Here is a 72,089-nt window from a genome sequence, read left to right on the forward strand (position 1 = left end):
AAACTGCATCCTTGTTTTTAGAACTACTAGATCCTATAGCCAAGCCAAGCTTAACCTTTTCATGGATAAGCAATGCAACCAGCTCATTGAAATCAGGCATTTTAGCCCGCACAGACACAGAAGTGTCAAAAGACTTATACTCAGGCCCCAAGCCATTCAAAATCACAGCAACCATGTCTTCATCTTCAACCTGTGAACCAACAAATGCCAGTCGATCTGCAATGGTCTTAACCTCCGTGACATAATCCTGTATAGATCTGCTATTTCTCTCCGTGTTGTTGAACTTCTGCTTCAACTGTATCTTCTTGGCACTTGTGGTTGTGCCATAGTACTTGACCAGAATGTCCCATGCATTCTTAGGAGAGCTGCATTTCATTATCTACATTACCATGGCATCTAAGATACATAAAGACAACCAGTGCAAGACCCTACAAGCTCTTTCTGTCCAAGCTTGGTGTAGTCATCTTTGATTACCTATAGGTTGTTCTAGGAGCTCAGGTTCAACTTCTGCTCAAGTCACCAACTCCAAGTAGACTTTCCCTATTAAGCAGTTCTCCATGTAGAACTTCCATATGGCATAATTGTTATTGTTGAGCTTTTCCCCCACTATCTGGGTTATGTTGTCAGTCCTCTTTGCATTAGCCATATTGTACCGAACAATATTTAGTCACTGCCTGACTTCCTGCAAGCCAACAAGTTTGACTGACCAAGTTCAATCCTCAACTGTTTATGATAATTTTTTGCAATTAATTGCAGTAAAAAATAGGGTATTTTAGTCCAACGACAGCTCAAAACAGTCCATAAACATGTGGTCTAACCCGTAGGTATAACAGTCAATACATATGCTATGTAGTTGCTTGAGTTTAAACTCCTGCAACGTCACTGCCAAGGAAAATACATGTAGTCTGAAAACTGTAATTTGTGAGTAACCAACAGTAATTTCAAGGCCAAGAACATTGAGTATGCATGTCAAATTAGCCACCAATGGCCTCTTGGACAATGGCAAGTCTTTTTCCACAATGCATACCTTGTGTTAGAGCAATGGAGGAAAATGACAGTTAGTCCTTTGTTCTCTTCAACTGTGACAGTTCAATCATCAGGTCTTCTTCTTCCCATATGCACTCCATAGAGCCCAGTCATGGGTGCTCTGATACCATGTTAACAATCAGAGACAGAGACAAGAGTGAATAGACAACAGGCAAAGCAGAGTGCTCTCACATTCTTCCATTATCATTCCACACACAACTTAGTGAATGTACAACCTAAGGTCACAAAGGACCATTTACACCAAAGCAGTTAAGTCTTAAGCACCGACTTGTTTAATGTTCGCATAATGTGGTACAGCTAGACAATTGAAGTGTCGGTTATGGTCATACCAAGGATAGTAGATCGAGCTTGAAGTCTTAACAGCCAATCCATCCCAAGTAGGCACTCATAGACTCCTAGGTTCATTATCTCGAACTTAACAAATGTGGGCTTGTTTCCAAGTAGGAATTCCACCTTACTACTTTGTCTAATGCAAGTGACTTCTCTCCCATTCGCTAGTTTGACAAGCAAAGTAGGTGCAGGTATAGTGGCTATTCTTAACCTTCTTGTATAAGCTGGTGAAATGAAAGAATGAGTGCTGCCATAGTCAATCAAGGTTTAGAATTTCTTACATTGGTAATCCGATGGTGTTTGGCAATTCGGGCCCTTTTTACGGAGAGCGGCATGAATGGATGCCCTCTCAATCTCAACTTCCATGGATGGGACTTTTCCTTTGTTGATTCCCTTAGTGGAGATATTAGAATTTTTTGCCCTTCCCATTGTTGCACAACTGTGGCCATGGGTAGCCCTGACTTGGCCACTAAATTTCCCTTGACGACAATCTTCACCAAGTTTGGGACTTTCCCTTTTGGAGTGCCCAGGTTCATTAAAGTGAAAACATTGCAGGTTTTGGTCACTTCTTTGAGTGGGGACAAAGTCACTGATTTCATGTGTCCTCAGCTTCTTCTATTGGCCTTAACTCTATCCTTGCACCCCTTTAAATTGAGCTTTCAACATCCCTAGATTCTGGTCTTTGTGAGACTAGGGTCTATTGGAATTCTTGGGCATTATTATCAATGCATCTTGTAAATCTGAAGGATGTATTGATTCCAATTGAGTGTTCATTGGTGGGTTCAGCCTATCACAGAAATTCAAGACTTGTTGGGGAACACTTATTGTTGGGGCGTATTTTAACAAGGAGACCAATTTCGAGTAGTACACCTCCAGAGACAGGTCCAACTGTTTCAACTTGAAAAACTCATTCATCTTCTGAGTCCTGTATGTACGTGGCATGTACCTTTCTTGCATTGTTTCCTTTAGCTTATCCCAAGTTATTGTGCTTTCTATGTAACTGCTGATCTTTACACCATTGCTTCTAACAGAGCTTAGCTTCGCCGGTAAGCTTGAGCTTGGCAATCATAGCTTGGTTTACATGTGTTGTTCTTACTGCACTGAAATAATCTTCCATGGATTCAATCCATACTTTGGCATCATCTTCAACACTCTTCCCTTTCCCATCAAATTCCAGAGGTTTGATTTGTTTGAGAAGAAACTTATTCTCTTGTGCCTCTGCCGACAGGCTAAGTGCGGGGATGAGATTTTGGTTTTGCGTTGTTGTGTCGCTACGCGCACACCGTGTAAAAAAATCTAGAGTGTGGCTTCCTTTTAGTTTTAGAGAGCCAATGCCACTTTAGGCATTAGTGTTAGTGTCCATGGTTCAAAATATTAGATTTTTTTGGATAAGTTTTTAGTCAATTTTTTATATTCTAGATATTATCTCTTGTAAAAATCCATAAAACTATAGATAACTTCTAGATTAGGATGACATCTAAAAGAAAGCATGTAGCTTTCAGCCAATTTGAGACAATTTTATGTAAAAAGAGAGATTGATGAAATCGTGCGACGCGTGATCACTGTTTTTAGGCAACGAACAACACTTCAAAGTGGGAGATGGAGTGATCCGGCTGAATTTTGGCTAGGTGTCTTGGTATTTAACCCCCCTTTTGGAGCTAATGGAGGCATCAGATTGGCGATCTGAGCAGCATAGAGGAAGGTATTATTTTGTACGTGTTTTTGTCTATGAGAGTTATATTTTCTCATAATGCTAAAAGAAACTAACAGGATTCATTCTCTATTAGTATTCTTCTATATTTTCTAATTCTTTTTGGGATTATTCTTCGACATCTTGAATCTCTTTGAACCCCGTCTCTTTTGTCTACTCCTCTCCCTAAATCTACCTTCACCTTGCTATCTCTTATCTTCAAGAATTTGGCTTGAAACCTTCAACCATTCTCTTATCTCTACCATCTCCGAAGTAAAAGCTCTTGAACCCCCATACATTCTTCTCTTGCCAAAACTCTGTGGTAACCTTCAACCCTACGCGCTGCGATAGCGTTTGGGGTTGTATGTGGTTTTCAATTTAAACTTTCGGGTTAGGATTACATTTACACATGTCTACACAACTTAAATCAATGCACAAATTATTTTTCATCACTACTGTGTGACAAATCAAATAATAAAATTCTTGATTGTCCATAAAGAAGCGTAAGCCTCAAGTACAATTATTTGAGAATAGATAGAGATTGGTTGGGATGGTTTTCTTTTCAAGAGATACATCAACGCTAGGTTAATAATTCCCTATTGGATCTAGCTACGGAGACAGAATACTAATATGGATTGGGGGAATGGAATCTCAAGAAGTGGTAAGTCATGGGAAGTTCAGGAAATCCCCATTTTTGATAGCCATGACGTTCGTTTTGCCCCATTACTTTAATTGTGTCTCCTGTGTAATATTTCCACACAATAAAAGTTAGTTCGTTAGTTCGAAAGTTAGTTAGTCAAATAATAAGTTTGTAAGATTACTAACTAAATACTAACTAAGGTAAAAATTAACTAACATTAATAACTACTAATTTTTATTTAGTTAAAAATATTTTATTTAGAAAAATCAAGAGTCATAAATTCGATATTTCTCTCGGATTGATAAGGACCGTAGCCACCCTTCACGTAAGTTACAATGTGAACGAGACTTATGAGCTATATTAATCACTAATATTAATGTGTATAGTTTGGATGGTCCAAAAATATTAGATTTTGGGCAAAACGAGTATATTTTAGATATTTTAGATATTATCCTTAAAAAAAGATATGGAGATTTCTAGAATTGGATGTCTAGAATAGGATGCTATTTAAAAGAAAAGGCAAGTGATGTTTTAGTTAGTTTTGGAGATTTTATAAAAAGAAAAAAATAAAGAGAGGATTTGCAAAATTGTGCGCACCGCGATCGTAGTTTATAGGCAATAGACGAACAGAGAAAAGAAGGAGTGAACTAAGAGCTTTCTAATCAAGTGTCTTGGGGTTTTACCCCCCTTTCAGAGCCAATGGAACTATTTGATTTATGATCTGAGCATTAGATCACTGATCTTTCCAAGATCCCCTCCACAAAGAACTCCACTTCTTAGCTACAAGCCCTCTTCTCTAATTCATTATAAATATGAGGCATGGGGAGGCATAAGAAAGGATAAGGAGACCCTGAGAGGCTGCGAGAGAGAGGTAGAGAGAAGGATACCCCTCCAAGAGATTGTGAGAGAGAGAGAGAAGAGTTACCCCGAGAGGCTGCACAATTCCGTCTATCTTGATTCTCAATTTAGCCATCTTCTCCTACACTCACCCATCTCGAATCTATTCTGCCTTCTTAATCTTTTGAGTCTACTTGTAGATGATGGCCCCCAAGCGAAGAAGGTCACATGCGGATGGCAATCCTATAACCAACAACAAAGCTTCGGTCAAAGGCATCACTGTTAATCCAACTGTGGTTTCGGTCATAAGTAATGTATTCCAAATTGATAGATGCTTGTTTTGATTCTCGTATGAGATACGTTAGGCCCCATACTATGATTCAGGAGTATAGGTCATCGGAAGGGATAAATTTTATCTCATGTATTCAAAAGATTGAGCTTGCAAAGTGCATGTATTAAGGAAAGCTAATTGCACCTAGTTGCATATGACTTGTTCGTTGATAGAGCAATTACAAGGAGGAATCGGTCAAGGATTATGAATGGCATAATCTTGACATTTAAAATTATGCATAAAAGTGTTAAGTAAATTATACATAGAATCACTCTTTGATCCCAAGGGGAAGAACATATATGTGATGGTAATGTTATCGTGACTATTCTTGCATTGTTTGGCAAGAATACAATTGGTTTTTTTTTATCGATTGATCTAACAACATCCTAAATGCTTTTACATTTGTTAGTTGTTGTTTGGATGATTATTCCAAGTGCTTGTGATTTATGGTAAATGCATGGCAAGGGTCTGTGATGACAAGTCGCCATGGGAATAAAGGAATGTTTTCTTGGAAAATGATATTAGGGCTGAATGCCTTATTTGTGCTTGATTCTTAAAGGATTTAATTAAGGAAGGATATTTTGCACGGGTGGATCACCTCCACGATCACATCCCGGATTAACCCAAAGAGGGCACTGCTCGATTCATGGACCGAAGGTCGAGTGGTGAAAAGGCCAACTACTGGAATGGTGTTTCGCTCCTAGATAGCTTGTGGGTCAGTTGGAGCTCTGGACACCCCTTGCTAGGTCTAGAATGGAGTTGAAGACCTCTGTGGCCCCCAACATCTGGGCATGTTAGGAGATCCTATCCTAGATAAAGGATTGAATTTGTGTTGCCATGAGATTTGGACCAGTTACTTCTACAAGGTAGAAGAGATACTTGTGTTGGACAGAAGGGATACATAATTTCTCTTGTATGGGCAGGAGACAAAGATTAACTTGAAGATAAGTTAAGGAACTTGTTTGAACTTATTTGTCAATAGATTGCTTGCTTTGTTTTTGTGTCTATGCTATAAGTTATGCGAACGAACCTTGTTCCATAAAAGGCTTAATTAATGAAGCTGACTTTAAGTGTCACACATAAATGTGATAGGACCTAATTAGAAAACTAAAGCTATTAAGGGAAGCAGGTGGGCGGAACCCCTGACGGATTTGTCCTACGGCAGGCTGGTCCCAGAAAACTGCGAGGCTTCTCACAAGTTTTTATCGTCATTCAACCTTTAGGTATTGTTAGGTTAGAACCTGATTCATGCCGTTTTAGGGGACCAAAATGGGACTATGCCCTGAGGGCACAGAGATTGAGTGGCGCATCCCTCTCATTTCCCATTCTCTTTGAATCAAGTGCAGCATGGGTCTGCTTTGGCTTGGGTATCTTTGCGTAAAGTAGGATGTCCAGGATCCGACGCTAGAATGTTGTTAGGAGACCTCGGCCACTAGGAGCCCGAATTTCAAGTTGATCCTAGTGGGTTCGGCCATGAACATTCTATTGCGAGGCGGATTCGGGAACCCTAGGCGACAAAACTCATAACATTTTATGGGAATACTGGGCATCGACGCTTAGATTCGTTTCTCGATAGACCACTAAAAGTGTGCCTGGATAGCCGATGGGCAGGGGCACCTCACATCCTGGCAAGACTTTGACCACCTTCTCATAGATTTAGCAATTTTGTTGTACTTGCCAGCATCCGATGTATTGGATCGAGTTCACACATGCTTCAAGGAAGATGAATAACTTGATGATCTTCAAGTCTTCCAACCATTTTAGCATCTTCAAATTGTTTTGTAGATAGAGGAGTTGGTTGGCATCTATGTAGCAGTAACCCACATTCCAAGTCCCACCTTTCCATATACAATGGTGAAGGGTTGTAGAGTCGATCTAGGATCCCCATCATGTCAGATCGTCTGCGATAACTTGAAGAGTTCATAGCCCTCTTGAACATGATATGAAATACGAGGAACCTATTCCATGCCTCATAGGTCTAGAAGTGGAAAAAATCCACAAGTGAGTAAAAGAAAAAATATTCTCTATTCAAATATCACTTCACTCTCTCCTATTTATTCCTACCTTGATTGTGTTATTCGTTGGTTTTCTCTTATACCAACTATAACATGCCCACCTAGTGGTTGCCCAAGCACGTTTTTAGCAATCCATCGAGAGACTAATCTAAGTGACGCCACCCGGCACTCCCATTGAATGTTACAAGGTTTGTCACCTAGGGTTGCTCGAGTCTGTCTCACAATGGAACGTTCACAGCCAACAAACCCACTAGAAACAACCTAAAACTTGGGTCCCTAATGATCAAGGTCTCCTGACAGCATTCTAACGTCGGGTCTTGGACATCCTACTTTACGCAGGGATACCCAAGCCGAAGCTGACCCATGCCACACTTGGTTCAAAGAGAATGGGAAATGAGAGAGATTCACCGCTCAATCTCTCTACCTGTAGGGTATAGTTCCATTCCAGTCTCCTAAAACGACATGATTTGGGCTCTAATATTTCAATATCTACAGGTCGTATGACCGTAGAACCTTGTGAGAAGCCTCCCAATTCTCTGGGACCACCCTTCTGTAGGACAAACCTTATCGTATGACTTGTCCTCACAGATTGCAGAAATGTCATACGACAAGTTTCTTGGGAGCAATTTTTATATTAGCATTTTAACTGAGATACAAGTCTTGTCCAAAAAGGACAATTCCTGCAATCCATGAGGATTGAGAGCTGATTTTGACTTCGTGAAGTGCTTACAAATTGTCGAAAAATCTCAATTTGAAGGAAAAAATAGACTTCGTCGAAGGTGACATAGGCAATCGGGTCGATTTTAAGCAGCAAGTAGGTGACAGGTTCCAAAAGTGTTTTAAAGATCCACCGAGTGACTGTTGGAAAATTTTCATAATTTCTTCGGATGTCAAAATGGACCCTAGAAAGATCCTGGCAGTGTGGGACCTCAAGACGGATGCCTAGAATATTTCAAAAGTTAGTTTGGAGGCCACACGCGGGAGGAGTGCTAGAAAATGTCCAACCACTTGAGAGTTGAAGGGGTGTCACCCTTGGGCACTCCCTAAATTTGATGATTTGGGGGGGGGGGGTGCGGGGCTTTTTTTTTTACCATGATGTGAGAGAAAAAAACGTCTTCTTCTGCATGACGATGAATTTTGATGGAGAGGGGGCCTATAGGCCATCTTCCACCTCTATGCAACCATACTATCTGATCTCATCAGCTTGATGCTTGACTTTTTTGCTCTCCATCGCCATTCTCCACTCCTCCAATGGCTGCCTAGACATGGAGATCGGAAACTAGTCTTTCTCTCTCCTCCCTCTCTCCCCTCTATGGGTTGTTCATGCATACTACCTTGAAGGAAGAATCAGGAAGGAGATTGAAGCAAATGATGATGGAGATTAATGGAGATATTGAAGATTGATATGTAGCATGGAATTGAGAGCGATGGAGGCTCCGTTCGCTAGTCACGCAATCATTCAATGCATCTCAGGTTTCGTAGAAACACGGTATGACTATTTTTTATGAAGAAAATAAAGGTTTTTAGACACTTTATGATGGAAATGATGTTCTTATGCGATGAAATTTTGTTTGAGTGCTAGTTGCATTATTTTTAATTTCTCTCTAACAGAAAATTCTGATTTTGTAATGATTTACATGTGCTATTTAAATCCCACAAAACCCGAATTGCGGTTTTTAAGGGTAAAATGATGGCTTTGTTGCTTCAGGTGGGTGAAATGTGTTCCTATGGGAAAAAATAGAAAAGAAAATTAAATTTGAGTATGCTAAAATGATTTGTATAAGGAAAATAAAAAAATAATAGTGATTATTGTCAAATAAATGCTTAAAAATAAGAAAAAATAGAAATACACTTCATAAAAATAAGAAAAAATATAATGAGTGTTTGTGAATGTATGAAAGTGGCCGAATATGAGGTTTAGCCTCAATTTTCTCTATCTCTTTGTCAAATTTTGTGATTTATCACTTTTTATACATCAAAACATGACAAAATGAACCCCTACACCTATGCAACGGAAGCACTACCTAAAAGTAGGGGGTGGGGTGTTTGAATGATGTGATTTGGGTGTTGTTTATTGCTAATTTTACTTATGCATATCATGATATAGAGATCATTGTATTTTATTTAAGAGGATAGTAGCATGAGCTTTGTCTCGGTTCTATCCTTACATTGCTGCAACGAGTTAGTAAATGGGCATTGGAAATCCTGGTTGTGCATGACACGTTCTAATTGAAACTTATGTTTAAGCACATTAGAATCATCCATTTTTACATGTGCATATAAACCATGGTATCAAAATATGAAGAATTGGATGCATGTGCATTTCAACCACTTTTGCATGTGCATATCAACCACTTTTACCTATGCATATCAACCATGGTATCGGAATATGAAAAACTGGATGTATAGCCCTTGTTTTTCATTATGATGACCTATGCTTGAGTGTGTGAGACAACCTAATATCTAGGCTATTCAATTGTTTTTGGAAATTTTTTGGTAAAGACACATGGTAACTCTTGGAATATGTTCAAAATGAAAGAGTGGAGCTTGTGTCATGTTTACTTATGTTGAAGCGACGCATCTTGAGGCCAATCCCCAAGGTGTAGGAGAGTCGTAGTAGTGGAGCCGTGACAATCAGCCAAGAGGTGCTTCCCTATGTTTGTACTACGAGGTATTATGCCTATATGTTATGGGATCTCCCTCTAAGGAGAAGGGATGGTAAGCGTTGGACTATGATCTATTATAAACACAGAAGGAGCCGTGACAATTAGCCGAGAGGTGCTTCCCTATGTTTGTACTATGAGGTATTATGCCTATATGTTATGGGATCTCCCTCTAAGGAGAAGGGATGGTAAGCGTTGGACTATGATCAATGTTAGCATTTAGTGTAGAGTGAGACTTAGATGCTCTTGGCCGCAAGGCCATGTGGTGGGGTTGTCTATTGTGTGCATGAGGTCTGTTGACTAGTGCCATAGCCAGTGCCGGTGGCCCATTTTAAGTCCCATTGTTGGTGTGTTTTCTGGGAGCTGCCTAGAAGTGGCAGTTTCCAAAGCTTGGTCATATACGGGACCTATTAGCCTTATGCTTTAATTGAGGGTTGCCTTGAAGTAGTGGATGTCAAGTTAGATTGGTTAAAACTTTGGTCATCATTATGACGATTAATCCAAGACATCCCCAAAACCCAAAAGATACTTTGTATATCCTGAATGGTCTAGTGGGATCTTGAATGTGGCATGTGATTGACTATTTTAGCCTTTGCCCCGAAACTGACACCATGCTTGAGTTTGAGTCACTATGGGAAAATATCCATGGAGCTACCTCTAAGATTCATAGCCCATGGGGAGTACAGAAACAAGAAAGTGAAAGTAATGCTAAGATGACACATTCATATATGATCATTCATGATGATAATGTCATAGAAGAAAAGATTGTGACAATGATGATCAATATGCACATAGGAGGACAGACTAACTATGATCTTAAGAAACATCCAATGCTAGTGCTTGGCATAGTTGGGTATCGTAGTGTGGTTGCTAAGATCCATAAAGCATTTGATGATATATATGTGTGTGGAACACCATTTTTAGCACAGAAGACTTTATTAGGATCTATCCTAAGTTCAAGAAAAGTGAGGGCAGATGGGAATAGACTCACTAAAACACCACTAGTTGATGATGGGATAGTGAAGGGCTTATAAGTAGTCTCTTTTTGTTCCAAGATTACGAGTTCAACATTAAAGCTTGCTGGGAAGTCATCTTGGCTTGGTAGGATAGGTGATGTTGGCACTACTGCTGGTTGATCCTTCAACCTCCTGCGTGCTTACTCTACCATCTATTCTCTCTTCCTTTCTAAGTGCAAGTTTCCTTTCTGGTAGAGGTGTCAACTTGATGTTGCTCCTCTGGTAAGGGGGCAGCGGAATGAGTTCTTCCTCTTGAGGTCCCATCTCAAAGCTTGTTCCTGCCACATCCTCTTGTTTGTTCTCCTGTTGTACTTCCTCAGGAAACCCCAAGGCATCCAGTTCTTGTGGGGTCAAGCTTGCCCTTAGTAGATGACTCCTCTGTTCTTTGAGCCTGAGGCTGACACCCACTGGTTGTGTTGGCATATGCAATCCTACTCTCAGAGCCTTAGGAGCAATACTGAGTTTCCTCTTCAATGGTTCAATGGCCTCCCCTTCTTTGGTTTGAGTGATATTCAGGACTATGTTAAGGAAGGCATATTTTTGGGTCTCTAGGCTCACTTGAGCGGCCTCTACCTTGCTCCCTACTAGCACTTTATCTCCTTTTGCATGGGCCAGATGGCATGCCAAGGGCACAAGCCGGTGCACCAAGTCCTTGACTCTTCTTTGATTATGATCAGCCCAATATTTTTCTCTTTTTTTCATTTCTTCAAGATGCTTCCCTTGCCTTTGAGCCATGACCATCAATCTTTGCTCTTGATCTTCAATCTCTCTCACACATCTTCTTTGTTCCTCCTACCCCAAGGCTGCCTCCTTTTTCAAAATTTCTATCTCCTTTTGATATTTGCATGCCCTTTCCTCTCTTGTTTCTTTTAGCATCTGTGTGGCATCTTGGAAATTCTCCATTTCCTCTTATAGCTACAACTCTACCATCTCATCGATATATTGTTGCATCCTCACAAGGTTATGTTTCTCCCCAATGAGCATTGCTTCCCACTTTTCTTCTTCTCCTTCCTTAGCTTCAAGCTTTACCTTCAACTCATGTATTTCTTTTTGGTATATAGCTACTTGGTGGGTCTTCTCTATTGGGAATGCCACCATAGACTCCTTTTGGCTTCCAACTCAGCCACTGCTACCTTCTTATCCTCCTTTGCTTTCTGTAATTGTGAGAGAATCTCTTAGGCATACTCATCATAGTTTGAAGGTGACATCATCTTTGTGGATATAGAGGTAGTGGAGGCCTCCACCCTTTGCCTCTTAGGGTCCTTTCTTGACTCGGCGTCTGTTGCTACCACTCTCTTAGTTCATGTATCGGGAGTTCCTTCCCCTACCCCTTGGGCCATTTCCTTATTCATGAAGAATTACACCTAGGTTAAGACGTTGTTGGCATTGATTTTAGGCATGAAGCCTTGGGTGGTTGTGGTTGTAGGGGTGGTGGTGGGCACTAGGAGAGTAGGGATGGGATCCATTAGGCCCTTGCCCTTGCCTTCTTTTATTGGAGGTGGCGCGATCTCTAGAACTTGGGTACTTGAGCCTAGGCCTTCATCTTGTGGTGGGCTCATGGCACCCAGCTTGCCCTATCTAGACTATTGCTCTATTGACATGCGCATTGCTAGTGCGATGTCCTCTTCTTCCTTGCTTCTCAAGTCTTCCTCTTTTTTGGCTGCTTTGCTTCTTATTTATTCTTTGGCTCTTCTTGACCCTTCTTTCAATGTGTTAGAATCTTCTTTTTCTTTCTTCTTCCTTTCTTTCTCATCTTTCTTAGACTCTTTTTGAGCCTTTTGCAAATGCTCTTTCTCCTTTTTCCTCATTTCTTCTTCTTGCTTCTATTGTGTAGTCTTTTTCTTTGCTTTCTTAGCCCTTCCACAGCGAGATTGTGTTTCCTTTTCCTCCTCTTTGTCACTTATTGTTCTTTTAGTGGACTTCTCTTGTTCATAGTGGGGAGCTAACCTGTTTCGACGTTTCATTGACTCCTTCTCTTTCTTTATTCTGCACCTCTTTCACTGCCTCTTAGATAAGAGTAGTCAGTACACCATCATATCTAGTGAACAAGGATTTTAATGATCGTTTCTTTCTTTTAGCTCATGCCTTTGATGCTAGGGATTCCTTGCCAGCCGATTTTCTCCCTAGGGCTAATGCCTTGGCTGATTGGTCGATCTTCTTCTCACATACCCATTCCAATCAACCACATCCAATGAACGAACTACAAAGCTCTCCAACATGGGCACATCCGTGCATGAGTGAATTATACCTTTGGCTAGAGAAGAGGGAGTGAATGACTTTTTCCTGAAGCCTTACTTCTAGATCCGGGATGTCTTGGATCTTGATGCCATCATTGGTCTCAGAACTAGTCCTTCTTCATGTTCAACATGGCATATACATCCCTTTTGGGCCTCCTTTTCACTTTGTGGTCGAGTCCTAGTGCCTTCTCCACCAAGGCCTTATTGAGTTGGACCTATACTTGCTTGGCTCCTTCTCCCCTTCCAAGTGTCACTGTGCCACATTCTCTATCACGATCGTAGGTTCTCACGAACTCTATGCACTTAGTGTGGTCGGTCTCTCCTACCCAAATTTCTCGACACATTTAGCAAGATTGCATTATTCCATAACTCTTTTGGTAGCCCCCTCCTTGGCCACGACTTCTTCAATGTTTTGGATAGTTCTAAACTTTAGCTAGTTGTAGGCACGGTTATTGAGGGAGATGCGGTACTTTGCCCTTTCTTCTTCTGTGAATGGAAACCGATGGGCCCGATCTTGTTGTGCTGCCATCTTGAGTTCATGCCATGAAACCATAGTTCACCATTAGTATCCTTAAGATAATTACTTGCTGAAAGGTAAGTAGGAATTGATTATGCTTCTATGGAAAGAATAAAATGCTTAAGTATAAAAAGAGAAATTTTCCTTCAAGCAGTCCATTCATTCCAAAAAAATTATGATTTTTTTCATCAATCACGATTTGATTTTCATCCACTCTTTTCCGCTTTTGGACATTGATTCACCTTACATGTTTACATGTTTGATTAACCTTGCCCCCTCCCCTTTGGAATTGAGAAGAATCCTTCCTAGGATTAAGGTTTGAGAGATCAAGGGCATTCAGTGCGTGCTTATGGTATTTTACTTTCACATGAGCCAAGCATAGAAGGTTGGATTGTATTCTAGACTATCATAGTGGTCCATGTCGAAAGGATGGATGCCTACTTGAGTGATGTAGGTGAGAACATCCATGAGGAAGTCATCAAAGTCAATTTGACTGGCAATGTGTAACTCCTCCTTAGTCAAAATGTGATCTAAATATGTGTGGCTCATGACATGATCTCCCAATGATCAATTGCAAGTGATGGCCAATACCCTAAAAGAGGTAGGAGCTACATAAGTAGGATCATACTCGAAGGTCATAATGACGCGTTGTTGCTTAGCATTGGTCATGATTTGGCAACCTTCTTGTTCCCACTAGAATCGGAGAGCATACCACTTGTGCAAGAAGGATGAGTCATTATTGGCTAGCTTGCGGAGTTCGTCCACCTTTTGGCTCGTGGCAATAACTCTACTCTTGCTATAGGAGGTGATCAGTCCGCCGTTGTTTAAGAGCTTGATCTCAAGATATCTCAGCATTGGCAATCAATTCTTTTGCGAGCTTATACAGTCACGAATTTGTATTTTTCCTAGGTGCATGGCATGGAGCAGACATCCGAAGCTAAGGATGGATCAAGTAGACCTAGTTCTAAGTGCTTATAGCTCTTATAGCAAGTAGAGTGAAAGTGGATCTAAGCACTTGATGTAGGTGACAAGGTCATCTCTTCTATTTTTAGCTAGGTGTGGGAGCTTTTACTCAACCGCCAAGACCCTCAGACCGCTTATTGTTTCAAGCGTTCCAAGCCGAGCACTAGTGGCTATCTCTCACATAGCCGATGCGCCATCCATATCTATGGGTGTAGTGAGCTTACCTTCATGCCGATCGAGTTACCTCCTCTCTCGCACACTTTGGTAGCTCCACGATCCAAGTACAAGCTTCAAGCAAGCTCTATCCTCAAGCTCCACACTCTAAGCTCCATTTCCGTGAGCAAGAGAAGAGAAGAGAAGAGAAGAGAAGATGGAGAGCTTCTCCTTCCCAGTCCCTCACCCTCACACACTCACTCCCTCACACTCTCACACTCCCTCTCTCAAGCACAAGCTCAAGCAAGCAAAAACAAGAAGAAGAAGAAGAAGAAGAAGAGGAGAGCCACTTTTGGCCACACACAAGAATGAGCTTCTCATCCACTTTTCAACTTTATATACAAAATCCTAAATCCCTTTTTGGGTGATTATCCCCTTATCCCCTTTTTTACATGGCCGGTTATGGCCTAGGCCCTTTTCTCCATTGTCCTTCTATCTTCCTAGCTTCGTTTCCACTGCCCGTCTACATTTACAAATTGCATGAGTGAGAGCCCGACGCTCCTTGAATTAATCCATGATGCGATTGCGCACTTTTACGAAAGTATTGACTTGCGCTTTTCCTTGCGCGCCTTTCTCCCTTATTTAGGACTTTTCTCCTTGTGCATCTTTCTCTTTCGTTTCACTTTGCCTTGGCCTTTGTCTTCTTCTTTAGCTTTTCCAGATTTTCCACCTTCATTCGTTTGAGGGTTAACATTACCCCCTCCTAGACGAGTGCCAGTCCCATGGCACTCACCGTCATAGGTAGCAGGCTTTAGCATGTAGCACCGAAGATGTGGGTGGCAAGGACGTCTGTGGTTGCTGTGGAGGAGTGTTGGTAGTGGTGGGGAGGAAGGTCCAATAGCTACTATCGGTTTAGTGTGATGAGGACAGTGTACTTTTCATGGCCATTCGTGCAGTGCTTACCACAATTGATTGCAATGGTATTAAGGCAGAGTGCAAGAAGAAATTGTGTGAATGGGTCAGGAATCGTGTGAATGGGTCAGGGTGATAAGCTCCCTAGGTATGTCCTGCCCTTGATGTGCCCTGAACAATTGTGGGTGATGTTAAGGGGCTAGGGGATTAGGGGCAAAGCCAGCCAACCAAGGTCACTGGACGCACCTAATTTGAGGACCCCTAGATATTGTGCTGTGATTGTGGGTGCTTCGTATCTTTTTGTTCTTTTCTTTTCTTTTTTCCTTTTTTGATTTCTCTTTTTTTCTTCTTCTTCTTCTTCTTTTTCTTATGCTTTTTTTTTGCCTGAGTACAACCATTGCAATATGTTGAGGCTATCAGCTTTTTAATGGGTTGGGAAATGTCAAGCTTCGAAGGCTCACGAAATGGATATTACAATGATGATTGTGCCCTAGCCTTGTTGTTAGAGAAGCAGTTGTTGAGATGGGGAGATACACTTGAGATATTGCAAACCTCTTTGCCACAGGCGATATCGGTACAATTGAGGTAACAACTGTCGTGAGCCAACTGTAGAGCTTGACCCAGAAAGAGAGCGTAGCCCGTGACTATGCTTTGGCCATGCGATGTGGACACTCATAAGGGTGATTCTTCACATTCGGCAACGTGGTTTTGTCGTGGTTCTTTGTGAGGTTGGTGGTCTTGCAGTGACTTGGGCATTGAATACGTTCGCATGAAAACTTGTGTCATCATGCATCCACTTGTCACTTCATGAGAGTATATGCAAGTCGCATGTGTCAAGTACAATGAACAAATGTGATGGGACCTAAAATGGGCCGGCATTAGCTATGGCACTAGCCGGACCTTATGCTCATAACAGACAAACACACCCTCATGGCCTCGCGGGCCAAGAGCATCTATCTACTGCTAAAGAACGAATTGTCCTAAAGCCTAATCTATGCGTTTATAGTTTTGTAGTCCAACGTTTTCCTTTCGATAAACTCTACAGAGGGAAAAACCATACACATTGGCAATAAATGCCACGATAATCACATACATGGGAGGCAATCTCTCAGTGGAATCACCGCGGCCTCACTGCAGCTCTCCTACATCGCAGAGATTGGCCCCTTGATGCGCTGCTCAACATATAGAACAAACGAACAAACTCTACTCTTTCATTTTAAAATCTTTCTAGGAGATACCATGTGTCCTTACCAAATACTTTCCCTAAGAAACGAACGTCTATCCTACGGCTTAGGTTGTCTCTCCATACTCAGGCGTAGGTCATCATCATCAAAAACAAGTGCTATACATCCAGTCCTTTTATTCTGACACCATGGTTAACATGCACATGAAAATGTGGATGATCCTAAAGTACTCAAATATAATTTTAAATTAGAAACATGTGGTGCACAACCAGGCTTTCCAATGCATTTACTAACCTGTTGCGGCGATGTAAGGATAGCACCGAGACAGCACTTGTGCTAGTATCCTCTTAATTAAAATACACCAAACTCTACGTCATGAAATGCATCAAAAAATCGGCAACAATCAGCACGCAAATCACACCATTCAAACATCCCAGCCCCCTACGTTTAGGTATTGCTTTCGTTGCATAGGTGTAGAGGTTCATTTTGTCATGTTTTAATGTATAAAAAGCAATAAATCACAAAATTTGACAAGGAGATAGGGAAAACTGAGGCTAACCTCATGCTTTGCCACTACCATACATCCACAAACAATCATTATATTTTTTCCTATTTTTGTAAGGCGTTTTTTAATCTTTTTTTCTTATTTTTCTCATTTTCTTGATTTATTTGTCAATAAAATATGCTATTTTCTTATTTTTCTTGTTCCAATCACTTTAGCATACTAATATTCAATTTATCTTCCATTTTTTCCCCATGGGAACATATTTCACCCACCCGAAACAAAATAACTACCATTTTACCACTTAAAAACAGTATTTTGGGTTTACGGGAATTAAATAGAGCATGTAAATCATTGCAAAATCAAAATTTTCTAATATAAAGCAATTAATCATGGTACAACCAGCACTCAAACAAATTTTCATCCAATAAAAACATCATTATCATCATAAACTATCAAAAACCTTCATTTTTCTTCATAAAAATGGTCATACCATGTTTTTACGTGACCCGAGATGTCTTAAATGACTACATGGCCAGCAGACGGAGCATCCATTACTCTCAATCCAATGCTTCACTTCAATCTTCAGCATCTCCATCCACCTCCATCACCATTTCCTTCAATCTCCCACTCGGTTCCTTTCTTCAAGAGAGTGCACATGAACAACCCATAGAGAAGGGAGAGAGGGAGGAGAGAAAAAGACTAGATTTTGATCTCTTCATCCAGATAGCCATATCTCGCATGAAGACCGGTGATAGAATCAACAAAGAGAGAGAAGTTGCCGGCCAATCTCTGTTGCATAGGTTGCTTACAGCCCACAATCATGATTGGTGGGGGATGGGGGGGGGGGGGGGGGGGGGGGGGGGGGTGGGGGGGGTGTGGGGGGTGGGGGTGGGGGTGGTTAAAGTCCCAAAGGGCACCCCCCCTTTGGTCCAAGTTTTGGTCCACCTTTTCAAATCTTGCCGTCTCTTTCTCGTCCGGGCTCCGATTGAGCCTCTGAAAAATCCTGCGGGTCCGGCTCAGTATCCCGCACTGACTGGTAGCTCCCGGCATGTCGCACGTCAGTCGGAAAAATTATAAAAAATACACAAGTGTCGCTCGAGCGCCTTTTAAAAGCCATCTTTCACTTGGTGCTTAAAATTGTCCTAGCTGCAACCGCCGCCTTCAATGTCGAATACTTTTCCCCTAAATTCTAGAATTTTTTGGCAAATTTTAGGTACATCCCGAGCTCAAAACTCCGCTCTCAAAATGCAATCATGTTAAGATATTACTTTTTCAAAATCCTATGATGCTGATTGCAATGCCTATTCCGATGCTTGTTAAAGACTTGGCATATATTAGCAATAGATGAGGAAAGTGTGTACAAGTGGGAAGCTTGCCCCTTTAACCCTCAAAAGACAAAAAGTTACGACAGGATGGCCTTTGTTAAGTTGCTTGCATATCATAGGAGCTACTCTATTTACACAAGGCGGGGTGAGTCTGGGTGGTCAGGTGACTGAGGCTCTACTGGTGAGGGGCTCCTGTGAGGTTGGGCAAGGAAGATGTCGGCCGGGACCTGAATGGTGTAGTCTCTAGTTGCAACCGTTTCCAAAATGCTTTTGAACAATGCATTGAATTCTTCCTTGTCTTGAGCTACCCTTTCTGCCTTTGAGCACCTGGTGCCCGAGATTTTATTGGGGGCTCGCACAACCAGTGTTGCCACGCCTTGTGTGCTTCTATTCCCCTGGCTTGGGGATTCTTTGGCCTACATCCAGGGCGGTGTTTCTTGGGACCTCATTTCTTTGCATACCTTTTGAGGCTAGGCATGTAGCGCACCGGTGGAGGAGCTTGTGTTGCATGTTCCCTTTGACGCGACGAAGAGCATCTTTGCAAGCCAGTTTCCCTGGGTGCTCCATGTCTTCCATGTAGGGGGACCTGCAAAATGCAAACCAAGGATTAGGCCTCGATACAGGATAAAACCATGCGCATGGAAGGGATTATAGTGTGGGTTATCAAGTGCATATGACAAGAAGGGGAGGGGTGAAGCATGCAGTGTTTGTTGTAGAGGGATGGCCCCCATGATGATGTTCATTTGGCCTCCAACCATTAGCAAATATTGGCTCATGCTAAGTTACATGGACTGGTTGCCATGGAGTGGGGTAGGGCTCATCCTCAGAAGGATAGACCGGAAAGGGAGAAAGGTGTATAGAAATGGACGGTACCCTCGGAGATATTGGTTAGGAATTCCTATGGTGGTAATGAGGGTTGCATGCCCTCCGCCTGGAGGTGGGAATGGTCACACAACTTCTAAATGTGTGGTGAGAGGAGAACTTGAGGAGCTTAGCCTGTTGAACCTAACTCTTTTCCCTGCACTTGACTATTATTGCTTGTGTGTGTTGTGTTGAGATATCGAGCTCCACTCGTGATACGCCAGGGTGACCGTTGTGTATTTATGTCACCGACTTGTCAGTTGCAGACGCGGTTGGTACACCGCCCATGAATAATAGCTACATGATAGCTATCCTTATCTACTCTAGTTTGTGGCTCAGTTAGTATGCCACCTTAGTTAGTTGAGTTTGGTTTGAGACCCATATCTAGGGTTTTTCTATTTCTTTGTACTTGAGTTCTTTTGGCTTCAACAACTAAGAAGAGGAAAACTGTTTTCAGCCTCCACCCTTGTGTGTATTCCCCCATTGTGCAAGCAAGAAAGCTACAAGTGAGACTCCTTCCTTCTCTCCCACAATCTTGACATGGTATCAGAGCCTTGTTCGTGGTAAGGAGCTCAAGAAAGCAAGCCAAGCTCGTGGTGGTCTGGTAAGAGGAGCAGTGTTGCTTTCATTTTCTGTTTTGGGAGCAGATCTCTGCAGGTAGCACAGTCGGAAATTGCAGGAGTGCATTGTCTCAGGTTGGGACACCCTTCGCGGTGAAGCAAGAGGGCACTATATGCTACGGGAAAGGGGTTTAGCCCTTGGCAACTTTGTTTTTTTGATTTGAGGCCATTTCGGGGCCTGTTTTGAAGGCGGAAGTTTTCTGCACGCACTTAGGAAAAGACCCTGTTTTATGCTGTGCGACCACTGTTCTACAGGTCGGTGACAAGTTACTGTAGAAATTGCATCGTATGCTTGTGCGCAGAGACATTGGGAGTTTCAGAATCATCATTGGTTCCTGTTTATGCAAAATCGTCACTAGGAAGTGACTGTGTGGTCAAATACCACTTTCGCCAGTTTTGCAGATTTGCCCTTGTGAGGGTGAAGCTGTGTTTTTTGCAGTGACAGAATTTTTTGCAGTATTCTGTAATGGCATCTGATTCTCTTTCACAGATTGTCACTGAAAAGCTTGACAAGAACAACTTCCAGGCATGGAAGTTTAGGATGACGAATTTCCTTATGGGAAAAGGATATTGGGAATTTGTTGCAGGAAATGAAGAAGAACCAGTTCTTCCTGATGTTCCCAATCAACAGCAAATGCAGGCATTTAAAGCATGGCATGAGAGAGCCAGGAAAGTTATGTACTGGCTGTCTATCAGCATTTCAGACTCTATGATTGTGCATATTCAGGATACAAGTATGCCAAAGGAGGCATGGGATACTCTGTCAAAGATGTATAGCACAAATACACAAGCCAGGAAAATGTAGCTCAAGCAAGAGTTGCACAATGTGCAAAGAGAAAATATGAGCATCAATGACTACCACATGAAGGTGAAGAAGATTGCAAATGCACTTGCTTCCGTTGGGTCGCCAGTGGAAGATGATGATTTAGTTTCTGTGGCCTTGAATGGTCTAGGAAAGGATTATGCACAGTTTCGGACATCCATTTCAGTTCGTGAAAGATTTCCTGATTTTGAGGAGTTGATTGCTCTTCTAATTTCTGAGGAACAGAGAAATGGTGGTGCATCTTCTTCAGGAGGAACTTCAAAATAAGCTGTCTTCTACTCAAATGCTGGAAGAGGTAGAGGCAGAGGTAGAGGAGGCCGATTTGGAGGCCGTGGTAGAAATCAGAATATGCAGCAAACTCAAGAAAACCAGTCCTATGGAGGAGGACGTGGTAACTCTAGAGGCAGGGGGAGCCAAAGAGGTCGTGGTGGATGGCAAAGAGGTCAAAATGCAAACAGTAATGTTGAATGCTACTACTGTGGTAAAATGGGTCATATGGCTAAAGACTGCTATAAAAAGCAGAATGACATCATGAATGGAAAACTGCAACAAGGAAATTATGCATCTTCTAGCAGACAGGGTGATGACAGAAATGAGCATTTGTTCATGGTGCAGCACATGAACAATTCTGTGACAAGTGCAGAAGAAAGCAATGATGTATGGTATGTTGACTCAGGTGCATCAAACCACATGACAGGTCATGCAGAATGGATGGAGGATGCAAGGAAAATGGAAAAACCAGGATTTGTGGAGACTGGTGATGATACTGCACATCCTATTGTGCAGATTGGAAAAATTCCCTTGTCTATGCAGGATGGGAAAAAGAAATACCTGTCCGATGTATTTCATGTCCCGAATATCACCAAGAATCTGGTTTCTGTCGGTCAAATGGTTGAGCAGGGCTTGCAGGTCAGATTTAATCCTCATGGATGCTTTGTTGAGGATATGAAAAATAAAGGTCGCTTGATAGCAAAAGGAAAGAAGAAGGGCAGAATGTTTACGTTGGATGCAGACATGTCTGAATTGAGTGCAGCAATGTTTGCACATGGGACCGGTGTAGTTGCAGATATTGATATCTGGCATAAACGCATTGGTCATGTTAATGTACAGCGACTTAAATCAATGCAGGCCCAAAATATTGTTGCAGGATTGCCAAAATTCAAGGTTGCAGAAATGCATAAGTTATGTGAAGCCTGTCAGTTTGGAAAACAGGCAAGGAAACCATTTCCTAGACATGTTCAAGAGAGTGAGAAGCCATTGGAATTAATCCACTCTGATGTGTGGACTACTAAAGCTGCATCTCTTGGAGGCTGTCATTATTTTGTCACTTTTATTGATGACTATAGCAGAAAAGTTTGGGTGTATTTTATGAAAAAGAAAAGTGAAGTTTTTGGGCATTTCAAAACCCTTAAAGCTATGGCTGAAAAAGAAACAGGTCTGCAAATAAAATGCCTGAGGTCAGATGGAGGGGGAGAGTACCTCTCAAATGAGTTTGCAAAGTTCTTGCAGGAGCATGGCATAAAGCAGCAATATTCATGCAGTTATACCCCACAACAAAATGGAATTGCAGAAAGGAAGAACAGGCATATTGGAGAGGTATCTCGTGCCATGCTCAATGAAAAAGACTTGCCAGATTTTTATTGGGCTGAAGCAGTTGCTACAGCAGTCTACATAATGAACAGGACTCCCACTGCAGCAATACATGGAATGACTCCAGAGGAGAGGTATACTGGTAGGAAACCAGATATTTCTCATTTGAAAATTTTTTGTTGCATTGCCTATGTACATGTGCCAGATGAGCTGAGATCCAAGTTGGATCCAAAAGCTGAGAAGTGCATCTTTATTGGTTACTCTCTGCAGCAAAAAGGGTATAGATGCTATAACCCTTCTACTCGTAAGTTTACAGTGAGCAGAGATGTTGTTTTTGATGAGATGAGTAGCTGGTATAAACCAGTAAATGTGATTGATGATGTAGATGCACAAAATGGTAATGCTGCACAGAATTCACATCAGCAGTCACAAAATATTAGTGGACCTGGAGCGTCCTCTAGCAGTGGTTCACATTCTTCGCCATGGACAGGCAGATTGAGATCAGGAGAATCTTCTCAAAGTAATGCAGATAGTGGTATGCATGTATCACGAAAAGGAAAAGAGAAGGTTGATCAGCCCATGTTTGATGTGAATGCAGGTCACTCTTATGTGGATGGTGAATCCAGTGGCTCAGAACAGAGCATTGATGATGAGTTGGGTATCCCCTCTATTGTTACACCTGGAGTAAGGAAGACCAGGGATGTTTTGAGAGCACCTGGGAGTGAACCCACTTTGCGCAGGTCTACCAGAGTTAGGTATCCTGTGGATAGGCTGAAATATGATGGATTTACAGCCATTCACTATGCATATATGGTCAAGGTGATACAGGAACCAGAACCCACTTCTTTTGAGCAAGCCATGGGAAAAGAAAAATGGGAGAAAGCCATGGATGAAGAAATGGATGCCTTGGAAGCAAATGCTACATGGGAATTGGTACCTTTGCCTAAAGGTAAGAATGCAATTGGCTGTAAGTGGGTTTATAAGGTGAAGCACAATGCAGATGGTTCTGTGAACAGATACAAGGCAAGATTAGTAGTCAAGGGGTATGCACAAACATATGGCATTGACTATGAAGAAACATTCAGTCCGGTTGCAAGGATGGCAACCGTAAGAGCAGTCATTGCTATGGCTGCATCAAAGGGATGGTCTTTACATCAGATGGATGTAAAGAATGCCTTCTTGCATGGTGATTTGCAAGAAGAGGTCTATATGGAGCAGCCACCAGGTTATGTGCATGTTGTTCATCCTGAGTTTGTTTGCAGGTTGAAGAAAGCTTTGTATGGCTTGAAGCAAGCACCTAGAGCATGGTCTGACAAGATAGGACAGTATCTTGTCACTATCGGTTTTCAGATTTCCAAGGCAGATTTCTCACTTTATGTGAGAAAAACAGAGAAAGGTATTATGCTACTTGTCATTTATGTTGATGATTTGATTATGACAGGTGACAGTGATGAAGATATCCTTCATGTGAAAATGCTATTGAAGCAGAAGTTTGAGATGAAGGATTTGGGAGAGCTGCGTTATTTCTTGGGCATTGAGGTGATTAGATCACCAAGTGGGATACAGCTCTTGCAGAGGCAGTATGGATTGGACATGCTGTCCAAATATGGGATGACACGCTGTAATCCTATTTCAGTTCCTTTGGAGCAGAATGTGAAGCTGAGCACAGATGCAGGTGAGCTTCTAGAAGACCCTACTATGTACAGACGCATAGTAGGAAGTTTGATTTATATGACTATTACCAGGCCAGATTTGAGCTATGCTGTTGGATTGGTAAGTCAGTTTATGCAGGCTCCAAGGAAACCACATTTGGATGCGGCTAGACGCATACTCAGGTATGTGAAGTCCACATTGCAGTATGGACTATTTTATGAGACTGGGGTTCAGATACAGTTGCATGGATACACTGATGCTGATTGGGCTGGTAGTGTTTCTGATAGACGATCTACCAGTGGATATGTGTTCTCTTTTGGGAGTGCTGCAGTCACTTGGAGCAGCAAGAAACAGCCTACAGTTGCCTTGTCGAGCACAGAGGCTGAGTACAGGGGTGCAGCAATGGCTGCATGTGAGGTAGCTTGGTTGCATAAGCTACTTTATGATATGCATCAGTCTTCAGATGGGCCAGTTGTCATTTATTGTGACAACATGAGTAGTATACACTTGGCAAATAACCCAGTCTATCATGCTAGAACAAAGCACATTGAGGTGCATTATCACTATGTGCGAGAGAGGGTTTTACTAGGTCTTATTGATCTAGTTTATGTCAGCACAGAGGATCAGGTAGCTGACATATTTACGAAGGCATTGGGCGCAGAGAAGCTGCGCAAGTTCAGAGACCTGCTTGGTGTGCAGGAATTGGGATTGAGCTCGAGGGGGAGTGTTGAGATATCGAGCTCCACTCGTGATACGCCAGGGTGACCGTTGTGTATTTATGTCACCGACTTGTCAGTTGCAGACGCGGTTGGTACACCGCCCATGAATAATAGCTACATGATAGCTATCCTTATCTACTCTAGTTTGTGGCTCAGTTAGTATGCCACCTTAGTTAGTTGAGTTTGGTTTGAGACCCATATCTAGGGTTCTTCTATTTCTTTGTACTTGAGTTCTTTTGGCTTCAACAACTAAGAAGAGGAAAACTGTTTTCAGCCTCCACCCTTGTGTGTATTCCCCCATTGTGCAAGCAAGAAAGCTACAAGTGAGACTCCTTCCTTCTCTCCCACAATCTTGACATGTTGATAGTGTCTATATAGGGTCACAAAAGTCATTGTTTATTTATATATATATCTATGAATCCATGTGACTTCACGAGGATAAAAGCCAATTGTAGAACTCTAGATTGTATTGGAGCGTGGCACACGCATCTAGTACTTGTGGCAGCTTACTCAATACTGATAGTATTTTGCAACATTGAGTAGCATTGAACCTTGTCCGAGTCTACTGGCAACATGTAACTCCTCCTCAGGGAGAACCTTATTAGACAGAGAGTTCTCTTGGCTAGTTTTAGCTAAGTGCGTACCCCGAATGGCAGTCAACACCACTCGAAAGGATGTTGGTGCCACATAGGTTGGGTATCTTTGAGACCGCCATTTGGCCAATCGCTCCTCTGAGACTGTCATGATCTGGGCTCCTAGTCCGGCCATTGAAATGCGGTTTTCACACCAATGTTGTTCAAATCGACTTCGGCCCTCTAATAGTCACTTTAGTTGCTCTATCTCTAAGAGATTTGGTTGGCAGAGCACATCATTGAATGTGACAGTTAAGCATAGTTCATCGGCTTCCTCATCAGAGATGAGTCACATGCATTCATACATGAGCCTGTTATAGTGCTCGTCAAGATGTTCTTGGTCTTCCCAGGATAAGGAAAATGGCAAGTATTCTTCAAGCTGCTCTTTAGGGAATGCGCCCATGTCTGCGAGGACATAGACACGTGCGAACACTTTGAGCTTAGCATCCAACTCGGTTAAGCATTCTGTGACACTTCTATGTTCAACGAGGGCTTGCTCGGTTGCTATCTCATGCAAGGTTCTAGGAGTTTTCCTGGGCTTTAGCATAGCTGGGGGCTCAGGCCTAAACGAGTAGGTTTGGCCCAATGCTAGGATTTCTTATTCTCTCAGAGTTTCCATGTTTCTCTTGAGGCTTCATTATTGAGTCATGGTTCTCCTTGGATGTGACTGGTACAGATTTGTCATCCTATTGTGACAGCGCCGTATCCACTCTTGATTGGTCAATGCGAGTTCCATTGTCTATGGATTGAGTGTTGCAAGCAGTCGTTGATGGTAACGACTGCTTTGATTTTTCAGAGCATACGGATGTGTCTGAGGTTTCACCGCTGTTAGGAGAGGCATCAATGGGGTCATTTGTGGATGGAGTCGATGCTTTATTCCTGAGCTCTCCAGCGCTCTTGGTGTCAATGTTCTTGGGATCCCTAACCACCTGTGACTGCTGTTGTCTTCGTTGTTTTCTCCTCTTTTTCTTGGTCAGTGAAGGTGCATCTCTCAATGACTCAGGACCCTGGACTAGGTCAACCATTGATGTGCTTGGTTGGGCCTCAGCATTCTCTCTCTCTATTGTGTCCTCACGGGACATAGCCACGGCCTGCTGAATAGCCTCGCTAAGTTGTGAGGAGACAACTGCCTCCCTTTTTGGAGAGTCTAGTTCTTTAGCCAATTCCCTTGTGTTTAACTCCTCCAGCCTAGGCTTTAGGCACTTTGGAAGTGCTGGAGTTGTCAAGGAAGTTGGTTGTGACACCTCCTCCACAGGTAAACTACTAAGGATACATTTCGCAAGAGGCATTGTCACGGCCAAGGGCTGTGACTGCTGTGATCCTTGATTGGAAGTAGTAGTGGCAAGTCTAGTGGGCTGGCTACTCTTGGTGGATTGTGGTGTCAGGTCCCTAGGGTGATCGGAAGTGGTCATGTCTTTTGTTGCCCTTTGAGCATTCATCTATGTAGATCGAGCATGAGTTGATCTAGTCGCATTAGGTTGCACAGGCATATCCTTGGGCCAAGAGCTACGGCTAGTGTCATGTCCCACCTCTTGGACATTTGGAAGCTTAGATGGGGATAGAGATTGGGATTGAATAGTCATCCTCGACGACCGTTGCTATACTTCTTGTGTCAGTTTGAAAAAAGAGGGTGTAGGAGATCTAGGACTCTTAGATGGACTTGGCACTGGATGAATGATTTGCTCGAGGCTATTAGACGATTGTGTCATTTTCTTTGTTGAGAAATCAGCCTTCTCACGAGTAGCGCTGTGCCTTTGGTACTCATTATCCTCTTGGGAAGTCAAAAGCTCCTTGAGCACTAATGGTCTCTGTGCACGCTCAATGGTTACATATGATATCTACTTATTAAGCATGCTAGGATGAGGCTCTTTCTTTCAAACACTCATGTTTGGTTTCTTGCCTTGAGACCTGGAGTTTCTCTTAGATTTCTTCCTCTGCTTCTTTGCTTTTACTGCAATCTGGCCTTCATCTGATAGAGGTGGTTTAGTAGGGGGTTTTGGTACCCAAATCCATCGGTTACCTGCATAATACCCTTAAGCACATAGCAACGCTTTGGATATCCATCTCAGCGTTGTGCTGAACCTCCATCGATGCCTTCATCTATAAGGCTTGGGCTTCTTTTGGGGTCTTCTAAGATATTTGTAAGTCCAAAGCCCGTCCTTGGCATTGTCCCTTGACCTTCTTGTTTCAGGCCTGGCCTCACTCACTAGTTCTTGTTGTTCGACCTACGCTTGTATCAACTCTTCCAACAAGTCCTTGCTCTCATTAGCAGGCTTGACTGTTATGTCAGCACCCTCCTTGCCTTTCCCTCAAGGTTTGATGAGGTCACCCTTGCTAAAGGTTGTGACTATCCTTACACCCGGTAGTATTAGGTTTATCCTCTGTGCTACATAGTCAGCTCACACTTGATCTCCCTTTTGAAGGGTCTTCCTAGGAGGGTTTCCTTCCCGTAATTAGCACTACTTGGAGGAACATAAAATAGGATAGGTAAGCTTTCAGTTTCAATTGTCGTAAGGATTTTGCACTTCCCTATGAGTGCTTATGGGTGTCCCCCATAAAGGCTAAGGGTTGCATTAGTCGGTGTGAGATTTGGTTGGCCTAGTAGTGTCCATAACTCATAAGTCAAGATATTGAAATATGCTCCTTCATCAATCAGAGCATCGATAGTATGCTCTCTTTTCGCAGTGAGTTTGACCCTAAGATAAGCAGGTGGTACTATATCCTCGTATTCTGGGTCTTGTCTTGTAAATTTAATCCTTCTAACAAATACCCTTGAGTCCCCAATTGTATGACCACATGTGGATTCTCCACCAATGTCTTGGGTCATCTGTTCAGTGCTACTCAAGGTACATCTCTCATCAAGATTGTCATGTCTAGTCTGTTAGATATGATCAATGTCCCACCCTCATTAGGTGCTACCAATAATCCATGGTGCTCAAAGTTGTAAGGCCCCCATTATGAGGAGAAGCCAAATGTGAGCCCGGACATTGGTTGAGTCCTGACTTGTATATCAGATGAGGTCTATGTGACCGGATGGCAAAAAGGTGACTGTTGTGGGTCTAATCTTTGGGTTAGACGGAGTGGTTAAGTTGGTAGCAACTCGAGGCGCATTGCATCGAGTTGCGATGTAAGGGAGTTAAAAGGGGCCCCTATTGTGGGGTCTGGGGGCTGCGGAAGCGGCCCTTGGCTGGGGGGTCCCAGGGGGGCCAGCGGCCCCCCTGGCTAGGGTCCGGGGGGCAGCGCCCCCGACCCGATGGTAAAGGGAATATTCCCTGGAATATTCCCTGGCCGACTAGTGGAGGCTCATATGGTAGGTCGGTCAACAGGCCGACCTAACGACCTTTGCGGGCTATAAAAGCTAAACCCCTTTGCAGTCATCTTACACTCATCTTTCACCCAGTCAGAGTTGTTATTCCAGCTAGCGTTAAGCTCTTCACCTATCTTCTGTCTAGATCGCCATCTAAGCTTCACACAGTGGAAGCGCACGGGTGGACAAAGCCATCTTTGTATCAGTTGTTTGGAGTTAAAGAATTTATTGATTCTCCTCTTATCTGTTGTGTACTCTCTATCTCTTTCTCAGATTCTGTTCGCTGCACCATGTAATATTTTACATAGTCATCTTCACATTTGTAGCTTGCTAATGTTGCATTTTGCTCTAACTAGACACAGTCTGAACACAATGTCTTTTGTGTTCTCGTGGTGTGGGCTTTTTGCCCTTGATGGCTAGATTGGCCCATTGATGTTCTAGGGTCTCTGTTTCTCTTTGTTCGGGTATGGACTTTTGGTTGCTCTTTTGCAAGTGAGAATCCATGCTCATGTAGAGCCATTACTACACTAGGGTCCAATTTGGAGGACCTGTCATGGCGCGCATTTTCTCTCCAACCTACTTGGGGGAGGTGCGGAGGGGGCAGAGCCCCCTTTGCGAGGGTCCAGGGGGGCAGTCCCCCCCGGCCCGCAGGACCATTACGGTAAACACCATGCGCAATTTGGAGGACGGTTTATAGCTAAATTTTTAACTACTTACTCTAAGTTTCAGCCCAGTGATGGATCTGTGATGTGCCTTTAGCTCTACGTAGCCTTTGGGGTCAATTTCGGGGTTTAGATGCCTCAAAATTTGTGTTCTAGATACTTGTCCAATTTTGACAGTTTTCTGTCCGATTCTCAAATGCCTGATTTTCAGAAGTCCAATGATCAAAATCGCATGTTCGATTTTGGGTTGGTCCAATCGGCCCAATGGTCTGATTTTGGTCACGCCCGATTTCTGGAATCGGACGTTTGATTTTGACAAGCGTTTGTATCTGAGTGGTCTGATTCCTTGTGTCTGGTTTGCAAGGTCCGAGTGTCTGATTTTCAAAATTGGACCGATCAGTTAAACAAGGGTGGTCTGACTCTAGGACTAGTCTGATTCTGGGACTGGTTCGATTCTGGGAATCGGATCGGGAGGGTGGTTTGATTTTCGGAGTTGAAGAGGTCCGATTTTTGGAGTCAGACGGTCCGACTCAAGAGATAGGGCAATCCTATTCTGGGACTCGGGGATGAACTGGTTCGACTACGCAGCCGACGGCCGGCGTGTTGCACGCAATGCCTCTAGGCCAATGTTTACTTCATTGAATCGTGTCGTTCTATCTAATTAGATGCAAAGCAACAAACGGAAATGCCATGTGTACCTAAAAATGGTGTGGTGCTCGAATCGATCCGCATGTTGACGATCTCCCCACAGCTCTCTCTCTCTCCCTAGCTCTCAAACTCACTCTCTTCTCAGAAGGTAGGATGTCAAATGTGGCCTTTCTTGGTTCCCTAGTCCTCTTATTGCCCCATCCCAGTCTGCTGTGACCTCAGAAGTTAGTCCCTCACACTCTTCCAACCAGAAATCTGAATCTGTGCCCCTATTTCCGTGTTTCAGCCTATTATACAGCAACAAAAAACCCTACTGTTTTCCTTCTTTTTTCCTATCCTAACCTTAACCTAATGCAACAAAAATCAAAACCAGAGATGGAGATGGATGGTTCTACTCTAATATTCAACAATAAATCAAAAACCTACTTGCTAAGGAGATCGAATACCTCTTCAAACTCCCTCACTTCCTACCTATCTCCCTCAAGCACCGGTTCAGGGAAAACCCTACTCCAATGCTGCTTGATTCGAAGCGTGTAAGTGCTCAAGGCTTGAATCCGTTGGTCCCAGCAATGGAACCAAAATGTGGGAGCTTTTGCTTTCGCTCAACCGCCAAGACCCTAGGAACTCTTTTTGTTTCAAGCATTCCAAGCTGAGCACTAACGGCTACCTCTCACATAGCCGATGCGCCATCCATATCTACGGGTGTAGTGAGCTTACCTCCATGCCGATCGAGTTACATCCTCTCTCGCGTACTCCGGTAGCTCCATGATCCAAGTGCAAGCTTCAAGCAAGCTCCATCCTCAACCTCCATGCTCCAAGCTCCATTGTCGCGAACAAGAGAAGAGAAGAGAAGAAGAGAGGAGAAGATGAAGAGCTTCTCCTTCCCAGTCCCTCACCCTCACACACTCACTCCCTCATACTCTCACACTCCCTCTCTCAAGCACAAGCTCAAGAAAGAAAAAACAAGAAGAAGAAGAAGAAGAAGAGAGCCACTTTTGGCCACACAAAATAATGAGCTTCTCATTCACTTTTCAACTTTATATACAAAACCCTAAATCCCTTTTTGGGCGATCATCCCCTTATCTCCTTTTTTACATGGCTGGCCATGGCCTAGGCCCTTTTTTTCCCATTGTCCTTCTATCTTCCTAGCTTCCTTTCCACCTTCCGTCTACATTTACAAATTGCACGGGTGAGAGCCCCACGCTCCTTGAACTAAACCATGATGCGCTTGCGCTCTTTTATGAAAGTATTGACTTGCACTTTTCCTTGCGCGCCTTTCACCCTTATTTAAAACTTTTCTCCTTGTGCATCTTTATCTTCCGTTTCACTTTGCCTTGGCCTTTGTCTTCTGCTTTAGCTTTTCCGAATTTTCCACCTTCGTTCATTTGAGGGTTAACACTAGGTCTTTAGCCAACATGAGGATTGATCGTCATTTGTAAGATGGCTTAAGACCTGCCGACAAGTAGGGTCAAGATGAGCTAGACAAGGGAGTTTCTAGTAGCCTACCCTCGGGTGGGTCCTTAGGATTACTGGCATCCTTAAGAGTACTTATGGCTCAGAGGATGTGCTACGCTTAGTTTGAGAAGTATTTGGGTCACTAGACTCCTTGGAGTGGTCGAGTCGATGGGAGTTGGCTATAGCTTCTTCAAAGATGAGAGAGAGAGAGATAGGGAAAACACCATATCCATGAGCCTCCAAGCTCTCAATGTCTTTTCTTCATTATGCACATAACCCTCAACCACAAAATACAATGTAATGTAAAACTAGACTGACTTCAAGTCACTTACTAACTACTAACCCGACTTATTTAATGTAGTCACATGGAGACAGCTGTACACTAGCTGTCACAGATGTCGGTTACACACCAAGACAACCTGATGGGTGGAGCTTGATTTCTAACACTCCCCCTCAAGCTCAAACCAAAAACTCAAATCATCTGCATCACTCCAAGTAGCTATCTAAAGTGAATGAACTTATCTTTACCAATTGATTTGGTAAAGATGACTGTTACCTAGTCTTCAGTCTTCACATGCTCCAAGTCAATCTGATCTGCTAAAACCATTTCCGTGATGAAATGGTAGTGGACCTCAATGTGTTTCGATCTTGCATGATAAACAGGATTGCTTGCTAACATGAAAATGCTTAAATTCTCACAGTACAGCCTTACTTTGCTGTCCAAGTTTTGTTGTCCAAGAGTATTCCTAAGTCATTCAGCAACTTCTGTAACCACATAGCTTCACAGGCCACTAAGGCCGCACCACAATACTCTGCTTCCCTACTGGACAGTGCAACTGTAGGTTGTTTCTTACTCTGCCAACTGATCATGCTACTACCTAATCTAAATGCATAGCCACTAGTTGACCTCCTATCGTAAGTGCAACCAGCCCAGTTGTTTGCTCGAACCTAGAACGGGCCGGCACTAGCTCGTGCACTAGCCGGACCTCTATCTCACGCACTCAACAACCCCACGGCCTCGCGGCCACGAGCGTTGATGACACATACATTGCCTTCCTAGACACCTTGCATTTGTATTACGTCATTTGTAGTCCACTCTTCTCTCACCCACTACTCCTCAGAGGGAGTCCCTTACACATTGCCTAATGGCACGAAGCACAGACATAGGGGGTCCTCCAACGGCTGAATTCCGCCACCCCTCTGCGACTCTCCTACACCTTGGGGATTGGCCCCTCAATGCGTCGCTCAACATATAAACATTTCGTACAAAATCCACTCAAGGTACCATTTAATTGTATATAGGAATGTACCATTGTCCTTACTTCTCTTTCCCCTAGACCCCACGACTAGCCTATGGCTTAGGGTGTCCTGTCTCTCACTCAACGTAGGTCAAGGTCCTAATGAAAGCAATTGCTGTGCATCCACGATTTCTGATACATTTAAATATTTCCATGATTTATTCATATTGTGGATGCTAAGTGCTCAAACAATTATGAAATCAATATTGTGCACATGTGGAAAACATCCTTTCAATGATTTTCAACTACCGTTCTTATGCGGCGTTGCACGAACCTAGCAACGAGGAAACCCTCGTGCTACTAGGCTCTCATTCTATAACTAGTCACCGACCTATATGAAATGCAAACAAAAACCAGCAATCTTTTCATCATTTTACTCCGCATTTAGACACATTTTAACCACTCTACCCTCCCATCGATCAAATGTTGCATTGTTGTATAGATTTATAAGGCATTTTGCCATCATTTTATGTGTAAAAAGCGGGAAAAACACATTAGAACAAGAAGGTGGGGTTGAACTGAGGCAAATCCTCATGCTTTAGTCCCCACAAACATTCACGAACATTGTTCTTAATTTTCATTAATTTTCCGCACCCAAAATGCATTTTTCCCCTATTTTTTGTGGTTTTTCTCTATTTTCCTTGTATTTTTCCTTATTTTTTGTATTATTTTATTGCTGGAAATTCAAAATAGTTATGGGCTATGGCCCTTAGTTGCTTCTTGCAACAAAAAATGAAAATTTAGTTGGTGTTCCTATTTATTCTTCCAGTTTTATGCCCAAAAACATCATTTTCCCTTGATTTTCCATATTTTACGTGTTTTAGTGTATTATTTTGAGTCACAAGATGCATGTTTTTCTGATTTTCTGGTTATGATCAGCAAATACTCATGGGAAACAGCAACATAAACAATTCTTAGCCCACATGAACAACATTTTATCAATCAAAAGCCATGAAATCTCAAATTTTCTTTGAAAAAAATTGAATTACCGCTTATTTGCGTGTTTCAGGTTTCATGTCCATGGCTACAAATTTGAAAATCAGCAGCACTTCATGCTCATGACGATCACAAAAAATTTGTAGGCAGTGATGGCAGAAGACCTTGATCTCCCAAATAAATGTCCCGCCTTCTTGCTCAGTCACCTTATATCCTTTGCTCCACCAAATGAGCTTCCCCTAATGATACCTCTGTTCTAAATATGGGTGTTCTAAATAAGGGATCAGACAACCCATCAACTCCTATCACGATTTCCTTGCAGATACTTGATCGATCTCTCCTAGACCTACAAGGCAGTCATAGTATTAGTGCAATCAGAAATAATAAGGTTTAATATTATTAAGATTAACCTTATTTTTAAATTCTATCCCCTCAAGGTCAGCTAACAAGACTGTGGATTTATTCTTTCCTATTCTAACGATCCTATAGGGCCCGTCCCATTTGGGCTCTAGCTTGCCTGGAAATAATTCACGTTGTGTATCATAATACAGAACAAGCTGTCCTTTCTTGAAGGTGTATTTCTTGGCTTTGAGGTCGTGTAGCTGCTTCATTCGGCGCTTCGCCACTTCTTGGTGCAATAAGCTCTGTAGCTTAAGCTCATCTAAATGTGCCAGTGTCGTCAAGCGCTCAAAAAGTGCGTCTTCATCACTCAAAGAATGATTGATGGCAAATCGAATAGTCGGCAGCTCAATCTCTAAAGGCAAGACACACTCCTCCCCATATACTAACTTGAACGGGGTATGGCCAATGGCTCGTTTGAAGGTCGTATTATAGGCCCACACTGCCATGTATAACTTTTTATCCCAATCATGTTTCTTTTCCGACACAATTTTGGACAGGATGCCCACAAGCCGCTTGTTGGTGCTTTCAACTTGCCCATTGGCTTGTGGGTTATATGGGGTTGTCTTGTTATGCTTGATTTGCCACATCTCTATCAAGCTTTTGATCACCTTATTCAGGAAATGGGTTCCGTGGTCCAACACTAATTCTTTCGGCGAACCAAAATGGCATATTATCTGCTCTAAAAGGAAACTAGCAGTTTCTTTAGCATCATCTTTCCTTGTTGCACGTGCTTCTAACCACTTTGTGAAGTAGTCAGTTGCTACAATGATGTACCTCTTTTGCATAGTTGACAACGGAGTAATAGGACCCACTAAGTCTATTCCCCACTTCTCAAATGGAAGTATCGCCATAATAGGGGTAAGTGGCCGTTTCCTACTCTCTCGACTATCATGTCGTTGACAAATATCACATCTCTTAACATACGCAAACGCATCCTAGAAGATGGCAGGCCACCAATAACCTGCTCTTAAAGCCTTTTGTGTTGTAAGCCGTCCAGCAAAATGGCCTCCGCAAGCAGAATCATGGCACTCTTCCAAAATGAATGGCACCTCGTCAGGCATCACACATCGGTGATAGATGTCATCAACCCCTTGCCGATATAATGTACCTGCGATCAAGGCAAACTTTAATGCTTGCTGCTTAATTTTCCTTCTCTCAGCTTTAGATAATTCGGATCCAGCCTCTCCCATCGATAAATAATGCGCTATTGCAGCGTACCAGGAGGGAATAGATGCTGTATCTATTTTAAATAACAACTCCATGTCACTACCTTCAGCCACAGATTCTTTCAGCTCCCCAAAGTCCACAAGACATTCCACGATGCCTTGCAACCTTGGTGGCTTACTCCTGATTTCATAGTCAAATTCCTACAAAGTGATTAACCACTTCGCTAGACAATCAGGCGGCTGTAGCTTATTCATCAATAATCAAAGTCCCTCCGCCTTCGTATAAAGCACGATTTTCTCATAGAGAATATAATGCCTGAATTTCTTGGTCCCAAAGACCATCGCTAGACACAACTTCTCCATGGAGATATAATTGATTTCGGATACCCCCAGCTTCCAGCTAGCAAAAGCAATCGGGTGGTACCATTTCTCTTCCCAAATTTGGGCTAAACAACAGCTGATATTATACATGGTGGCTGCTGAGAATATATAGAACACCTCACCTCTTTTAGGTGCTTTTAAACCGGGAGCTCTTGCTAGTTCTTGTTTCACATCCTTGAATGCTACCTTACAAGGGTCTCCCCATTCAAACAAATAGCTAAAGGACAATAAATTCGTAAGCGACAACGTTCTTTCTGCCGAGGCATTTATGAATCTACGGTAATAACCAACCGAAGAAAGAAAGCTATGAACTTCTTTCAAAGTGCGTGGTGGACCCATGGCAACTATAACTTTAACCTTCTCGGGGTCTGTCGCAATTCCTACCGAACTGACCACATGACCCAGCAATAGCCCATAAGGTACTCCAAAAACACACTTCCGTGGGTTTAGGGCGATGCAAAATTGTCTACAGTGCTCAAAGCATTTTCTTAAAATGATCAACTGCCTTTCTCTCATGGTGGCGGCCCCTAAGTCATCAATAAACACCTTCAACTCTTCAAGGGATATGTCACCGAATGTCTTATCTACTGTTCATTGCCATGAACCAGGCGCATTGCATAAACCAAAGGCCATCACATGGTATGCAAAAGTACCAAATACAGTAATAAAAGTTGTCTTCAACTTGTCCTCTTCTACAATTGCCATCTGGTTATATCCTGCAAAGCAATCCATAAACGAATATATTTCCCTACCCGCTAATTGATCCAAAATCTGGTCAATAAATGGCAACGGGTAATAGTCCTTAACTGTCTGCTTATTCAGCTCTCTAAAGTCTACACATAATCGGATTTGATTATTCTTCTTCTTTCTGATCACAACTGGCGAACACCATTCCGTGTGTTGCACAGGAAAAATCAAACCCGCTTTCCGAAGCTTCTGTAACTCTTCAAACAGCCCATCCCTCAGTTCGAAAGGCATACGCCTTACTTTCTGTCATATAGGACAACTGCCCTCTTTCAACGGAATTGTATGAACAGCAAGACTAGGAGGAATGCCTCTCAGCTCATCATAACTCCAGGCAAAGATATCACGGAATTCCTAAATCAAGGTCACATAGTCCTCCCTTTCTACTATGCTCAGCATAGAACCTAATTTGATTGGCCGTGAATCATCAGGTGTACCAAGGTCTAGCTCAATAACATCTGCATCTCTTATACGATCTTGGGCCTCTATCGGCTGATTCAAAGTGATCTGACAGATGTCTTCCGTGGTGGATCCCTCTTTGGACTCATCACTCGATAATGTCTCACTTGCAGATAAATCTTCTAATGTCTCCAATTTTGTAGAAGATAGAGGAGCTCTCTCACTTTGCACGGACTTAGGATAAGCATCAACCGCCACACGCTGGGCACCTCTACCGAATATTAGTCGACCGGCGGGTATATCTACTTGGTAGTCCGCTTGCAAGATCCAAGGTCCTCCGAGTAATACTTGGTAACTTGGACGGCCTGCAAAACGAATCACCCTAAAGTCCAACAAGCATTCTACATTTGCAACAGCGACATGGACCTTAGCTATGGAGCCTTCCGGCTGCCTCAAACTAACATCTACCATTCTGAGGATTGTGGAGGTATCTTTCTGGATTGCAAGACCCAACCTTTCCATCAGTTCAGAACTCATAATGTTAACAGATGATCCCATGTCGACAATGTCATAATCTACCAATATCCCATCGACATAGGCTGCAACCCTTGGGCAATGCTTCTTAGCATGCTCGAACTAGTCATCACCAACTCGCGCAATACCCAAAGGTTCTACGATATACCCGGTACGTAGGATCTTTCTAAATTCCTTGCGTACTCCTGGGGAAAGCTTAATAAGCTGCAGAAGATTCACATCCGGCTTGACTTCACAAAGAGAGCTCGCCAAATCGAATTCATGATAGTTCGATAGAGTTCACTTTTCACGCCAAACCATCCGCTCTTTAGGTCGCTGAACCGGCTTTATTGCCTCTTTCTTAACTTTCACCTTCTTCTTTAGTGGTTCCTTATCGACTTTACTCTCCACGGGCTTCAAAGGTCCCCCTTCCATGGAAGGATCCAAAACTTGTGTTCCTTTGTCGCCTTGTTTAGGGTTTCCGTCGACATGCTTATCCTTGTGGGCTTCTCTACCCTTTTGACCTCTTGTAAGAATAGCTCGCATATTAGAGGTTTCAGCATCATTAACGCGTACAGCCTCAATCAAACTAACCCCACTACCACTGGGTAGCTCCTCCACTGTAGTCTTTGGTCATTGAAGTATTTGTTTAGGCCCGTCTTCTCGCTGGGAATCATTTCCTTGGGCACGATGATTAACAGGCCTTGGTTGCCGACTACCTCGTTGGAGGGAACTGATCTTACTCCAGCAAGTAGCTGCTAAATGGTCAAATTTTCTAGAGATGTCGCACTTAACATTTGGGCAATTTCTTGGATAGTGTTGCCCACCACACCATTTGCAGCTAAACCTCGAAGGTGCACCCTCATTTGGGTATCTACTTCCTATCAAATTTTGTTGTTTTTTAAGGAAGTTGACATCAACGGCTATTTGCTGATACTGCTCCGTAATCATGTCGGTATAATGCTTCATCATGTCCTTAACCTCGCCAAGAACATTGGAAGCGCTCGACTCATAGCCTTGGTCATTACCATGTCGTTCCATCGGCCTAACAATTCGATTGGGCACTGGTTGTTGAGCCACAGGCATGGTATTAGAATTGACCGCCTGGCCTCCACCATTTGGAGCCATTTGACTGCCCGTAGGCATCGACATGCTAGGGGGAGCTGGTAATAAAGGGACATTCAGCATCATGTTCCCTCTCCCATTAGGGTTAGCCATCGCTATCCCTTGGCCACTACTGCCATTATCCATCGCTAAACCCATATTCGAATTACCTCGAGAAGCATAGGCTGCTTGTAGTCAGGATTCCACCTCTTGTGCTCGTGTAATGGCAGTATCTATATCCCCCAAGGGGACACTACTCAACTGCAATTGGATATTAAAGTCCAAACCATGTAGGAAATATTGCAATTGGGCAGCTACGAAGATAGGAATAGAGGTCTCCAACTTACGAAAAACCTCTTTTATTTTCTTCGCATAAGCACGAATATCCTCATGTGGTTCTTGGCAGGTCACGTTGAGTACACGCAACCAATATTGCCCAGCCCTTTCAGGGGCAAACTCCCTTCGAAAAGCTCCATAAAATGAATCAATATTCAATATGGTTCCGGCTTCTAAACCATGATACCATATAGCGGCTCTTCCTTTGAGAGTCATATTGAAGAACATCATTAAATGTCCTTCTTCTTGAATGCGACAATTAAACATCAACTTTTGAAACTCCCTAATGTGGAGTTCTGCATCTTTCTCAACTAGCCCATTAAAAATGGGTAGCGGGTAACCTAGAGCCGGCAAATCTGTTGTTCCCTGCTGGAATTGCAATAGGCTGCGCCATGACGAGGATTGGATTTGCACTAGGAATAAGGAATGGTGGGGTTACACCTCCCGCACTTGATGTAGATTGGCTTATGGAAGAAAGGGGAGCACAAGAGCTTCCACCTTCTCCTAACTTACTGCTTGTGGCACCAAGACCACTAGATCCACTCCCTCGTAAGGGTTCATCACCGCTACGCTTAGGGGAATATCTCCTAAAAATTTTAGCACGTCGCCTAGCTCTTTCGTCTCTCTCTTGCTTTTGGATTTCTACTAGACGATGCTTATCGATAAATAACGGATCAATCACAGTATCCTTTGGCATAAACTGCTAGTTGGTTCCTAGACAACCAGGATTCGAGGACCGCTACTTTAACTGGCTCCCGGCAGGCGCACCACTGCTGGAACCTAGAACAGGCCGGCACTGGCTCGTGCATCTCGATCTCACGCGCTCAACAACCCCACGGCCTCGCGGCCACGAGCGTTGATGACACATACATTGCCTTCCTAGACATCTTGCATTTGTATTACGTCGTTTGTAGTCCACTCTTCTCTCACCCACTACTCCTCAGAGGGAGTCCCTTACACATTGCCTAATGGCACGAAGCACAAAATAGGGGGTCCTCCAAAGGCTGAATGCCACCACCCCTCTGCGACTCTCCTACACCTTGGGGATTGGCCCCTCGATGCGTCGCTCAACATATAAACATTTCGTACAAAATCCACTCAAGGTACCATCTAATCGTATATAGGAATATAACATTGTCCTTACTTCTCTTTCCCCTAGACCCCACGACTAGCCTATGGCTTAGGGTGTCCTGTCTCTCACTCAACGTAGGTCAAGGTCCTAATGAAAGCAATTGCTGTGCATCCAGGATTTCTGATACATTTAAATATTTCCATGATTTATGCATATTGTGGATGCTAAGTGCTCAAACAATTATGAAATCAATATTGTGCACATGTGGAAAACATCCTTTCAATGATTTTCAACTACCGTTCTTATGCGGCGTTGCACGAACCTAGCAACGAGGAAACCCTCGTGCTACTAGGCTCTCATTCTATAATTAGTCACCGACCTATATGGAATGCAAACAAAAACCAGCAATCTCATCCTTTCAATGATTTGGAGGCCGTGGTAGAAATCAGAATATGCAGCAAACTCAAGAAAACCAGTCCTATGGAGGAGGACGTGGTAACTCTAGAGGCAGGGGGAGCCAAAGAGGTCGTGGTGGATGGCAAAGAGGTCAAAATGCAAACAGTAATGTTGAATGCTACTACTGTGGTAAAATGGGTCATATGGCTAAAGACTGCTATAAAAAGCAGAATGACATCATGAATGGGAAACTGCAACAAGGGAATTATGCATCTTCTAGCAGACAGGGTGATGACAGAAATGAGCATTTGTTCATGGTGCAGCACATGAACAATTCTGTGACAAGTGCAGAAGAAAGCAATGATGTATGGTATGTTGACTCAGGTGCATCAAACCACATGACAGGTCATGCAGAATGGATGGAGGATGCAAGGAAAATGGAAAAACCAGGATTTGTGGAGACTGGTGATGATACTGCACATCCTATTGTGCAGATTGGAAAAATTCCCTTGTCTATGCAGGATGGGAAAAAGAAATACCTGTCCGATGTATTTCATGTCCCGAATATCACCAAGAATCTGGTTTCTGTCGGTCAAATGGTTGAGCAGGGCTTGCAGGTCAGATTTAATCCTCATGGATGCTTTGTTGAGGATATGAAAAATAAAGGTCGCTTGATAGCAAAAGGAAAGAAGAAGGGCAGAATGTTTACGTTGGATGCAGACATGTCTGAATTGAGTGCAGCAATGTTTGCACATGGGACCGGTGTAGTTGCAGATATTGATATCTGGCATAAACGCATTGGTCATGTTAATGTACAGCGACTTAAATCAATGCAGGCCCAAAATATTGTTGCAGGATTGCCAAAATTCAAGGTTGCAGAAATGCATAAGTTATGTGAAGCCTGTCAGTTTGGAAAACAGGCAAGGAAACCATTTCCTAGACATGTTCAAGAGAGTGAGAAGCCATTGGAATTAATCCACTCTGATGTGTGGACTACTAAAGCTGCATCTCTTGGAGGCTGTCATTATTTTGTCACTTTTATTGATGACTATAGCAGAAAAGTTTGGGTGTATTTTATGAAAAAGAAAAGTGAAGTTTTTGGGCATTTCAAAACCCTTAAAGCTATGGCTGAAAAAGAAACAGGTCTGCAAATAAAATGCCTGAGGTCAGATGGAGGGGGAGAGTACCTCTCAAATGAGTTTGCAAAGTTCTTGCAGGAGCATGGCATAAAGCAGCAATATTCATGCAGTTATACCCCACAACAAAATGGAATTGCAGAAAGGAAGAACAGGCATATTGGAGAGGTATCTCGTGCCATGCTCAATGAAAAAGACTTGCCAGATTTTTATTGGGCTGAAGCAGTTGCTACAGCAGTCTACATAATGAACAGGACTCCCACTGCAGCAATACATGGAATGACTCCAGAGGAGAGGTATACTGGTAGGAAACCAGATATTTCTCATTTGAAAATTTTTTGTTGCATTGCCTATGTACATGTGCCAGATGAGCTGAGATCCAAGTTGGATCCAAAAGCTGAGAAGTGCATCTTTATTGGTTACTCTCTGCAGCAAAAAGGGTATAGATGCTATAACCCTTCTACTCGTAAGTTTACAGTGAGCAGAGATGTTGTTTTTGATGAGATGAGTAGCTGGTATAAACCAGTAAATGTGATTGATGATGTAGATGCACAAAATGGTAATGCTGCACAGAATTCACATCAGCAGTCACAAAATATTAGTGGACCTGGAGCGTCCTCTAGCAGTGGTTCACATTCTTCGCCATGGACAGGCAGATTGAGATCAGGAGAATCTTCTCAAAGTAATGCAGATAGTGGTATGCATGTATCACGAAAAGGAAAAGAGAAGGTTGATCAGCCCATGTTTGATGTGAATGCAGGTCACTCTTATGTGGATGGTGAATCCAGTGGCTCAGAACAGAGCATTGATGATGAGTTGGGTATCCCCTCTATTGTTACACCTGGAGTAAGGAAGACCAGGGATGTTTTGAGAGCACCTGGGAGTGAACCCACTTTGCGCAGGTCTACCAGAGTTAGGTATCCTGTGGATAGGCTGAAATATGATGGATTTACAGCCATTCACTATGCATATATGGTCAAGGTGATACAGGAACCAGAACCCACTTCTTTTGAGCAAGCCATGGGAAAAGAAAAATGGGAGAAAGCCATGGATGAAGAAATGGATGCCTTGGAAGCAAATGCTACATGGGAATTGGTACCTTTGCCTAAAGGTAAGAATGCAATTGGCTGTAAGTGGGTTTATAAGGTGAAGCACAATGCAGATGGTTCTGTGAACAGATACAAGGCAAGATTAGTAGTCAAGGGGTATGCACAAACATATGGCATTGACTATGAAGAAACATTCAGTCCGGTTGCAAGGATGGCAACCGTAAGAGCAGTCATTGCTATGGCTGCATCAAAGGGATGGTCTTTACATCAGATGGATGTAAAGAATGCCTTCTTGCATGGTGATTTGCAAGAAGAGGTCTATATGGAGCAGCCACCAGGTTATGTGCATGTTGTTCATCCTGAGTTTGTTTGCAGGTTGAAGAAAGCTTTGTATGGCTTGAAGCAAGCACCTAGAGCATGGTCTGACAAGATAGGACAGTATCTTGTCACTATCGGTTTTCAGATTTCCAAGGCAGATTTCTCACTTTATGTGAGAAAAACAGAGAAAGGTATTATGCTACTTGTCATTTATGTTGATGATTTGATTATGACAGGTGACAGTGATGAAGATATCCTTCATGTGAAAATGCTATTGAAGCAGAAGTTTGAGATGAAGGATTTGGGAGAGCTGCGTTATTTCTTGGGCATTGAGGTGATTAGATCACCAAGTGGGATACAGCTCTTGCAGAGGCAGTATGGATTGGACATGCTGTCCAAATATGGGATGACACGCTGTAATCCTATTTCAGTTCCTTTGGAGCAGAATGTGAAGCTGAGCACAGATGCAGGTGAGCTTCTAGAAGACCCTACTATGTACAGACGCATAGTAGGAAGTTTGATTTATATGACTATTACCAGGCCAGATTTGAGCTATGCTGTTGGATTGGTAAGTCAGTTTATGCAGGCTCCAAGGAAACCACATTTGGATGCGGCTAGACGCATACTCAGGTATGTGAAGTCCACATTGCAGTATGGACTATTTTATGAGACTGGGGTTCAGATACAGTTGCATGGATACACTGATGCTGATTGGGCTGGTAGTGTTTCTGATAGACGATCTACCAGTGGATATGTGTTCTCTTTTGGGAGTGCTGCAGTCACTTGGAGCAGCAAGAAACAGCCTACAGTTGCCTTGTCGAGCACAGAGGCTGAGTACAGGGGTGCAGCAATGGCTGCATGTGAGGTAGCTTGGTTGCATAAGCTACTTTATGATATGCATCAGTCTTCAGATGGGCCAGTTGTCATTTATTGTGACAACATGAGTAGTATACACTTGGCAAATAACCCAGTCTATCATGCTAGAACAAAGCACATTGAGGTGCATTATCACTATGTGCGAGAGAGGGTTTTACTAGGTCTTATTGATCTAGTTTATGTCAGCACAGAGGATCAGGTAGCTGACATATTTACGAAGGCATTGGGCGCAGAGAAGCTGCGCAAGTTCAGAGACCTGCTTGGTGTGCAGGAATTGGGATTGAGCTCGAGGGGGAGTGTTGAGATATCGAGCTCCACTCGTGATACGCCAGGGTGACCGTTGTGTATTTATGTCACCGACTTGTCAGTTGCAGACGCGGTTGGTACACCGCCCATGAATAATAGCTACATGATAGCTATCCTTATCTACTCTAGTTTGTGGCTCAGTTAGTATGCCACCTTAGTTAGTTGAGTTTGGTTTGAGACCCATATCTAGGGTTCTTCTATTTCTTTGTACTTGAGTTCTTTTGGCTTCAACAACTAAGAAGAGGAAAACTGTTTTCAGCCTCCACCCTTGTGTGTATTCCCCCATTGTGCAAGCAAGAAAGCTACAAGTGAGACTCCTTCCTTCTCTCCCACAATCTTGACATGTTGATAGTGTCTATATAGGGTCACAAAAGTCATTGTTTATTTATATATATATCTATGAATCCATGTGACTTCACGAGGATAAAAGCCAATTGTAGAACTCTAGATTGTATTGGAGCGTGGCACACGCATCTAGTACTTGTGGCAGCTTACTCAATACTGATAGTATTTTGCAACATTGAGTAGCATTGAACCTTGTCCGAGTCTACTGGCAACATGTAACTCCTCCTCAGGGAGAACCTTATTAGACAGAGAGTTCTCTTGGCTAGTTTTAGCTAAGTGCGTACCCCGAATGGCAGTCAACACCACTCGAAAGGATGTTGGTGCCACATAGGTTGGGTATCTTTGAGACCGCCATTTGGCCAATCGCTCCTCTGAGACTGTCATGATCTGGGCTCCTAGTCCGGCCATTGAAATGCGGTTTTCACACCAATGTTGTTCAAATCGACTTCGGCCCTCTAATAGTCACTTTAGTTGCTCTATCTCTAAGAGATTTGGTTGGCAGAGCACATCATTGAATGTGACAGTTAAGCATAGTTCATCGGCTTCCTCATCAGAGATGAGTCACATGCATTCATACATGAGCCTGTTATAGTGCTCGTCAAGATGTTCTTGGTCTTCCCAGGATAAGGAAAATGGCAAGTATTCTTCAAGCTGCTCTTTAGGGAATGCGCCCATGTCTGCGAGGACATAGACACGTGCGAACACTTTGAGCTTAGCATCCAACTCGGTTAAGCATTCTGTGACACTTCTATGTTCAACGAGGGCTTGCTCGGTTGCTATCTCATGCAAGGTTCTAGGAGTTTTCCTGGGCTTTAGCATAGCTGGGGGCTCAGGCCTAAACGAGTAGGTTTGGCCCAATGCTAGGATTTCTTATTCTCTCAGAGTTTCCATGTTTCTCTTGAGGCTTCGTTATTGAGTCATGGTTCTCCTTGGATGTGACTGGTACAGATTTGTCATCCTATTGTGACAGCGCCGTATCCACTCTTGATTGGTCAATGCGAGTTCCATTGTCTATGGATTGAGTGTTGCAAGCAGTCGTTGATGGTAACGACTGCTTTGATTTTTCAGAGCATACGGATGTGTCTGAGGTTTCACCGCTGTTAGGAGAGGCATCAATGGGGTCATTTGTGGATGGAGTCGATGCTTTATTCCTGAGCTCTCCAGCGCTCTTGGTGTCAATGTTCTTGGGATCCCTAACCACCTGTGACTGCTGTTGTCTTCGTTGTTTTCTCCTCTTTTTCTTGGTCAGTGAAGGTGCATCTCTCAATGACTCAGGACCCTGGACTAGGTCAACCATTGATGTGCTTGGTTGGGCCTCAGCATTCTCTCTCTCTATTGTGTCCTCACGGGACATAGCCACGGCCTGCTGAATAGCCTCGCTAAGTTGTGAGGAGACAACTGCCTCCCTTTTTGGAGAGTCTAGTTCTTTAGCCAATTCCCTTGTGTTTAACTCCTCCAGCCTAGGCTTTAGGCACTTTGGAAGTGCTGGAGTTGTCAAGGAAGTTGGTTGTGACACCTCCTCCACAGGTAAACTACTAAGGATACATTTCGCAAGAGGCATTGTCACGGCCAAGGGCTGTGACTGCTGTGATCCTTGATTGGAAGTAGTAGTGGCAAGTCTAGTGGGCTGGCTACTCTTGGTGGATTGTGGTGTCAGGTCCCTAGGGTGATCGGAAGTGGTCATGTCTTTTGTTGCCCTTTGAGCATTCATCTATGTAGATCGAGCATGAGTTGATCTAGTCGCATTAGGTTGCACAGGCATATCCTTGGGCCAAGAGCTACGGCTAGTGTCATGTCCCACCTCTTGGACATTTGGAAGCTTAGATGGGGATAGAGATTGGGATTGAATAGTCATCCTCGACGACCGTTGCTATACTTCTTGTGTCAGTTTGAAAAAAGAGGGTGTAGGAGATCTAGGACTCTTAGATGGACTTGGCACTGGATGAATGATTTGCTCGAGGCTATTAGACGATTGTGTCATTTTCTTTGTTGAGAAATCAGCCTTCTCACGAGTAGCGCTGTGCCTTTGGTACTCATTATCCTCTTGGGAAGTCAAAAGCTCCTTGAGCACTAATGGTCTCTGTGCACGCTCAATGGTTACATATGATATCTACTTATTAAGCATGCTAGGATGAGGCTCTTTCTTTCAAACACTCATGTTTGGTTTCTTGCCTTGAGACCTGGAGTTTCTCTTAGATTTCTTCCTCTGCTTCTTTGCTTTTACTGCAATCTGGCCTTCATCTGATAGAGGTGGTTTAGTAGGGGGTTTTGGTACCCAAATCCATCGGTTACCTGCATAATACCCTTGAGCACATAGCAACGCTTTGGATATCCATCTCAGCGTTGTGCTGAACCTCCATCGATGCCTTCATCTATAAGGCTTGGGCTTCTTTTGGGGTCTTCTAAGATATTTGTAAGTCCAAAGCCCGTCCTTGGCATTGTCCCTTGACCTTCTTGTTTCAGGCCTGGCCTCACTCACTAGTTCTTGTTGTTCGACCTACGCTTGTATCAACTCTTCCAACAAGTCCTTGCTCTCATTAGCAGGCTTGATTGTTATGTCAGCACCCTCCTTGCCTTTCCCTCAAGGTTTGATGAGGTCACCCTTGCTAAAGGTTGTGACTATCCTTACACCCGGTAGTATTAGGTTTATCCTCTGTGCTACATAGTCAGCTCACACTTGATCTCCCTTTTGAAGGGTCTTCCTAGGAGGGTTTCCTTCCCGTAATTAGCACTACTTGGAGGAACATAAAATAGGATAGGTAAGCTTTCAGTTTCAATTGTCGTAAGGATTTTGCACTTCCCTATGAGTGCTTATGGGTGTCCCCCATAAAGGCTAAGGGTTGCATTAGTCGGTGTGAGATTTGGTTGGCCTAGTAGTGTCCATAACTCATAAGTCAAGATATTGAAATATGCTCCTTCATCAATCAGAGCATCGATAGTATGCTCTCTTTTCGCAGTGAGTTTGACCCTAAGATAAGCAGGTGGTACTATATCCTCGTATTCTGGGTCTTGTCTTGTAAATTTAATCCTTCTAACAAATACCCTTGAGTCCCCAATTGTATGACCACATGTGGATTCTCCACCAATGTCTTGGGTCATCTGTTCAGTGCTACTCAAGGTACATCTCTCATCAAGATTGTCATGTCTAGTCTATTAGATATGATCAATGTCCCACCCTCATTAGGTGCTACCAATAATCCATGGTGCTCAAAGTTGTAAGGCCCCCATTATGAGGAGAAGCCAAATGTGAGCCCGGACATTGGTTGAGTCCTGACTTGTATATCAGATGAGGTCTATGTGACCGGATGGCAAAAAGGTGACTGTTGTGGGTCTAATCTTTGGGTTAGACGGAGTGGTTAAGTTGATAGCAACTCGAGGCGCATTGCATCGAGTTGCGATGTAAGGGAGTTAAAAGGGGCCCCTATTGTGGGGTCTGGGGGCTGCGGAAGCGGCCCTTGGCTGGGGGGTCCCAGGGGGGCCAGCGGCCCCCCTGGCTAGGGTCCGGGGGGCAGTGCCCCCGACCCGATGGTAAAGGGAATATTCCCTGGAATATTCCCTGGCCGACTAGTGGAGGCTCATATGGTAGGTCGGTCAACAGGCCGACCTAACGACCTTTGCGGGCTATAAAAGCTAAACCCCTTTGCAGTCATCTTACACTCATCTTTCACCCAGTCAGAGTTGTTATTCCAGCTAGCGTTAAGCTCTTCACCTATCTTCTGTCTAGATCGCCATCTAAGCTTCACACAGTGGAAGCGCACGGGTGGACAAAGCCATCTTTGTATCAGTTGTTTGGAGTTAAAGAATTTATTGATTCTCCTCTTATCTGTTGTGTACTCTCTATCTCTTTCTCAGATTCTGTTCGCTGCACCGTGTAATATTTTACATAGTCATCTTCACATTTGTAGCTTGCTAATGTTGCATTTTGCTCTAACTAGACACAGTCTGAACACAATGTCTTTTGTGTTCTCGTGGTGTGGGCTTTTTGCCCTTGATGGCTAGATTGGCCCATTGATGTTCTAGGGTCTCTGTTTCTCTTTGTTCGGGTATGGACTTTTGGTTGCTCTTTTGCAAGTGAGAATCCATGCTCATGTAGAGCCATTACTACACTAGGGTCCAATTTGGAGGACCTGTCATGGCGCGCATTTTCTCTCCAACCTACTTGGGGGAGGTGCGGAGGGGGCAGAGCCCCCTTTGCGGGGGTCCAGGGGGGCAGTCCCCCCCGGCCCGCAGGACCATTACGGTAAACACCATGCGCAATTTGGAGGACGGTTTATAGCTAAATTTTTAACTACTTACTAAGTTTCAGCCCAGTGATGGATCTGTGATGTGCCTTTAGCTCTACGTAGCCTTTGGGGTCAATTTCGGGGTTTAGATGCCTCAAAATTTGTGTTCTAGATACTTGTCCAATTTTGACAGTTTTCTGTCCGATTCTCAAATGCCTGATTTTCAGAAGTCCAATGATCAAAATCGCATGTTCGATTTTGGGTTGGTCCAATCGGCCCAATGGTCTGATTTTGGTCACGCCCGATTTCTGGAATCGGACGTTTGATTTTGACAAGCGTTCGATTCTGAGTGGTCTGATTCCTTGTGTCTGGTTTGCAAGGTTCGAGTGTCTGATTTTCAAAATCGGACCGATCAGTTAAACAAGGGTGGTCTGACTCTAGGACTAGTCTGATTCTGGGACTGGTTCGATTCTGGGAATCGGATCGGGAGGGTGGTTTGATTTTCGGAGTTGAAGAGGTCCGATTTTTGGAGTCAGACGGTCCGACTCAAGAGATAGGGCAATCCTATTCTGGGACTCGGGGATGAACTGGTTCGACTACGCAGCCGACGGCCGGCGTGTTGCACGCAATGCCTCTAGGCCAATGTTTACTTCATTGAATCGTGTCGTTCTATCTAATTAGATGCAAAGCAACAAACGGAAATGCCATGTGTACCTAAAAATGGTGTGGTGCTCGAATCGATCCGCATGTTGACGATCTCCCCACAGCTCTCTCTCTCTCCCTAGCTCTCAAACTCACTCTCTTCTCAGAAGGTAGGATGTCAAATGTGGCCTTTCTTGGTTCCCTAGTCCTCTTATTGCCCCATCCCAGTCTGCTGTGACCTCAGAAGTTAGTCCCTCACACTCTTCCAACCAGAAATCTGAATCTGTGCCCCTATTTCCGTGTTTCAGCCTATTATACAGCAACAAAAAACCCTACTGTTTTCCTTCTTTTTTCCTATCCTAACCTTAACCTAATGCAACAAAAATCAAAACCAGAGATGGAGATGGATGGTTCTACTCTAATATTCAACAATAAATCAAAAACCTACTTGCTAAGGAGATCGAATACCTCTTCAAACTCCCTCACTTCCTACCTATCTCCCTCAAGCACCGGTTCAGGGAAAACCCTACTCCAATGCTGCTTGATTCGAAGCGTGTAAGTGCTCAAGGCTTGAATCCGTTGGTCCCAGCAATGGAACCAAAATGTGGGAGCTTTTGCTTTCGCTCAACCGCCAAGACCCTAGGAACTCTTTTTGTTTCAAGCATTCCAAGCTGAGCACTAACGGCTACCTCTCACATAGCCGATGCGCCATCCATATCTACGGGTGTAGTGAGCTTACCTCCATGCCGATCGAGTTACATCCTCTCTCGCGCACTCCGGTAGCTCCACGATCCAAGTGCAAGCTTCAAGCAAGCTCCATCCTCAACCTCCATGCTCCAAGCTCCATTGTCGCGAACAAGAGAAGAGAAGAGAAGAAGAGAGGAGAAGATGAAGAGCTTCTCCTTCCCAGTCCCTCACCCTCACACACTCACTCCCTCATACTCTCACACTCCCTCTCTCAAGCACAAGCTCAAGAAAGAAAAAACAAGAAGAAGAAGAAGAAGAAGAGAGCCACTTTTGGCCACACAAAATAATGAGCTTCTCATTCACTTTTCAACTTTATATACAAAACCCTAAATCCCTTTTTGGGCGATCATCCCCTTATCTCCTTTTTTACATGGCTGGCCATGGCCTAGGCCCTTTTTTTCCCATTGTCCTTCTATCTTCCTAGCTTCCTTTCCACCTTCCGTCTACATTTACAAATTGCACGGGTGAGAGCCCCACGCTCCTTGAACTAAACCATGATGCGCTTGCGCTCTTTTATGAAAGTATTGACTTGCACTTTTCCTTGCGCGCCTTTCACCCTTATTTAAAACTTTTCTCCTTGTGCATCTTTATCTTCCGTTTCACTTTGCCTTGGCCTTTTTCTTCTGCTTTAGCTTTTCCGAATTTTCCACCTTCGTTCATTTGAGGGTTAACACTAGGTCTTTAGCCAACATGAGGATTGATCATCATTTGTAAGATGGCTTAAGACCTGCCGACAAGTAGGGTCAAGATGAGCTAGACAAGGGAGTTTCTAGTAGCCTACCCTTGGGTGGGTCCTTAGGATTACTGGCATCCTTAAGAGTACTTATGGCTCAGAGGATGTGCTACGCTTAGTTTGAGAAGTATTTGGGTCACTAGACTCCTTGGAGTGGTCGAGTCGATGGGAGTTGGCTATAGCTTCTTCAAAGATGAGAGAGAGAGAGATAGGGAAAACACCATATCCATGAGCCTCCAAGCTCTCAATGTCTTTTCTTCATTATGCACATAACCCTCAACCACAAAATACAATGTAATGTAAAACTAGACTGACTTCAAGTCACTTACTAACTACTAACCCGACTTATTTAATGTAGTCACATGGAGACAGCTGTACACTAGCTGTCACAGATGTCGGTTACACACCAAGACAACCTGATGGGTGGAGCTTGATTTCTAACACTCCCCCTCAAGCTCAAACCAAAAACTCAAATCATCTGCATCACTCCAAGTAGCTATCTAAAGTGAATGAACTTATCTTTACCAAGTGATTTGGTAAAGATGAGTGTTACCTAGTCTTCAGTCTTCACATGCTCCAAGTCAATCTGATCTGCTAAAACCATTTCCCTGATGAAATGGTAGTGGACCTCAATGTGTTTTGATCTTGCATGATAAACAGGATTGCTTGCTAACATGAAAATGCTTAAATTCTCACAGTACAGCCTTACTTTGCTGTCCAAGTTTTGTTGTCCAAGAGTATTCCTAAGTCATTCAGCAACTTCTGTAACCACATAGCTTCACAGGCCACTAAGGCCGCACCACAATACTCTGCTTCCCTACTGGACAGTGCAACTGTAGGTTGTTTCTTACTCTGCCAACTGATCATGCTACTACCTAATCTAAATGCATAGCCACTAGTTGACCTCCTATCGTAAGTGCAACCAGCCCAGTTGTTTGCTCGAACCTAGAACGGGCCGGCACTGGCTCGTGCACTAGCCGGACCTCTATCTCACGCGCTCAACAACCCCACGGCCTCGCGGCCACGAGCGTTGATGACACATACATTGCCTTCCTAGACATCTTGCATTTGTATTACGTCATTTGTAGTCCACTCTTCTCTCACCCACTACTCCTCAGAGGGAGTCCCTTACACATTGCCTAATGGCACGAAGCACAGACATAGGGGGTCCTCCAACGGCTGAATTCCGCCACCCCTCTGCGACTCTCCTACACCTTGGGGATTGGCCCCTCAATGCGTCGCTCAACATATAAACATTTCGTACAAAATCCACTCAAGGTACCATTTAATTGTATATAGGAATGTACCATTGTCCTTACTTCTCTTTCCCCTAGACCCCACGACTAGCCTATGGCTTAGGGTGTCCTGTCTCTCACTCAACGTAGGTCAAGGTCCTAATGAAAGCAATTGCTGTGCATCCACGATTTCTGATACATTTAAATATTTCCATGATTTATTCATATTGTGGATGCTAAGTGCTCAAACAATTATGAAATCAATATTGTGCACATGTGGAAAACATCCTTTCAATGATTTTCAACTACCGTTCTTATGCGGCGTTGCACGAACCTAGCAACGAGGAAACCCTCCTGCTACTAGGCTCTCATTCTATAACTAGTCACCGACCTATATGAAATGCAAACAAAAACCAGCAATCTTTTCATCATTTTACTCCGCATTTAGACACATTTTAACCACTCTACCCTCCCATCGATCAAATGTTGCATTGTTGTATAGATTTATAAGGCATTTTGCCATCATTTTATGTGTAAAAAGCGGGAAAAACACATTAGAACAAGAAGGTGGGGTTGAACTGAGGCAAATCCTCATGCTTTAGTCCCCACAAACATTCACGAATATTGTTCTTAATTTTCATTAATTTTCCGCACCCAAAATGCATTTTTCCCCTATTTTTTGTGGTTTTTCTCTATTTTCCTTGTATTTTTCCTTATTTTTTGTATTATTTTATTGCTGAAAATTCAAAATAGGTTATGGGCTATGGCCCTTAGTTGCTTCTTGCAACAAAAAATGAAAATTTAGTTGGTGTTCCTATTTATTCTTCTAGTTTTATGCCCAAAAACATCATTTTCCCTTGATTTTCCATATTTTACGTGTTTTAGTGTATTATTTTGAGTCACAAGATGCATGTTTTTCTGATTTTCTGGTTATGATCAGCAAATACTCATGGGAAACAGCAACATAAACAATTCTTAGCCCACATGAACAACATTTTATCAATCAAAAGCCATGAAATCTCAAATTTTCTTTGAAAAAAATTGAATTACCGCTTATTTGCGTGTTTCAGGTTTCATGTCCATGGCTACAAATTTGAAAATCAGCAGCACTTCATGCTCATGACGATCACAAAAAATTTGTAGGCAGTGATGGCAGAAGACCTTGATCTCCCAAATAAATGTCCCGCCTTCTTGCTCAGTCACCTTATATCCTTTGCTCCACCAAATGAGCTTCCCCTAATGATACCTCTGTTCTAAATATGGGTGTTCTAAATAAGGGATCAGACGACCCATCAACCCCTATCACGATTTCCTTGCAGATACTTGATCGATCTCTCCTAGACCTACAAGGCAGTCATAGTATTAGTGCAATCAGAAATAATAAGGTTTAATATTATTAAGATTAACCTTATTTTTAAATTCTATCCCCTCAAGGTCAGCTAACAAGACTGTGGATTTATTCTTTCCTATTCTAACGATCCTATAGGGCCCGTCCCATTTGGGCTCTAGCTTGCCTGGAAATAATTCACGTCGTGCATCATAATACAGAACAAGCTGTCCTTTCTTGAAGGTGTATTTCTTGGCTTTGAGGTCATGTAGTTGCTTCATTCGGCGCTTCGCCACTTCTTGGTGCAATAAGCTCTGTAGCTTAAGCTCATCTAAATGTGCGAGTGTCGTCAAGCGCTCAAAAAGTGCGTCTTCATCACTCAAAGAATGATTGATGGCAAATCGAATAGTCGGCAGCTCAATCTCTAAAGGCAAGACACACTCCTCCCCATATACTAACTTGAACGGGGTATGGCCAATGGCTCGTTTGAAGGTCGTATTATAGGCCCACACTGCCATGTATAACTTTTTATCCCAATCATGTTTCTTTTCCGATACAATTTTGGACAGGATGCCCACAAGCCGCTTGTTGGTGCTTTCAACTTGCCCATTGGCTTGTGGGTTATATGGGGTTGTCTTGTTATGGTTGATTTGCCACATCTCTGTCAAGCTTTTGATCACCTTATTCAGGAAATGGGTTCCGTGGTCCAACACTAATTCTTTCGGCGAACCAAAATGGCATATTATCTGCTCTAAAAGGAAACTAGCAGTTTCTTTAGCATCATCTTTCCTTGTTGCACGTGCTTCTGACCACTTTGTGAAGTAGTCAGTTGCTACAATGATGTACCTCTTTTGCATAGTCGACAACGGAGTAATAGGACCCACTAAGTCTATTCCCCACTTCTCAAATGGAAGTATCGCCATAATAGGGGTAAGTGGCCGTTTTCTACTCTCTCGACTATCATGTCGTTGACAAATATCACATCTCTTAACATACGCAAACGCATCCTAGAAGATGGCAGGCCACCAATAACCTGCTCTTAAAGCCTTTTGTGTTGTAAGCCGTCCAGCAAAATGGCCTCCGCAAGCAGAATCATGGCACTCTTCCAAAATGAATGGCACCTCGTCAGGCATCACACATCGGTGATAGATGTCATCAACCCCTTGCCGATATAATGTACCTGCGATCAAGGCAAACTTTAATGCTTGCTGCTTAATTTTCCTTCTCTCAGCTTTAGATAATTCGGATCCAGCCTCTCCCATCGATAAATAATGCGCTATTGCAGCGTACCAGGAGGGAATAGATGCTGTATCTATTTTAAATAACAACTCCATGTCACTACCTTCAGCCACAGATTCTTTCAGCTCCCCAAAGTCCACAAGACATTCCACGATGCCTTGCAACCTTGGTGGCTTACTCCTGATTTCATAGTCAAATTCCTACAAAGTGATTAACCACTTCGCTAGACAATCAGGCGGCTGTAGCTTATTCATCAATAATCAAAGTCCCTCCGCCTTCGTATAAAGCACGACTTTCTCATAGAGAATATAATGCCTGAATTTCTTGGTCCCAAAGACCATCGCTAGACACAACTTCTCCATGGAGATATAATTGATTTCGGATACCCCCAGCTTCCAGCTAGCAAAAGCAATCGGGTGGTACCACTTCTCTTCCCAAATTTGGGCTAAACAACAGCTGATATTATACATGGTGGCTGCTGAGAATATATAGAACACCTCACCTCTTTTAGGTGCTTTTAAACCGGGAGCTCTTGCTAGTTCTTGTTTCACATCCTCGAATGCTACCTTACAAGGGTCTCCCCATTCAAACAAACAGCTAAAGGACAATAAATTCGTAAGCGGCAACGTTCTTTCTGCCGAGGCATTTATGAATCTACGGTAATAACCAACCGAAGAAAGAAAGCTATGAACTTCTTTCAAAGTGCGTGGTGGACCCATGGCAACTATAACTTTAACCTTCTCGGGGTCTGTCGCAATTCCTACCGAACTGACCACATGACCCAGCAATAGCCCATAAGGTACTCCAAAAACACACTTCCGTGGGTTTAGAGCGATGCAAAATTGTCTACAGTGCTCAAAGCATTTTCTTAAAATGATCAACTGCCTTTCTCTCATGGTGGCGGCCCCTAAGTCATCAATAAACACCTTCAACTCTTCAAGGGATATGTCACCGAATGTCTTATCTGCTGTTCATTGCCATGAACCAGGCGCATTGCATAAACCAAAGGCCATCACATGGTATGCAAAAGTACCAAATACAGTAATAAAAGTTGTCTTCAACTTGTCCTCTTCTACAATTGCCATCTGGTTATATCCTGCAAAGCAATCCATAAACGAATATATTTCCCTACCCGCTAATTGATCCAAAATCTGGTCAATAAATGGCAACGGGTAATAGTCCTTAACTGTCTGCTTATTCAACTCTCTAAAGTCTACACATAATCGGATTTGATTATTCTTCTTCTTTCTGATCACAACTAGCGAACACCATTCCGTGTGTTGCACAGGAAAAATCAAACCCGCTTTTCGAAGCTTCTGTAACTCTTCAAACAGCCCATCCCTCAGTTCGAAAGGCATACGCCTTACTTTCTGTCATATAGGACAACTGCCCTCTTTCAACGGAATTGTATGAACAGCAAGACTAGGAGGAATGCCTCTCAGCTCATCATAACTCCAGGCAAAGATATCACGGAATTCCTAAATCAAGGTCACATAGTCCTCCCTTTCTACTGTGCTCAGCATAGAACCTAATTTGATTGGCCGTGAATCATCAGGTGTACCAAGGTCTAGCTCAATAACATCTGCATCTCTTATACGATCTTGGGCCTCTATCGGCTGATTCAAAGTGATCTGACAGATGTCTTCCGTGGTGTATCCCTCTTTGGACTCATCACTCGATAATGTCTCACTTGCAGATAAATCTTCTAATGTCTCCAATTCTGTAGAAGATAGAGGAGCTCTATCACTTTGCACGGACTTAGGATAAGCATCAACCACCACACGCTGGGCACCTCTACCGAATATTAGTCGTCCGGCGGGTATATCTACTTGGTAGTCCGCTTGCAAGATCCAAGGTCGTCCGAGTAATACTTGGTAACTTGGACGGCCTGCAAAACGAATCACCCTAAAGTCCAACAAGCATTCTACATTTGCAACAGCGACATGGACCTTAGCTATGCAGCCTTCCGGCTGCCTCAAACTAACATCTACCATTCTGAGGATTGTGGAGGTATCTTTCTGGATTGCAAGACCCAACCTTTCCATCAGTTCAGAACTCATAATGTTAACAGATGATCCCATGTCGACAATGTCATAATCTACCAATATCCCATCGACATAGGCTGCAACCCTTGGGCAATGCTTCTTAGCATGCTCGAACTAGTCATCACCAACTTGCGCAATACCCAAAGGTTCTACGATATACCCGGTACGTAGGATCTTTCTAAATTCCTTGCGTACTCCTGGGGAAAGCTTAATAAGCTGCAGAAGATTCACATCCGGCTTGACTTCACAAAGAGAGCTCGCCAAATCGAATTCATGATAGTTCGATAGAGTTCACTTTTCACGCCAAACCATCCGCTCTTTAGGTCGCTGAACCGGCTTTATTGCCTCTTTCTTAACTTTCACCTTCTTCTTTAGTGGTTCCTTATCGACTTTACTCTCCACGGGCTTCAAAGGTCCCCCTTCCATGGAAGGATCCAAAACTTGTGTTCCTTTGTCGCCTTGTTTAGGGTTTCCGTCGACATGCTTATCCTTGTGGGCTTCTCTACCCTTTTGACCTCTTGTAAGAATAGCTCGCATATTAGAGGTTTCAGCATCATTAACGCGTACAGCCTCAATCAAACTAACCCCACTACCACTGGGTAGCTCCTCCACTATAGTCTTTGGTCATTGAAGTATTTGTTTAGGCCCGTCTTCTCGCTGGGAATCATTTCCTTGGGCACGATGATTAATAGGCCTTGGTTGCCGACTACCTCGTTGGAGGGAACTGATCTTACTCCAGCAAGTAGCTGCTAAATGGTCAAATTTTCTAGAGATGTCGCACTTAACATTTGGGCAATTTCTTGGATAGTGTTGCCCACCACACCATTTGCAGCTAAACCTCGAAGGTGCACCCTCATTTGGGTATCTACTTCCTATCAAATTTTGTTGTTTTTTAAGGAAGTTGACATCAACGGCTATTTGCTGATACTGCTCCGTAATCATGTCGGTATAATGCTTCATCATGTCCTTAACCTCGCCAAGAACATTGGAAGCGCTCGACTCATAGCCTTGGTCATTACCATGTCGTTCCATCGGCCTAACAATTCGATTGGGCACTGGTTGTTGAGCCACAGGCATGGTATTAGAATTGACCGCCTGGCCTCCACCATTTGGAGCCATTTGACTGCCCGTAGGCATCGACATGCTAGGGGGAGCTGGTAATAAAGGGACATTCAGCATCATGTTCCCTCTCCCATTAGGGTTAGCCATCGCTATCCCTTGGCCACTACTGCCATTATCCATCGCTAAACCCATATTCGAATTACCTCGAGAAGCATAGGCTGCTTGTAGTCAGGATTCCACCTCTTGTGCTCGTGTAATGGCAGTATCTATATCCCCCAAGGGGACACTACTCAACTGCAATTGGATATTAAAGTCCAAACCATGTAGGAAATATTGCAATTGGGCAGCTACGAAGATAGGAATAGAGGTCTCCAACTTACGAAAAACCTCTTTTATTTTCTTCGCATAAGCACGAATATCCTCATGTGGTTCTTGGCAGGTCACGTTGAGTACACGCAACCAATATTGCCCAGCCCTTTCAGGGGCAAACTCCCTTCGAAAAGCTCCATAAAATGAATCAATATTCAATATGGTTCCGGCTTCTAAACCATGATACCATATAGCGGCTCTTCCTTTGAGAGTCATATTGAAGAACATCATTAAATGTCCTTCTTCTTGAATGCGACAATTAAACATCAACTTTTGAAACTCCCTAATGTGGAGTTCTGCATCTTTCTCAACTAGCCCATTAAAAATGGGTAGCGGGTAACCTAGAGCCGGCAAATCTGTTGTTCCCTGCTGGAATTGCAATAGGCTGCGCCATGACGAGGATTGGATTTGCACTAGGAATAAGGGATGGTGGGGTTACACCTCCCGCACTTGATGTAGATTGGCTTATGGAAGAAAGGGGAGCACAAGAGCTTCCACCTTCTCCTAACTTACTGCTTGTGGCACCAAGACCACTAGATCCACTCCCTCGTAAGGGTTCATCACCGCTACGCTTAGGGGAATATCTCCTAAAAATTTTAGCACGTCGCCTAGCTCTTTCGTCTCTCTCTTGCTTTTGGATTTCTACTAGACGATGCTTATCGATAAATAACGGATCAATCACAGTATCCTTTGGCATAAACTGCTAGTTGGTTCCTAGACAACCAGGATTCGAGGACCGCTACTTTAACTGGCTCCCGGCAGACGCACCACTGCTGGAACCTAGAACAGGCCGGCACTGGCTCGTGCACCTCGATCTCACGCGCTCAACAACCCCACGGCCTCGCGGCCACGAGCGTTGATGACACATACATTGCCTTCCTAGACATCTTGCATTTGTATTACGTCGTTTGTAGTCCACTCTTCTCTCACCCACTACTCCTCAGAGGGAGTCCCTTACACATTGCCTAATGGCACGAAGCACAAAATAGGGGGTCCTCCAAAGGCTGAATGCCACCACCCCTCTGCGACTCTCCTACACCTTGGGGATTGGCCCCTCGATGCGTCGCTCAACATATAAACATTTCGTACAAAATCCACTCAAGGTACCATCTAATCGTATATAGGAATATACCATTGTCCTTACTTCTCTTTCCCCTAGACCCCACGACTAGCCTATGGCTTAGGGTGTCCTGTCTCTCACTCAACGTAGGTCAAGGTCCTAATGAAAGCAATTGCTGTGCATCCAGGATTTCTGATACATTTAAATATTTCCATGATTTATGCATATTGTGGATGCTAAGTGCTCAAACAATTATGAAATCAATATTGTGCACATGTGGAAAACATCCTTTCAATGATTTTCAACTACCGTTCTTATGCGGCGTTGCACGAACCTAGCAACGAGGAAACCCTCGTGCTACTAGGCTCTCATTCTATAATTAGTCACCGACCTATATGGAATGCAAACAAAAACCAGCAATCTTTTCATCATTTTACTCTGTATTTAGACACATTTTAACCACTCTACCCTCCCATCGATCAAATGTTGCATTGTTGTATAGATTTATAAGGCATTTTGCCATCATTTTATGTGTAAAAAGCGAGAAAAACACACTAGAACAAGAAGGTGGGGTTGAACTGAGGAAAATCCTCATGCTTCAGTCCCCACAAACATTCACGAACATTGTTCTTAATTTTCATTAATTTTCCGCACCCAAAATGCATTTTTCCCCTATTTTTTGTGGTTTTTCTCTATTTTCCTTGTATTTTCCCTTATTTTTTACATTATTTTATTACTAAAAATTCAAAACAGGTTATGGGCTATGGCCCTTAGTTCCTTCTTGCAACAAAAAATGAAAATTTAGTTGGTGTTCCTATTTATTCTTCCATTTTTATGCCCAAAAATATCATTTTTCCTTGATTTTTCATATTTTACGTGTTTTAATGTATTATTTTGAGTCACAAGATGCATGTTTTTCTGATTTTCTAGTTATGATCAGCAAATACTAATGGAAAATAGCAACGTAAACAATTTTTAGCCCACATGAACAACATTTTATCAATCAAAATCCATGAAATCTCAAATTTCCTTTGAAAAAAATTGAATTACTGCTTATTTGCGTGTTTCGGGTTTCATGTCCATGGCTGCAAATCTGAAAATCAGCAGCACTTCATGCTCATGATGATCACAAGTCACCATTTCCAGCCGGTGGAGCAATCCCAATGCCGGACAAGCCTCCACCATTCTTTCTTCTTCTTTTCTCTTCCCACATGAACTTGCCTTTAGAAGAGAGAGAGGGAGGAGAGAGAAAGACTAGATTTCTATCTCAACATTCAGGCCATCAATTGATGGGCGAAGTGCGGCAATAGAGTTAGCATTCAGGAGGGAAGCAAGGGCCAATGTTTGTTGGCATGGTTGTTCACAAGCAGGAGATAGCCTCTCCAACATCTTGGCGCAAATTTCGGACGTGATCTGATGGCGCCTTCTCTCCTCTCTCTCTCCACGATTTGTTGCTAACTTTTCATGTGGCATAAAATTTCTTGGGCTCCCAAAGGTCATGCCCACTTTGGCCACTTCAATGTCCACCTCTTCAAATCTTGCCCAACTTCTTGGCCATTTCCCCGTCCAGACTCGGAATTGAACTCTGAAAAATCCTGGGCGTCTGGCTTGGCATCCCGCATTGGCCAGTAGCTTGTGTCAACCCACATGACTGTCTGAAAAATTATGAAAAATCAACAAGTGTCGCTCGGGCACCTTTAAAGCACTTTGGTGCTTTAAATCGTCCTAGATCGAGCCACCGCCTTTGACGGTGATTATTTTTCCCTTGATATTCATAATTTTTAGCTATTTTTAAGCACTTTTCGGCACCGAAATTCCGCTCTCACCAGTCAGTATCAGTATACCCCATCAAGTCAAGGGGTTTCCCATATGCATAAAACAGCCCATGATCTGTGGTACTCTTTACACATCTCAGAATTCTCTTGACTGCATCCAAGTGTGGTTTGCAAGGCTTCTGCATGAGCTGACTGATCAGCCCCACAGCATAACTCAAGTCAGGTCTAGTGATCGTGAGATAGATCAAGCTGCCTACCATCTGTTTGTACATGGTAACGATCTCAATCTCTGCCCCAACATCAATCTACAGCCTGACATTCTGCTCTAAAGGCGTATCCATAGGCTTGCAATCATCCATACCATATTTCTATAACATGTCCTGAGCATACTGCTTCTATAGCAACCATATCCCTTGAGGTGTAGAGACAACCTCAATCCCCAAAAAATATTTCAGCTCTCCTAGGTCCTTTACCTTAAACTTAGCCTGTAAACATGTCTTTAGCTCAGCAATCCCGCTTTCATCATCTCCTGTAATGATCAAGTCATCAACATAGATAACTAGGAATACACAGCCACGATCTGTCTTCTTCACAAACAAACTATGATCAACATCACCCAATTGGAAACCATGTTGCTGCAAATAACTGCTAATGCAAGCATTCCATGCTCTGGGTGCCTATTTCAGTCCATATAATGCCTTTTTTAGCCAGCATACATGTGCTAGAAATTCTGGATGCACATAGCCTTCAGGCCGTTCCATGTAAACTTCTTCTTATAACTCTCCATTCAGAAAGGCATTCTTTACGTCCATTTGCCATAGTTTCCAGCCTCTAGCTGTGGCCAAAGCAATCACAGCTCTAACTATAGCCATCTTTGCTACAGGGTTGAAAGTCTCCTCATAATCAAGACCATACTGCTATGCATACCCTTTTGCAACTAGCCTGGCCTTGTATCTTTCCAATGATCCATCTGATTTACATTTTACCTTAGACACCCACTTGCAGCCAATAGGTGTTTTGCCCTCAAGCAACTGTACTAAATCCCATGTGCCTTTTTCAGCCAAAGATGAATATTCCTCATCCATAGCAACATGCCAATCCTCATCTGCAAAACTACCTCATCATACCTCATCAAACTTACTTGGTTCTCTAAAACCTGTTACTTTCGTAATATAAGCATAATGACGGGCTGAATATCTAGTGTAAGTGTATCTATCAATAGGTCATCTGACCCTCTCTGATCTCCTGAGCTGTGGCTCACTGTGAACTTGCCTTTCATGAGGCGGCACATAACAACTCTGCCTAGCACCTGGCATCATAACAGACAGAATCCCCAATTCACTGTCTAAGCTGTCACTACTAGATGACTCATAACCTATAGTGAGTGGACCTGTTACATCTTCAAAAAACTTTTCTTTTCCCTTATCTGTTCTCCCCCTCACTGACATATCCGTGTTAGTGGATGCAGTATTGTGACTACGCAACCGTCCTGTCCAAGGACTCACTGTAGATGATACATCACTTGTTTGACCACTCATGGAAGTACTCTCTGTAGGAGTATTTTTAGCACGACTCATATTGGGTGAGCCATCAGTAGGCACTGCAACAGGATTCCCATACTAGGATGCTAACTCATCAAATACCACATCTCTACTTATGAGTGTCTCATGCGTAGAAGGTACATAACACTTATAAGCTTTCCGTTCGTGTGCATATCCCAGAAACACACTCTTCACTGCCTTAGGATCCAATTTCTTCCTCTTTTCATCTGGTATATGCACATATGCAATGCTACCAAATACCTTCAAGTGTGAAATATCAGGTTTATGACCATACAGCCTCTCATATGGAGTGACATCATGAATCCCTACTATAGGGGTTCGATTCAGTACATAGACAACAGTCATCACTGCTTCAGCCCAATAACCATTTGGCAGACATTTCTCATTTAGCATAGCTCTAGTTGATTCCATCAGGACCCTATTTTTTCTCTTTGCAACACCGTTTTGCTGCGGTGTATAGCTGCAAGTAAGCTGTCTTCTAATCCCATATTTAGCAAGATACCTGTCAAAGTAATTAGAGACATATTCACCTCCTCCATCTGATCTCAAACATGATATGTAGCAACCCAACTCATTCTCTGCATGCTTCTTGAAATCTTTGAATGCATCAAACACATCATCTTTATGCTTCAAAATATAAAGCCAAGTATACCTGCTGAAATCATCGATAAATGAGATATAATACCATGCACCTCCAAATGAAGCATTATGTGAAGGACCCCAGACATCAGAGTGCACCAACTGTAAAGGCCTAGTGTTGTTTTTTACATGTCTCATGAATGGAAACTGTGCCTGCTTCCCAAACTGACATGCAGGGCATACATGACCAAAGTCATTATACTTGAATTTAGGTAATCCAAGTACTACTTCCTTCTGCTGCATAGATTTCAGCTTTTGCACATTGACATATCCAATCTGCTTGTGCCAAATCTCTACATCCCGAATGGTGCTCTCATCATGAGAAAACATGGCTACCTCTAAACCTGCCAGATCCACGCTGGCCTTGTGTACGCTATCCATAAGCATTACGAGCGTCACCACAACCTTGAAATGAACCACAACCTCTAAATCCTCTACCATGCTGGCTAGAGTATAACACCATGTCTCTACTCTGAGATACACTGGAACCTGTATTCAAACCAAGCTTGACCTCCCCATGCAGCAACAAAGCAACTAGCTCCTCCCAGGTAGGGGGCTCTTCTTTAACAGAAATGGATGTGTCAAAAGCTTTGTACTCTTTCCCTAATCCATTCAAGGCAATAGCAATCATATCGTCTTCTGATACACTTGATCCAATGGTAGCAAGTTGATCAGCTATGATCTTAATCTCCGTGGTATACACCTGGATGCTCCTGCCATTCCTAGACATGTTGTTGAACTATTGTTTCAACTGGATCTTTCGTGCATATATCATGGTTCCATAATTTTTCATCAGTATGTCCCAAGCATCCTTTGGAGTCTCTGATGGGACCTAAAATGGGCTGGCACTAGCTATAGCACTAGCCGGACCTCATTCTCATGACATACAAACACCCTCACAGCCTCGCGGACCAGGAGCGTCAATCTAATGTTGAAGGACAAAGTGCCCTAAAGCTTAATTCATGCATTTATAGTTCATAGTCCAACATTTCCCTAAAACTCCTCAGAGGGAGATCCCAAATACATTGGCAATGCCACGATCACACACACATAGGAGGCACTCCACCGACTAATAGTCGGAGCCCCACTGCAGCTCTCCTACATCTCAGGGATTGGCCCTTTGATGCGCTGCTAAACATATAACACAAACGAACACAAACTCCTCTCCTTTATATTTCTCGTATTTCCAGGAGATATACCATGCTTCCTCACTTCACAGTCCCTTAGGAAACCGACCCTCTACCCTACGGCAAGGGATAACCTCACACTCTCAATCATGGGTCAAAGTCTTAAGAAAACAATTGCTATGTAGTCCAGGAGATTATCATTTGATACCATGAACCATGCATAGTGCATAATGTGAATGGTTTAATGCATAGACTAAAGAAAATCGGCATTGTGTATCATGCAAAACCAATCTTTTCATGATTTCCATGCTAACGTTTATGTATTGAAACAAGGAGAGACACTGAGCCTTACGCTCATGCTGCCTTTTCCTTTATTTTAAAACAACGTCCTATAACCATGATGCAACACATAAATCAGATTTAGAATTGTACTTTAACGCTCAAACTCCCCTCTCGCCCTATCGTTTAATGTTTTGCAATCGTTGATAGGTGTAAGAGTCATTTTTTGTATATTTCTTTGTAGAGAAAGCAATAAATACGGACAAAAACATAGAAATGAGGGTAAATCGAGACTAACCTCATGCTCTACCTTCATTATACATTGCACAAACACTTATGTAATTTTCTAGAATTTTCTTTTTATCGTTTCCTAAAATTTTCCCATTTAAAACCCATTTTTTACCATTTTTTGGCATTTTTCATTTATTATTTTCAATCAAAAACGACTAGAAATTGAAATTGATTATGGGCTGTGGCCCTTAGGTTTCTTTGACAACAAACTTTCAGGTTTCATTGATGTTATATCTCATGTTTTCCCTTTATTTTGCAAAAAAACCCCATTTTGCCCCTTAAACGCGTGTTTTACGAGTTTTATACAATTAATTTCAATCATAATACTTATATTTTTCTGATTTTCTAAGCATAAACTAATCACACTCATAGCAAACAACAACATAATGCATAATCAGCCCATGGAAACAAATATTCATGAAGCAAATTGCATAAAACATCAATTTCCTTTGTAAAAATAAAATTACTGTTCTTTGCGGGTTGCGGGTTTTTATTTGCCATGCCTCGGGAGTGATTTCCAGCAGAGCCATTAATGTCCATGATAGTTCGGAATCAGCAATCTACCCTTCTCTTGCATCACGGAGCAATCCCATCTCGGTTGGACAAGCAATCCTTCTTCCCACATGAATCTACTTCTAGAAGAGAGAGAAGGAGGAGAGAGAAAGACTGAAATCAGAGATTTCCATAAAGGCCACCATTGCGCGAGCGAAGCACGGCGATATGACCAGCAGACAGAGGGGATTCACCGCCAATGATCAATTGTAGTGGTTGTGTTCAGCCTGGAGATCATGATCATCAAGATCATGGCGAAAAATGCGCCAGCATGCTGCTACCATCCTCCTCTCTCTCTCTCCACGTTTTTTCCCAAGACTTTCATGTTACATTTCCTTTTTGGGATCCCAAAGGTCCATTTTGGCCAAATTTTGTCTACCCCTTTTGTGGGAGCTTTCGCTCAACCGCCAAGACCCACGGACCGCTTATTGTTTCAAGCGTTCCAAGCGAGCTCTAATGGCTATCTCTCACCTAGCCGACGCGCCGTCGATCCTACAAATGCAGTGAACTTACCTTGATGCTCGATTGAGTACCCTCCTCTCTCTCACACTCCGGTAGCTCCACGATTCTAGATGCTAGCTCAAGCATCCTCAAGCCCCCTCCATCTCCAAGCTCCATCCTCCATAGCCGCGCGCGCAAGAGAAGATAAGAGAAGAGAAGAGAAGTAGAGAAGAGGAGATGGTGAAGAGCTTTACCCTCTTGATCCCTCACTCTCACACACACTCACTCCCTCACACTCTCACAGTCCCTCTCTCAAGAGCACACACAAGCAAGAAGGGGAGAAGAAGAGAGGAAGAAGAAGACTAGTTTTGCCACACACCAAAGAATGAGCTCCTCATTCACTTTTCAACTTTATATACAAAACCCTACTTCCCTTTTGGGCGGTCATCCCCTTTTCCCTTTTTTACATGGCCGGTCAAAGCCTAGGCCCTGTTTTCCATTGTCCTTTTATCTTCCTAGCTTCCTTTTCACCGCCCTTCTACATTTACAAATTGCATGGGTGAGAGACCGTCGCTCTTTTACAAGATTTTAGAGTGCGCCTTTCCCTTTTTGTGTTTGCCTTGGACTTTTAAGGTTGTCCTTGCGCTTTTGGCCTTTTCTCCTTTTCTTTCTTCAGTCGGGCTACCTTTTTTTTCGCCTTTGCCCTACGTCTTTTCCACTTTCTTTTGCTTTCTTCGTGTTGGGGTTAACATTACCCCCCTCCTAGACAAGTGCCAGTCCCATGGCACTCATTGTCGTAGGTAGCAGGTGGTAGCATGCACCGAAGACTTGGGGGACAAGGACGCCTCAGGCGTGCACTGGTGACCGGCACACATGGGGGTTTGTTGGGGATGCTGCCTAGGACGATTCTTTCCGGGCTTGTCGGATGTTGAGGGGGCAATTAGCGTTGGGCGTTGATGAAGAACGAATGACACTTTCGTTGTTGTCGTCAACACCTGCAATTGAAAACCTCTCAGGTGGTCTCTCCCTAGGGGTAGTGCTAGTCTTCTGTATTGTGCACAAGACATATTTTATTAGTTTGGGAGACAGGTCGAACTCTAAGCAAGCTGAGAGTATTGTCCTGCACTTGAGGACCCAAACTGTGAATATAGTTCAGTGTAGGCATTATGTGAGTGCGGTGCTTGTGCATACTGAGATATTACTTAGTTAGAAGACTGGTCGGCGTGGTGCCTGGTAGAGCAAGGAGCTATGTTGGTGAAAAAATGTGTTAATGAGAAGATGGAGTACACTTTTGAAGATTGCTGGAGACGTCGTTATGGGTTTTCCATTGTCGTCGAAGCTTTGCTTTCTTTTTCTTTCTTTCTTTCTTCTTCTTATTCTTCTTCCTCTTCTTCTTCTTCTTCTTCTTCTTCTTTTTGGCCATGATGAGGCATGTACATGGAGGCAGCGGTACAAGGCATAACACGAGTTCTACTCCTCATCATCCGAATAGGGGGTAAGGGTGGGTGGGGGGCGGGGTGCCTTGTTAAGGAATTTTCGACTTAGCAAGTAGCCCTTAATGTGGAGGCGGGTTTTGAGGGTGGTGGTAGAGAGAAAGAGGTGGTTGCACTGGGTGAATTTGCTGTCATTTATGTCTTCCAATAGTGCACCACAGAAGGATGGCAAAAGAGCAGCACGCATCATGAGGCGAGTCATGGTGGTGCTGTCTATGGCGTTGGGGTCAAAATAGAGGGGTGGGAGGTGGCGTTCTTGGGGTGCGAGTTCCTGGTGTACTAGGATCCTAATTAACCTAAGATAATTACAGGTGGTGATGAATGCTGGGTCGGGGCAAGAGGTGAATTCGTTAAGGAATTTATCTATAAAGTTGTACAAGTCGAGAAGGGTGAAGAGGAGAGCGTTCCTATGGAAAGTGGTATTGGCATTATAAATGATGGGGAATTCGAACCTGCCGTGGATGGACGGGGTTGAAGTCCACTCCTACCCTTCGAGGATATGGCATAAAGGTGGGGTCGTTCCTCTCTGAAGGGAGGGTGTTGCAAAATGCCATCCACGCTTCCAGGTTGATGTAAAAAATGCACCTCCTCCAGGTGGGTTGGCAATTATAGCCTTCCACTGTGCGAGGTACCTGGAGGACTTTGTCTTGCCAAAACTCGCGGTCCTCGGCTCCCCAAGCAGTTGGGTGGGCCTCACGCTCTGCTAACCATTTGGCCTTGAGCCTGGCCCCCATGGAAATGGCATCCTCCACCAACTGAATGGGCAGCACCCTATTCAAGGCAGTGGGAAACTCAAAGCGCAGATCGAAGGGGTCTCGGTTATACTCCTGTTGTTCCCAGATAATCATTTTGGCACGGTATTCAGCAGGGGAGTCTTGGGTGCGCAGTGGAAGAGGGCAGGCTATTTCTGGACAGGTTTGGCCTTCAGCTTTCTTCTTGCCTTCTCCACCATCTCCTTTCTTCGGTTGGTTTGGGCCGCTCTTCGCTCGGCAGATGTGTCAGGGGGTGGCACTTCGGCTTGTTGTGGTTGAGGGGAGGTAGGACATATTCCTCTTCCTGAGGCCCCAGGTCAAGCTCTGGTTCATCCCCTTCTGCTTGCTTGTCTTCCTGTGTTTTCTCCTCCGTGAAACCAAGGTCGTCCATCTCCTATGCCGTCAGGCCCACTTGTGCCAGATATTTTCTCTGTTTTTCTAGGCTCTGCGGCGGGCCTCCTAGCTACAGCGGTACATGCAGGCCTGCTGTGAGAGCTCTGCGCGCAATGGTTAGCCTCCTCTGCCCAGCTGATCATTGGCTTCATCTTCTTCTGGTTGGGTGGCGTGGAGCAGTGTGTTGAGAAAAGTGCGCTGTTGAGCTATCATAGAGAGTTGGGCTGCCTCTGCCTAATTCTCAGCCAGCACCCTGTCTCCTTCGACCTTGGCTAGCCGGCGTGCTAAGTCCCGTACTCTCTGCTCATTATGATTGGACCATTCTTTTGCCCTTCTCTCCATATCTTCCAGGCTTTCCCCCTGATGGAGGGTCATTGCCATGAGTTGTTGTTGCCGGGCTTGGAGCTCATGGTGCAGGCGGGACTGCTCTTGGTGTTCCTCTGCGATCTACGCATTGAGCTGGTCCAGCTTTACCTGCATCCTGCACACCTGTTCTGCCCTTAACTAATCTAGCTCTGTAGCCTCCTGTCTAATTTTCTCAAGCTGACTTTGTGCTTCCAGGTTGGCTGCAGATAACTGGTCATTCTTGCGTTGAAGGTGGGCAGTTGTCTCCCTCTCCCTGTTGAGACGCTCCATTAGGCTTTTCCTTCTTCCCTCCTAGGTAGCATCGCGCTCCTTCAGGGCTCTTAGCTCTTCTGCCTCCTTAGTGCTGGCCTTCTCCCTAAGCACAACGATTTCCTTTTGATATTCTGCTATCTGCTTCACTCTGTCCAGCTAGAGGACGGCTTGTGATTCGCGCTCTACTGCCAGCTCCTCCATAGCTATCCTCCTTTCTTGCCTAGTCGTTTGCAATTGTGCGAGGAGCTCCTTCACATAGTCATCATAGTGGCCTGCTAGAGGTAGGGGGTGTCACCATGAGGGGAGTGGCTTGCATGGGTGGCATGAGGAGAGGGGAGACTGGCCTGATTGGGTCTTTTCCTTTCCCTTCTTCAGGAGGCAGGTGCACAGTTTCTGGCACACCAATGCTGGGACCGGGTGCTTCAAGTTGGTATGGACTCCCTACTCCTTCCACGTCTTTTCTTTGCTGTTCCTCGATGGAGCGACGGTTAGCCAGCTCCAAATCTTCTTCTTCCCTCCTTCTCAGCTCCTCCTAAGCCCTCTTTCTTCTTTCCTCCTCTTCCTTTACCGACTCCCTTTGGGCCCATTCGAGCTCTTCCTTTTCTTTTCTCCTTCGCTCCTCCTCTCTTTTTCCGTGCAGAGCTTTAGTCCATTGCTCCGTCTTCCTTTTTGGTGTGGCCTGGGGTTCTCCCTCCTCATCGGTGTCCGTTTCTGTTTCATTAGACTGCTCTTCTGCATGAGGCTCGGACTGCGACGACGATTCGCCACTTTTCTCGTCATCTCCCTGTTTGTCTTCTCCCGCTCGTCCCTGCCCTATCGCTTCGTGGATGATCGCGGTAAGGGCACCTCCAAAACCTATGGTGGAGGCCTTGGAGGATGAGGCTTTGCGGGTTGATCGAGGTGAAGGGGATTCTCTTGCTACGGCCCTTCCTCCTGTTGCCAGGGCCTTTGCCGAAGCCTCAATTGTCTTTCTTACGAACCCGTTGAGGTTCACCTCGTCCAGTGATTGAGCAGCGATGCTTTCGAGTAGAGGTACATTGATTCTCGACATGATGCTATTGTACCGCTGACTCGAAAATAGGGTATGTATCATCTTCACCTACAGTTGAATCTCTTGATTGGGGATGTCTGCCAGGCTGACTCCGTCGTTGGTGTGGACCTTCACTTTGTCCATTCCCAACATGGCATAGACGTCCCTTTTTTGGTTTCTTCTCCACCTTCTTTGGAAGCCCTAGTGCCCTTTCTATTAGTTCGGGGGTCAGTTGGACCTGCACTTGTTTGGTGGCTTCCCTGTCCTGCACCGTGACAGTGCCCCTATTTCTGTTGAAGGTGTGCAGGAACTCGGCGCACAGGGTGTAGTTTATCCTCTGGCCCACTGTGTCAAGGTACCTTTGTAAGTGGCATTGCTCTATAATTCGTCGTACCACTGGTTCCTCAATGACCACGTCTTCCAGGTTGAATATGTGGTGGAACTTCAGCTGATTGAACGCTCTTGTTTCCACCGTGAGGCCGTACTGCACTTGTTCTTCCTCCGAGAAGGGGAGTTTGCCAGCTTTGTCTTGACTTGCCATGGTTGCCACCTGCACATTCAGTCAATTAACTTTTTAGTATTTTTTGGCAACCAATTTGCTGGACAACCACAATCATAGCAGATTTTATCGTTCATAACCCTAACTTTTCCTTTCAAAATTCTATCACCTATTTTTTTATGGCATTTCAATTTTGAGCCTTTTCATGCTTGGTTTACTTTTTAGTTTTACCCCCGTTTACTGCCCCATCCCCCTCGTGGAAAAGAAAAATCCGTCCCAGGATTGCAGGTTGTGGGGCCAAGGCGTTCATGTTTATTTGTGGAGGAGCCAATCGTAGAAGTTGGGGTTATATTCCAGGTGTGCAGCGCAGTCCAGGTCACAGGGTCGGATGCCTACATGGGTGATGTACGTGAGGACATCTGTGAGCAAATAACGGGAGTTGACCCAACTTGCGATGTGGAGCTCTTCTTCTGTCAAGATGTGGTTGAGATAAGGGTGCCCTAAGATATGATCTGACCTCGAAGAGTGGTTAACACTCGATACGAGGTAGGCATGACATAGGTGGGATCATACTCGGCCGTTTTGATGGCTCGGCGTTGTTTGGCGTTGGTCATTATGCGGCATCCATCAACTTCCCATTTCAATCTAAGAGCATACCACTACTTCAAGAAGGGTGATTCTGTATCCTCCAGGTGGGACAACCTTGCTTTCTCTTGGCTAGTGATGGCAGACGTCGTGCTGGATCAAATGATGTGATGAGGCGTTGCTTAATGGCTTGCTCTTTGAAGCTTGTGCAAAGGCAAATTCAAAAGTCTCCCAAGAGCAAGGCATATTGCACATGTCAGTTGTAAGGGGTTCTGCTAATAGTCCCAAGTCTAGGCAGTCATAGCTAAGAGCCAGTGCAACAAAGGTGGCATCGAGCTGTTTGATGTAGTCCACCACATCATCCCCCGTGTCCTCTGCGAGGTCAACGACCAGCGTTAGGAATGACTTCCGTTCATAAGAGGGCTTAAGGCTGGTGGGTGGTTGGGGTTTGCTGGAGCTAGAGGTTTTGACAGTACAAAGCTATAGCTAGGGGCCTGTTTGAGTCGGCAACCCGGGACGGATGGGTCAGGTTTGATCTTAGGGGCTATGCTACTGCGGTCAGCTGGGTTGCTAAGCTGTGGGTTGGGTTGGTTGGATAATGCCACTTGTGGTGATGGCCATTGTTTGGGTCGTTGGGCGTGTGTGACGCCCGTGGGTTGACTCACAGAGGAGTCAGATGACTGGGGTGGGCCCTGCGATTCGTGGTCTTGAGGTGTCGAGGGACGAGGCCTTGCTGAAAGTCGTGACAATAGGCACGCTCCCAATCGTTAGGTGGATGCATTGCGACTCATAATCAACATTGCAATGGGTCTGCTTTTTAAAAGTTCGCCCGAGCAATGACTCTGTGCTTGCATCCATGGCATTTGGTAAGACATAAAATAGCATGGGGATAGTTTCAGTCTCGATAGAAATGGCGACTCTGCACGGGTAGGATTGAGCCCCGTATGGGTTCAATCTGGCTGTTGTGGGATGAAGTATTGGTGCACCAAGCCGGGTCCAATGCTCATGCGTCAAAATGTTAAAATCTACCCCCTCGTCAATTAGGGCATTGAAGGAGCACGTCTGCTTGGCCGTGACCATGATGCGAAGGTAGGCGGGTTCTATAGGCTCCTCCTTATTCTCGTAGATTTCCGTAATTGTGGCTACTCGTATTTTGACTGGTGGTTCTACCATTGGTGGTTCATGCAGCGGATGAGTGGGCGGATAGTACTTCTTGATTCCATTGCCACATTGAAGAAGCCCATTCCCTCACCATCCAG

The sequence above is a fragment of the Lygodium microphyllum genome, chromosome 9 (genome assembly GCF_053477565.2).
Source record: "Lygodium microphyllum isolate KBCC chromosome 9, Lygodium_microphyllum_v1.1.10, whole genome shotgun sequence".
Classification (NCBI taxonomy): domain Eukaryota; kingdom Viridiplantae; phylum Streptophyta; class Polypodiopsida; order Schizaeales; family Lygodiaceae; genus Lygodium; species Lygodium microphyllum.